This window comes from Carassius auratus, chromosome 28, assembly GCF_003368295.1.
Source record: "Carassius auratus strain Wakin chromosome 28, ASM336829v1, whole genome shotgun sequence".
Lineage (NCBI taxonomy): Eukaryota > Metazoa > Chordata > Actinopteri > Cypriniformes > Cyprinidae > Carassius > Carassius auratus.
This window is the reverse complement of record NC_039270.1, coordinates 11180069-11252157: the sequence shown is the minus strand read 5'-3', so window position 1 is coordinate 11252157 and position 72089 is coordinate 11180069. Positions and strand designations below refer to the sequence as shown.

General features: G+C 36.8%; 1 long non-coding RNA gene across 1 annotated transcript; it reads left to right on the top strand.

Annotated features, from left to right (window-relative positions):
- Nucleotides 1-59873: 59873 nt before the first annotated feature.
- LOC113047627 (uncharacterized) lies at nucleotides 59874-69937 on the top strand. Its single transcript, XR_003276325.1, has 4 exons — nucleotides 59874-59989; nucleotides 68370-68417; nucleotides 68664-68782; nucleotides 69905-69937. It is a non-coding gene; the product is annotated as an uncharacterized LOC113047627 (long non-coding RNA).
- Nucleotides 69938-72089: the final 2152 nt, after the last annotated feature.

The window sequence follows — 72089 nt, the reverse complement described above, 5'->3', positions numbered from 1 at the left end:
TATAATTACGTTATACTATGATATCGAACAAGTTAGAGAACTGCATTTGAAGCTACTTCATTCAGCTAGATATAGAACAAATGTAGATTTACATGAGAGCTAGTCCGTCTGCGTTTTACACAAGACATAATCGTTTCACAAAATATACGGAAAGATACAGTTAGCTGAATGGATGCATACCTGTTTATCAGAATGCAAGCGAGTTCAGCATCTCTCTGTAGTTTCAGCTTGTCACGAAGCTCTCTCTATCTTGGAAATGCAACTCCAATATTTACCCGTGTCTTGTTGCTTCTCTTGTCCCAAAACCATCTCGGGTCATTTATTTCATCCGTACGTTTGCGCTTCACGGAACGTGCAGGCAAAGCATAATCATGATCCATAACTAAGTTATTGATTGAGGTTTAAATACGAATATAAACAATATAAATATATAATATAATAGTCTCGATAAAGGCTACTACTTTTTCTTCTTCGTCTCGTATTTGTTTCTGTTCACCTTTGTATTTGGCGGTTCCGCAGGAAGTTAGATAAACTAGAGGGGTCAAAGTTTATATGACGTCATAGACGGGCGACAAAACGGAAATAAAGAAACGTGCCATGTCTTCGAATTAAACTATAATTTTCTCCGGATTTGAAAGTTCGTGGAAACTGTCGTGATGATGTAAGTACACAACTAAAAAATATATATAACATACATATAGCTATTTTTAAAGCAGAAAAAATTACTTATTGCGCCTTTAAAGCTGCCTTTGATACCATGGATCATAATGTTCTTATTTGCTGTATAGAACATCTGATCGGTATTAGGGGCACAGCCTGTGATGGTTCAGCTCATATATCAAAGATAGGTCTTTTTTTCTTGCTCGGCAAGTTTTCCTCATCATCTGCCCCAATTATTAGTGGAATACCTCAGGGTTCTATTCCAGAATTGCTTCTTTTTAACTTATATATTAGCCCTCCGAGGGATATTATCAGGAAGCACAATGTTTCTTTTCATTTGGTATTATTGATTTTGTTCCCCAAAATGAGAAAGGATATTATTAAGGAGCTGGAAAATCATTTCCCATCCATTCCCTCACAGGTTAGAAACCTGGGCATTATCATATACTCAGAATTATGTTTGTCCAAACAAATTCATTCTGTCATTAGGAACAGTTTTTATCAATTACGGGTCATCTACAAACTTAAATCATTTTTGCCTTTTCAGGATTTGGAGAAGGTTATTCATGCTTTTATTACCTCATGTTTAGATTACTGTAATACACTGTACTCATGTCTTCCTTAGTCGTCGTTTTCTCGCCTCAAGTTGGAAATAATGCAGCTGCAAGGCTGCTGACTGGGGCAAATAAATATGAGCATATCACTCCAATTTTAGATACACTTCACTGGCTTCCAGTCCATTTCAGAGTTCAGTTTAAGATTCTGTTGTTTGTTTTTAAAGCTATTCACAATCATGCTCTATCTTATTTTAAAGATACTATTATCCCGTTGCCATCAACCAGACTTTTAAGTTCCGCTGACAGGGCACTTTTATCTGTCCTTCATTCCCGTTTTGAAAACTAAGGGAAAAAGAGCCTTTTCAGTCACTGCTTCCCATCTGTAAACTATTTCACATGATGCTCAAGGTACAGTATAATACCCTTAGCAAACTACGGGTGGTGGTAACTTCTCAAATTCTCCTCATGTCCAGTCTATCATGGTTTTTCACATACAGTACAGTGGCCTATCATGGTCATCTACACAAGAGGCTTTCACATCACATAGTTTGTAGAAACATATGCAGGCTATCAATGTAATTGCAGCCAGTCGGGCTTTCACTTTACATGGCCTATTGAGGTTTCACATTACTTGCCCTATAGTGGCCTTTGCTCATTTTGGCCTATTATTGTCCTTTGCAAAAATTGGCCCATGATGGCTTTTCTCATTACATGAACTATGCTGTCTTTGTGTTAAAGGTCCCGTTTTACGTGCTTTTTTGAAGCTTTGATTGTGTTTACAGTGTGCAATATAACATATGTTCATGTTTTGCGTGTAAATAAACAAACAGTATTTTTCACAAAATATCTGTATACCGCTGTTTTAAAAATTGCATTTAATTGTTTTGCACAGCCCTAACATCTAGTTAACAAAGCTAAACAGTGTTGCCCTTTGTGTAATAAGTTACAGAAACTGTTAAAAGCACCAACTTAAATAATAAAATACATGGTTGTGGTCCATAAACAACGCCTTCTCCAGACAAAGAGGGAACTGCTCCATCTTTCAAGAATAATCTTTGTGCGAATCCGGCATTAAACTGATTGAGATTGAGGAAGCTGTCCTGAGCAAAATGTGCTGCACATAGTTTTACATGTGGATTATAATTTTCTGGAACCAAGTTAAACATAAATTGTAACCATTGGGCTCTAAGTACAGCGTCCCTGGGAAGCTCAAACAAAGATGATTGGACTCCGAGATGAAAATTACAGCGTTTCAACGACATGGAGATAAACACAAACGCAGCTCTTCCTCTTCTCCGTCGGAGCGCAACAAGACCACACCCTCTCTTTTGTGAATTCATGTGGGTGGAGGTTAGTCAAAAAACTATTTTAGTGACGTCATTACTACAGGTACTAAAGGGATGTAGTCCAAACGGGTCGTTTTTTGTAGGCGAATTCTGTTAAATCAAATATCTCGTTTGGCATTGAACTTTGAGCTCTAGAATTTTACAGATATTATTTATTATCTAACAACAACATTACACACTAACTAAAGTTGCTGTATATTTAAGGTAAATTTTAGCCAATACTGGTGGTGGTGTTACACCTATTCATTACATCTATTATTTCACCGCCTCTGGGGGCCTCTCTATGGCTAGATCTAATTTTAATATGTGACATGACATTAAGTCTTCTTAGTAGAACTTGTGCTGACGCTTCCATGTCTTGCAGTCTCTACTAACAGTTGAATTAGGCGTGTTAGATTACAGAGACATACAAAATGTGTAGGGCAGTGGGTTCTCCTGGAGAGGTTTGAAAACTCCTGCTGTAGTGTTACTGTAAAATTGTGTTCTATGCATATGAATACCGTATATTTGCTATTTAAGTGTCCATTTGATTATGTCTTTAAAATACTTAATTTCAAAGTTTTTGATTTGGTAAGATAGAAAATATTCTATGTACTGGTAATATCAGTCTTAGGTAAGACTTTAAAGTATGTCATTGTAATTGCATACTGTTAACTTATTTAAACGTAATATTATTATTATTCTGTTTTCTTCTGAGACTGAATTTTTCAATGCTTAACTCCTGCTAGAGCTTTAAAAGGGTCATATGATGTTGCTAAAAATAATATTATTTTATGTATTTGGTGTAATAATATTTGCTTATGCAGTTTAAGGTAATAAAAATACATTATTTTCCACATACTGTAAATTATTGTTACTCCTCTATGCCCTGCCTTTCTGAAATGCATAACTTTTTACAAAGGTCATTGGTCTGAAAAGTCAGGTGTGCTCTGATTGGCCAGCTATCCAGTGCTTTACGATTGACTGAATACCTCAAGCGTGTGATGAAAATGTTACACCCCTTGCCAAACTATGATGCATGTCCCGGTCAGAACACAGCTGCGACGAGACAATAACAATAAAACCCATTAAAAACGGGAACTTAGCATATGTGAGTCGCTCTCTGAAATCCAGGGAAAGGTGTAACTCACAGATAGAGCGGGAACACTTCAGAGCGTATTTTTAGTGAGGCAGATTTACTCTTCAAACAAATCAATGGCCTTGAACTTGAACTGTCATTGATGTCTTTGGGAACACTGGATAAAGCCAGGTTTAAACATTTGTTTCAGTTTGTTGACATTAGTTTTTTTTTTTGCATCTCTTTTCATTCAGATGTGCTTATCAGTTCTTAACTCAGAAAGTATTGTCAAAGTACTGTCATCAACCAAAGAACAAAAAAAAGTAATTTTAACCCAGTAGGAAAAACTACAACAACAAAATATAATTGGATAAAGCCCTCTTTTTAAATATAGATTGTACTAAAACTAAAATTTACCCATCCGTCCGTCTGTATAACCATCCATCCATTTGTTCATAAGTTTTTCCGTATGTCCATCTGTTCACTCAACTCCTTCCCTCCAACTCTCCTTTTAATGAAAAGTGTTAGCTGAACTAATCACCTTATATAGTCCAATAATAAAATCCCACTATTTAACAAAGTGACATTAGATATTTACAGCTAAGGCACTTAAGTGCTTTTATTCTCAGCAGGGTATAGACATTTAATGCAGTCACATTCAGCTGCCCAAAGCTACAGTTCCTCAATAGTGATGCTAATTTCCCTTCTTGTCACTCTAGTATGACTTTTCACTCCACTCTATACTCTAAAATACAGCTGAAATGTATTCGGATACAAATCTTATAACTTATTCATCAGTCTGATGTGCTATCAGCGCTTCTGTAATTTACATCCCTGCACTTTGATTATAAAGAAGATTGAATCCCCAAGAATTAGGCTTATTGTGATAGTCCGTGACCTGTCAAGGTGTCTTTAGAGACCACAGAACTCAAAAATTGGGTCATACATGACATCCAAGTCCTGCAAATCATCAAGTCCTGTTCTTCCCAGTGGAGTCGTGTGGCGGCTGCAGTCAGATTGTGTTAGGCAGACTTCCTCAAGTGTTCAGCGGCTGCACGGAGCTCAATTAAATAGCTCCTTGCCTCCAGGAGAAGCAAGAGAGCACACATTTGATTTGAGCGGAAATGAACACAGCTCTTACGGCTTGTTTAACTTGTACAGACGAGTGTGGAATGAATTCCTCCGCCATGGGATGAAGCTTATATATCAGTGTGATTATTCTGCTGGATGCAAGACAGAATGGAATAGAGTGAAATTTATGGTAGCTGTTGAAGGCACGTCTTTTCTGTGTAAAATCCATCCATCCATCCATTCTTCAAACCACTTGGCCTTTGTACTGGGTCATGGGCTGTGTAAAATCTTATGAAACACATTGATTTCATAGGAGCAGGAAGTATATGGAGGTATACATTTCTTTCTTTAACTCTATATATTTTTTCCCACTGTTTTTGTATGCCAATGATTTACTGTTATTTTCCAGATCCTCAAAACACACACGCAAAAAAAAAAAAAAATAATACAATTGTGTGAAAATAATTTGAATTTGAATTTCATTTAAATAGCAAAAATGCAAGAGGATTAATTGTATGAAGCTTGTCAATAAAACTAAAAATTCTTTTTTTTTTTAATTATAGGATGCTTTGGGAAAAAAGTGTATGCTTAGAATAAGTAATGAACTGATTATGAAATCACACAAAGCAAAATTAAATAAGAAATTGATTAGATTTTTGTGGATTATGTCTACTTGTGTTTTTTAAAGTCAGCCATTCTGATGAGGTCTCACTCAATGACACAATCATATTCAGCTGACCTTTACTCATCTTCACAGTTTGTTATCCAAGGATGAGGTGGATGCTGGGAAACGGTAGTAAAGTATTGAATATCATGGTCTGTAGCACTAGGGATTTGTCCTAACAGGTTTAATTAAACTCTGAAATGAATGGGCTGTTTACTCCAGTTCTTGTGAAGGTTAGAAGGACAATTAGACGGAAGCATGCTGGTCTGGTCTATTAAATTATTTTTTATTGGATTTAATTAGAATACTAAATAATTCAGGTGCTAATACATAATGGAACTGAGTAAGTTCTAGGATACAAAGATTCAAAGGTTTCAAAGTCCTCATTGTCATATGCCCAGTGAGAAAACAAATTTCCCTGAAATATGAATTAAATTCTTACTTTGCTGTCCACAATGAACTCCAAGACAGTTCAACACTATAAACAGACATGCACAAACTATACACACATATATAAATACAACATAAGAAACATAATAATAAAACCTATACTGAAGTATAGGAATATAGACTATGAAAAAATATAAATATAAACTGTATATCTGTATATGTGAGTATAGAGTAGGAATATAAACTGCAAAATATAGAAATATAGACTATTTGTATGATATCTATATGCGAATGTACAGTATTAACTAATGTGCAAAAAACCATAGTTCAATAACAGTCATATTGAGTGCAACTACATGATAACAATAGCAGAAGTAACTGAGATGAGGCTACGTGAGTAAGATTAACAAATATACAATGGTAGTAAATACAGCAATAACATTACAAATGTTCAAATTACACTGTTCTGTCCCGACTGTTCTCTGAAGTATGATAGGTTCAGCCCAATATCACGGCAGTTCATACATATTTTGCGAGGTGGCTAATTCCTCCGGATCTGTATAAACTGACTTGTACAAATTCACATGATTTTTGCTAAATCGTGGTGCACAATTCTTATGAATTTGTACGAATGATCTACACTTAACTGTAGACAAATCGTACAAAATCGAATGAGTGAGGTCACACAAATTTGTATGAATGAGCCACCTTGTAAAATACGTACAAATTTGTCCTGAGGGAGCATTGGGTAGATTTTATTTTGGGCAGTTGTGCCTTTAATTTTATAGAACAATGTAGAGAGGAAAGGAAGCGGAATAAAAACCAAATAAAATAATGCATAAATAAATGAATAAATAATAATAAAAATATGCTTCAACCACTGTAAGTGTACATGATGTTAAAAATTGGTATTATAAAAATATAATAAATCTGAACAGTTCAGCAAGAAATAGTTGACATTTGGATATTAATTCTAAATAAAGATAATCAAACTTATTCTATGAATGCATCAACTTGTCTCTTTCAGTAGAATGTCTTCCTCTACTGAAATATACGCTTGCATCCATACAACCAACAGATCATGTACATTTCCAAAAGGACACAATAACAATAATAATAATAATAAATAAACAAATAAATATACTGTACTGTATATCTGGTCTTCTGAAGTCACACTGCAGCTTTGTGTGAGGAACCTCAAATAAATATAATGTAATATGGCGTCAACTGACAAAGAAGATTGGTCCCCATGTGGAACCTTAGTCACAAGCCAACATAGTGTATTTTCAATACGCAAAAGTCAAACACATCATTAGAAACACATGTCAACAATATCTTCACAAAGCTATTTACGGATGCTGGTTTAATGGATACTGCTCTTGTGAATTACTGGCAAGACTTAACAAGAAATATCCGGCAGCATTAGCCTCGCGCACGATAGGCAGCTCCAGCGTGGTCTGGCAGGCTGAAATGACTGCAGTATGGAAGATAAAGGTTTATTGGAAGACATGAGGTTTCACATGGAATCACTGACTATTTGAAGTCAGAGCTCAGGGCTACAGATCTTCTCTGTCTTGAGCTCCTCACACTCTCATTTATTTATGTATCCGTCCATTTTACCCCTGCAGAGATCCAAAAGCTCTATGTCACCTACAGAGTGCTGAAATAAACAACCTGCTATTGGCGTCACAGACAGACACATAAAGACGCCAGTGAAAACAGCAAGGGGGCAAAGAAGGTGGCAGGCGACCTTATTAACTGTTATTTGACATAACTTAGTTTTACGAAGAAAAGCTTTGATGAGGAGAGAACGCATGTGTTTCTGTTCTCAGCAGGTTACTAGGATAGCAAAGATAGCACCATCACCATCTGATATCCCAGAATGTCTCATGTTTTACAGGTGGCAGAAATAAACAATGTTTTCAACATGTAAGCCAAAAGCTTTGAGGAATTCAACGATCATACATTGGTTTTGGGTTTGATTCCCAGAGAAAGAGAGCACTTAATAGAATGAAATATGTATTGCTTGTATGTAATGTAAATTGCTTTGGATATAAGTATCTTCTAAATCCATAAATGGTTTGGCTTGTCAAAATTTCCTGTTTCAGGATGAGTAAACATAAATTTAATTGCAATGTGTTATCGGTTTTTAAAAAAGGACTCTAAAAAGTGTCCATGATTGGATGAGACACATTCAAATGCATTAAATCCCTTCACATGCTACATTTTATATTTATGCATGCTTTTTTGACATGACAACCTTAAATTGAGCATTAAAGGTATAGTTCACCCAAAAATGAAAATTCTTTCATTATGTCATTCCAAACCTGTTGCTTTCTTATTTTGAACATAAAAGAAGAAATTTTGAAGATTTCTGGTAATCATGCAGTTGCTGGTTCCCATCGACTTCCATAGTAGGAAAAAAATATATATAATATATAAAATATAAAATAAATAAATAAAAATAAATACGCATTTCAAAATTTTTACTTTTTTTGTAAAATATAAAAAAAAAATAGAGATCAATGCTTAAAGTATTACAACATCATTATTGTACATTTTTGTAACATTTTTTCAATTTGCACTAATCATGTAAAACTGAACATATTTATTTGAGACCCTTTATTTTTTCCATATTTGCAGGAAGTTCACTAAAATAACTCCGTTTTAGAGCTTTATTAATGAAAACCTTTTTTACAGTCACATTTGTGACCGGTGGGATTAAACGGGTTTGAAGAAATGACTTTTGCAAGCTAGTTATTTGAATATACTTTGTCTATTTTTGTCTTTTGATCTCAAGAGAGGTGTTTGAATCGGTTTGAAAAATCCTTCACTGGACAGTTCATTTAGAGCAGTTACTGAATCAACATCTGACCACTAAGTGAACTTCAAGATAGATTAATAACATATATACATATTTAAACTAAGTACCAACTCTACCATAGCTATGGAAGTTTCCCCAAAGGATGGCTTGACCACAGTCAGTGAAATTATCCTCTTCAGCCAAGGGCATGAGCTACATACCCTAAAATACCTTACCTGTTAAGGGCTGGGCTAGGAAGCCCACGCCTAGGGCAGAGCTCCAGGCTTGGAATAAGAAGAAAGGGATACCTTTAACGGGATTTGGCCAGGTGTCTAAAAAAAACACACTAGACCCTGGCCTGACACCCAGGGGGCTACCACAAGTTTGAATATACCTGCTCAAAGAACTGACTGAACAGACCTTTGGTAGCAACACCCTGCTCAGAAATGTATCAACCAAGATACAAAAGTTGAGTGGAGCCCAAGGCAAGAACCGGGGCCTAAGCCAACTCAGAGAAAGAGAACAAGGCTGACAGTGAGTAACCCTTACCATACAGAATACTTGAAAGTGCGTAGAATGCTTAGCCTGCACACGTACCATAATGTGAATTTTAGAAAGTGCACAGAAGCTCAGTGTGTGCACTTACCACAGCATGGATTGCATGGATTGAGGAGTGGAAATGTTGGCATGATAACAGACCGGTGTGTAAAACTCTCTGAATTTCTTTAGAATTCTACCAACCTGATGACGACTTTGACACCCCTGAAGTGTTTCCACTTTTGTGTCCCATATGCATCAGACGTTTAGCCATCAACAGTCCGAGCGTGTGACATCTGAGGCTGAGACTGGAGATGGCCCAGTTACCTGGCATGATTCCTCGACCTCAAAGAGAGTGGCTCAACAAGGAGGTGGAAAGAAGCCTAACAACCAGAGCCCACTATTAAATGAAGCTCAAGCAATTGAAGGACATGAAGCAAGATGTCCATAAACTCTCAGGAGCGGTAGGCTCAAAGACAACCCTCTGAGGTGAAGGGAGCACTGCCTGGCTTGACCCAAATAGAGGGAGCTTATCAGGGAAGCAGCAAGCAGCCCAATTACCTGATGTCATTGCCACGGACCTCAAGAGCGGAGGGACCCACCTTGACGAAGCTACCAATAGCCCAGTGTAGCTGACCTAACTCTCTAGCTCAGAGAATGTGTATGATATTTAAGGAATAACTCAAATCTTGGGAGACCCATTAGGGTGAGAAATGAGTAGTGCACCCTGGCCAGAGGATAGTTAGCATGCAATGAAGAAAGCACTCAAAAAATACTAGCCGGCGAGAAGGACCCGCAGGTCATGAGGTTGCAGTGTTATAATGGGGATCTGATGGTGGGGGACTCCCTTGGGAGCCCAGGGTGCATTTCCAATCCAAAGATGTGGGCGATCACCAGCCTTTATCCAGAACCAAATGAGTGAAACCTTCACTATAACTGGTCAAAAGCAGGAGGTCCTGACTTAGCAGGTGGATCAAACCTAAAATTCAGAAATTATAACAGGTTAGAGTAGCACTGCAGACAAAGGCAAGCATTAAATACACAAGAACTAGCAGTAGAGTAGATAAAAATGGATCATACTCACCAGCCATGGCTCCCGTACATGTCTCAGGATCATGGATCTAGTCTGGAGGTGAAGTCCGAAGAACACTGGGGTCCTGACCGTCAGTAGGAGAAACTAGCCAAGACATCATAGGCCCGGCATTAGAGACTGCAATGTAAGTGCAAGAGGATCCTACCTAACCTCAGTCAGGAGGAAAGCTTTTTAGGGGAATTAAGGGGAGGAAGATGACAGCAGATGTAATACCTTCAGAGGGAGGTGAGTAGGTGGCTCAGGTTTTACTCTGGTCCAAATTAGAGTATTGAATGTGTCTAGTCTGGATCACCTCCCTTAAACATTGACACCCTTAGACCCATGCCCTTTATGAACCCTACCAGCAGACAGGGGAGGTAGGGCTGCATGATATATATCCTGCAATTGTCATGTGCATCTCATTAGTAAAGCTGGTTCTGTGATTAGTAATAAATCTCCATCACCTGTTGTCAGATGTCATGATTTAACAGAGTCATGATTTAACAGAGATAAACAGAGTCATGATTTACTGACAAGCAACACAATTCGCACTCATAATCGCAGATGAATCGCCTGCAATAATGAATGTGATATTGCGTAGCTTGTCAGTTATCTTTTTTGGTTATCAGTTATCTTTTCATAACCATTCTCAGGCATCCTCTTGATGTTGGCATAACTAGTATGCTGGAATCTGTGGATGTGGGATTATAATGGATTTTTCTAATCCTTCTCGATCTTCACACGGAGAATGGGAAAGAATGGAAGGCTCATCTGAACTTGAGGGCTATGGCTAAAAAGAAAACACTCATCTAAGTAGCCTTGAGGCGTCACTTCTTGGCCTGTTTCCACGGCATCATACCTGAGGCCGGAGGATTGGGAGCTCACAGCAGCAGAGGTCCTGAACCATGCGGAGCTGATGGCTGTCCTTTCTTCCTCAAAAAGAGAGACAAACGAGAACAGAGGTTTTTCATAGAAAAAAAGCTCACATTGTACGCAAGCTGCCCCCTCGAGGACATTGCACGTGTGCTCTTTGCCCAGACAAAAGACACAAAGATCGTGTCTGTCATCAGGTGTCAAATAACAAGGACACAGATCCACACACTTCTTAAACACCTTACTAGTGCTTGCCATGGAAAAGAAGAAGAATCATTCTTACTGGAAACAAGTTCTTACTTGTTTGAATGGGTAATTTGAATGAAATAACAGACGTAGAATAACCAATGTTAATACCTGAAACTCAAATGGTTTGGAAACCTGTTATTTAGTTTTATCGAATGACATTCTACAAAATCTTGTGATCTTTCGATAAAATTGTTTTTGTTTCTTATAAAACATGCTATTATTTATATCATTAAAGTACATTAATAAATTTATATATACAGTATATTACTTATTCTTTTCTAAGTATGAATATTAGACAAACACACTCATGCAAACTCAGAGAAATGTAGAATTTGTTGGCATGTTCAGTAGACAATTGGTGCCCTGGATTTAAATATTATGTAGTTTACTTACTTTAAAACAATACAGAAGCAACGATGTGTGTTTATTCGTGGACATGACTGCGTATGTCAGGCCATGAATCCATAAAAATGATGGATTATCATAGTCCTTATACCACTTCTTTTCCAACCCAATAATCATTTCCTAGATCCACCACTGCACTAAGCACATTTTAGCAAGATTCTCTCTCTTCTCAATAAATTATTCATTCTAATGTTTAATAGAAACATTAAAGAGAATACCACAGAGAGATTTGGGAAGGACAAAGCTAGCAACATAACTATGATCTCTTATTTTACACGTCCTGCTTGATATAATTTGTGTCAAACCCCAGTTAAAAAAACAGACAAAATGGCTTAAAACCAGTTACATAAAAAGGGTAGAGGTTAATGGCCATAATGTTAGTAGACGTTCCTGCTGCAGAATTACAACACTGATAGCCCTTTTTCAATGGTTAAGACACTTCAAAACAAATGAACTGGCATTACGGGCAAAATGACATTTGGGAAATCAATGCATAGGCCTTTTAGTAAAACACTCAAGATTTCTCGCCCTGTTTAGAGAGCTGTCATTATGGCAGTGGCAGCAGTGGATCGATATGAAATAACAATAGTGACGGAGGCCATAAACACAGAAAATGGCTCAGAATACCAAACTGTGTCTGCAGTATATAGTATGTCTACAGTGCACAGTATATTCTAAAATATTTTTTCTGTACGAGTGGGTAGCGTTCATCAAAAAGTTGAGTCCACTCGACGACCATCTGTTTCCATTGTGATGAAAGAATCACATCATGAGGTGTGATTATGACTCTGTGACGAGTGGGATAATGCATGATAATGAACGATAGCTGCGACACTCACCTGCTCGAGTCCAATGGAGGAGCTCCGGAAGGATAAAAGGAGGACTGACTACAGTGTAAGAGAGGACCAGGGGGCTGTTTCATAAAGAATCTAAGAAAAGCGGGGATTAAAGTCCAAAACCTGACTTGACATAACCTAACAAATCAATCGGGACAAAGGCGGATTCATGAACGACAATTTAAGTTCATGCAATCTCACAATATCACAGCAAACAATGTATCGCATCACAAAACCAATGGTAACCCTGCTAAACAAACAAACAAACAGAAACTATCACTGAAATTCTAATGGTTTCTACTACAAAAACCATCACAAACAGTACAAACCATCAACTTTTAATTATTACAACTTTTAATTAATGTTTTCCTGTAGTGATCATCTACATAAAAAGAGCAGAAAGAAAAAATGTCAATGACTTAGGATAAAAATAAACATACAGTTATGTGTGTTCGTGTGTGTGTGCATTATTTTAATAGGAGCAATCACCTTACAGGCTGCATAGAGTACACTTACTCTGTTTTCTAATTCAATATCTCAAGTATAACCCCTTGTAGAATCGCTGCTGTTTATTTATGAATGAACTGAATATTCATGTCAGACAATGCAGAGTGATAAATAACATTGGACACAAGGACTAGGGCTGTCCTTGGATTTCACTATGTGCTATAGGGCACGTGCTGTATAGCGAGAGAGGCGTGCAAAGGTAACCTGATGCAACTGCTCAATGTTTTTTTTTTTTAGCTTCTCCCAACCGCCTTTATCTTCACCTCTTTAGCTTGCCATCCCCAGCCCTCTCTCCTTTGTGTCAGTTTCAGTTTATTGTGAGCAAAAATAGATTGCATTAGCGCCCCCTTTTGTCGGCCACCAACGTCACTTAATTTGACACATTTTCTTTTATGATGAAGCAACAGCAGTTCTGGACTTCCCTGGACTACCGTGGCAAACAGTGAATATTTGTGCTGTTTCATGCATTTGAGACATTCATCAGCGCATAACTGACACGACACAGGTTTATTTTTCATCTGTATGTTAGAAAGTCATGCAAAATATCCATTTTGCTGTCAGGAGAGGGCCAGACTTACATGACTGAATGAGCTCTGCTGCACGCAGTGCATGCTAAACAGAGAGACCGCAATTGAACAATAGTGCAATAATTCTAAATAAAATATGCATTCTACTAAAATACTTGTTGAACATTAAATGTGACAAATGTAGAATTTAAAATCAACATAAACCTGTATTTTTATGATAGCAGTTACTGTAAATCAAATGTAAGTTATACGGTTATACAGCTCTAATTACTATAGCTCTAATTAATGCATGTATATTCCTCTTATTATACAAAATGTAGTCTGTTTTATATTTTTTATTTTCATTTTTTTTGTGATTTTAACTTTTAATTTAGTGTTTTTAATGCTTTAAAGAGTAATTTAATGCTTTAAAGAGTAATGTTCTACAGATAACCATAAAGTACAACTGTCATAAAACAGAGAGAAAGGCTGCATGGCTAGAAACTGCTGATCGACTAAATATACATGTAGCAACCATGTTAAAATGTTTTCATATATCTAAAAACAACATCATTAAATCTTGGGCACAATACATTTAATAAGGTCGGTTGTAGCCTCCATTTTTATTTATTTGATTTAAGTTGCATTTTCTGTATACTTTTGTTTTTGGACTGATAACATTACATCATTGTATTTGAGAGAGTCAGTGCACTTATATTGGTCAGTGTTAGAGGAGCTCAGCTTAGCCTGCAGTTAGCCTGCTCTGAACCAGGTTAGTTTCCCAGCATGTTGCCATAGTGACTGAGATTTAGCTATGGTAAATTAGCTTTTTGAAAATAAATCAAGTGAAAATTAGTCAGACTAACTGATATAAGCCTGGCTTATTTGGTAAACTTGTTTAATGAAACAGCCCAGAGGCCTGGACTTATTTTGTGTTTTGGTTCTGATGGTGCATGGCAGTTATCCGTTAGGGGCTTTTGCTCTATTTTCAGTTTTGTTTATTTTTTTTATATGTTTGAATGTTCACCGGCTACTGCCTTCTTCCTCCCGATCTATGAACTTTGTTACAGACTCATCATTTGATCAGACTGCGAAATATTAAGGCATATTAACACAAGTTAAAATGGTTATGTTCACATACAGTAGTAAAAAGATATTGTTTGTTTGTTTTAAAATGCAGTTTTTGCTCACTTAAATACTTGTACTGTAACCATATAAAGTCCTCAAATAGAGGACTGACACACATGCTGTGTGAATGTGGCTGTATTGAGGTCATGTGACAAAACAGCATTCTAAGAGTACTTTCTTTCAAACATTTGTAGTTGTGTACCTAATGTTTCACACATCGTTGTTAAGAAATAGTGTGAATTATATAGTGTAGACCTGCTTGTGAAAAGAAATAATTATGATAAACTAAAGATTGCTGGGTAGTGTCATGTTACACACATGAGGAACGCAGGAACGAAGGAACGAGGAGACACAGAATGAACAAATCAAAAGGGTATTATTTACGAGGGCATGCAGGGAATCAAAGGACTCAACACATCAGGATGGCGTTTAAGGGCTGACCCACACTCAGGTAAACACAGGGTTTAAACACAAGGGCAAAATAGGATAATTAAACACAGCTGGAACCAAATAAACATGATGGGGACAGGAACAGGCAAAGCAAATAAAGGCATGGAAACACATGGTGGACAAAACACACACAAAACCTGGCCCAACCTGGGGGGGCTCTGGAGGCCTCTAGGAGCAGGGTTGCCAGACTAGAGGCTTCCAGAGCAGGCCCCATCCTGGATCCGTCAGCTCTGGGCACAAGGCAGAGTAGGGAACACAGGAGGACATGACAGAATGAAAGAGTAGGGAACACAGGAGGACATAGTGGTACAGTGATTCAGGGCAGAGTAGCCTCATAAGGCACCGGCCTCTGCCTCTACGGCTGGAGCCTTACTACCCCCCCAAAAAAATCACTTGGGGATGCTTATGCGTTCCGAAGCCTTCCGTAGGCCTGACAGAAGACTGGAGCCCTCCTTGGGCTTACTTGAGCCTCGGGAGCCCTAGCTTCCTGGGCTGAACTGGGGTTCGGGAGCCCTACCTGGGCTGAACTGGAGTGAACTCTTGGGCCTTGGCTGACATAATACAGTACATTACATAAAATTAGTAATCTAGATTACATTACTAACTACAGATTTCATTATTTTAATCTGTGCTCATTATGGACTACAATTTACAATTTGGACTACAAAATAGTCTACCCAGCAGTGAAACTAAATACATACTTTAATGTTATTTCTATTGAAGCTTGTCATTTTTAAATATATTTTAATTAATATTTGTAATGGCAAAGTTGCAGTTAAATAGTTAAAATTACAATCAAGTACTTTTCATGTGTTTTAGCATGTTAGTCTACACATCACAGTACGTATTTCTCTAAAGCAAATTCCACAGTTTTTCATCAAACTTCTTAAAGTGTACATAGTAGTCATGAAAGTGTATTATTTTCAAGTAGCCTACACCACAAGGGCACATTTAATACACTTCAATCTAACAAGGGCATAAACCACTCCATATTTAGTAAGGAGTAATGTTTTATTCCATTATAATAGGCTAGCTAGATCACTTAAGAAATGCATGTGGGATGTCTCTCACAAAATCTTTGCGACTGAAGCATGCATTACCATCTGAGGATATTTTGTTCCCATTCTGGCGCTAAAATGACAGTAAACAACATGCATCATATTTGTCATTATGAGAATGCGAGTTACCAGCGACCGAGTGCTGTGACTGATAAGGTCAAAACTGAAAATGTGTTGAAACTTGCATCACGATGCGAGCTGTGAAACAGATTGACAGCAAACAAAAAAGGCGATTACTGTCTAACAGGAATGGAAAAAGGCAGGATTAAAGCAACATTAAACTGACTGGATGACGCGAAATCTTCAGAAGAGTTTAGGGACACCACTGCACAGATGGTTCCTACATGACAGCCTGTCATAAACACAAACATCACACAGCCTTTCAAATCACTCAGAGATAGGGAATAGTGCACACAACAATTAAAATGTCATCCTTTACTCATTCTCATGTTTTTCAGTTGACTTTCTATTGTGAAGAAATGTGATATTTTGTAGCTTCTGAAGATGTTCTTTTCCAAGCTAAAAAAGTGGGAAATTTTAGTTTTTTGTACATTTCACACTTTTACGAAGCTATTGCATGGTTTCCAAATGTTGTGCATAGTGCATTAACTGTATTTGTTTTGTCCTTTTCAGAGTTTGACAGGTCATGAATGATACGGAAAAGAACAACCTTTATTTATTATTATTATTATTTTTTTTTTTACATATTCAACCGCACATGTATTCACACTTTTATATGTCATTTAGCAGATGCGCTCTTGTTCAGAATAAAGTACATTCACAACAGCTTGACTTTTGAGGAACTGGTGTTTAAGTTAAGTGCCTTTTTCGAGAGCACACTAGTGTTAACAGATCCTAGTCTCATTTTACATATCATCCCTCCTGGGATTCAAACCATTGACTTTCAGATTATTAGCCAAGACCTTTAAGATCTACCATCATTGTGTTTTTCCTTCATGGTGAAAGCAGTAATACTTGACAAAACTGATTTTGTTTGCTGGTACTATACACAAAGAAGGTTTTAAAATTGATTGATTTATTATTACAGACATAAATCTATTTTTTTTGTTAAAATACACAATGCAAAATGTATTTATGGAATGTTGGTGCAGAATAATGTAGACGACAACACAAATTAAAAAATCCATCATGGTAAGACACAAAAGCTGTAATATAAAGCCCTATTTTATATATATATATATATATATATATATATATATATATATATATATATATATATATATATATATATATATATATATATATATATATATATATATATATATATATATATAATGAAAAACTGTGAACAAATGTGAACTTTAAATTCAATAAATGTCTTTATTGACTTGCTCTTTTCCTATTTCAAAACGTGTACATGTAACAGTAATTTACTGTAAAATGGCCTAGCATAGTTTTTTACTATTATTATAAAGAACTTACTGTTAACCAACTAACTAGCTATTTAAAGCTATTTAAAGATGGTATACCAATGCCTGTGCATGTGTTTGAGTGAGGTTATGTGTGCAGGAGCTGAATTGAGTCTTCATTTAAGAAATTTGTACTTGTTTTTTCAGCTTAACTGACAGTGATCCCCAGGGGATTTTGTTTGTTTGTTTGTTTGTTTGGGAGCTGCTTGCTGGCCCGAGTACAAAATAAAAAATCCTAAAGTCACTATGATTTATTGGTCTCTATTTTTCGTTCTTTAAGATGGAAATCATATGCCTGGGTGCTTAAAAAACCAACAACACACTTCTGTTCGACAAGCCATATGATTTGAGGAATCATGCATATTTGTGGAATTAAATAATGGGATTAGAAGTTTGTTCAAATTACCAACTCCGAGTGATAACAGTGATGCTTGACTTGGCAAAAAACACCGTCATTGAGGCTGAATCTTCAGGTGATTTATTACATAAAAGACAAATCCGCCTCATTCTCACCCAGAGTGAAATATAGAGACATATTTCACAACTGACAAATGAAAAATGGCCTCTAATGGATCCTTCTCCAATTATAATATATTATGCATGCCTCATCTTGATGTGAGGGATGAGACACAAATATTCTCCAATATTTCTTAGGTAAATTTCAGGATTATGTAGCTGTGATCATCAGTGCTTTATGCGTCCCTGTGTTCATCTCTATTCATTACTGAGCTCGCTGATTGATGAGCAGCTCTTCATGAAAGGTTCGCAGAGTCACTGAGGACTCACAGAGAGATGCTGTTAGGTTTTAAGATACTCGGGAGGATTTCGTGTTAGAGCTAATGAAGAGCTAAAGAGAGAAATTGTAACACAGATATAGTAGCTGGAGTTCCTCTTTCTAGTTTAAGATGGAAATGGGAATCACGACACAGTAGCAGGAATGAATTTTCTTGTCTTACAATTAAATGGCATTCTTAATTAAAGAGGTCGCAAGCTGAGAGATAGAACTTTCCTTGATCTTTTGACATATCAATGTACCATAAAAAACATAATGTATGTTTCAGACCTCAAAACGGTCTTGTTAGTTCAAAAACAAAAAAGCTGAACATTTATTTTTGAATTTGTCACATGCTGACATCATATTGCAATGAAAGACAAAGAAAGAAAATCAATGGCTACTTCTACATTATTGCCTCTTTAGCCCCGCCTACTGATTTGCATAGCAGGAAGAGTGGAGATACTAGACAGATGCAAACACAAGCTGTGTCTCATTTAGAAGGCCACGTCCTCTGGAGGTCGCATCCTCTGGAGGTCGAATCCTCTCTAGGATGCGTATATGGAGTGTCCTTCACCCTGGGATTAAACGAGACGGCCTTCGTAGGACGGACGGAAAACGAAACAGGAAGTATCACGTTGCTATGCCAACACATAACGTCGTTGCACTTTCACACTTGTTTAAGAAAAAATTTTAAGGAAATTATTTCTAAATCTGGAAAGTAATTTGAAAAGAGAATGTTTTTATTTAATGTAATACAAGGGTTAAATAATAATTATTTCTCGCCCTGCTAGCGAAGTACTGTTAAACTGTTAAAAAAAAAAAAAAATCACTAAACACTTGTAATCATGTTTACCACACTTGTAATTCAACTTTTAAAAAATGAAGAACTTTAAAGTACTTACATTTAAACACCACATCGCTTGTGTGTAGATCTGCCGCCGCCATTTTTTCAAATAAACAACGGTTATTTATGGCGACGCAAGGGATTGTGGGTTATTTGTAGCAGCGAAGGATACACCTCATGTATCCTTCGAATTCCTGTGAAAAAAGGTCGCATTCGAAGGTCTCATTCGGAGTGTGCTACTTGCTTTTCTGAAATGAGACAACCACAATGACGTATGCAGCCTTCGAATGCGACCTTCGGAGGGCGCAACCTTCTAAATGAGACACAGCTACAGGATTACTGCCTCAACAAAACCATAGATATCTTCCAAAGACATTGTGTACTTTAACCAGGGTACAGTTAAAGACCACTATGGCTGGCTGTTTAGCTTAGTGAACCAGTGAACGAGAATAGGTGATGAAAGCAATGACAAAGTCAAGATAGGACACAGAAGTATTCCAGTAGGTGAATATTTTCATGCCATTTGTCTGGAATGAACAAAGTGAAGACCAAGTGATCGACATGATTCATATTCAGAATGGTAAGCAAGCACGGCTTTATCCAAAGTTTGCATATCCACAGTCCTAGTTTTGCTTCCCATTTTGAATAACAAATATAGACTACTGCCACCTATTGGTATGGAGAGTTATTTTCTCTCACACAGGAGCAGCACGTACAATACATGCTAGTTTGCTATTGACTGTGTCTTTGACGTGTGTTCAGGAGCAACTTTTGGCTCAGATGCAGACAACATTGAGGTGACAGCACAGTTGGCTTTGTTTGTCGCTACTACTTTGATGTCGATTTGATGATTCACAGCCTTTAAATGCTAAATGGTGCACAATTTATTGGCTCACACGTTCAGAAGGTGACTCTGAGGGGAGCACCTCTTCTCTGCAGGAGATTGTCAGGAGATTGTCTGGGATTGTCCTTCAGGGATATGAAATGCCAAAGCCACTGGTGTTTGTGAGCAGATGCTTCAGCAGAGAACGTGTAAACCACCAAAGACCTGCTGCTAAACTGGCTTCTGATATTTCATTATGAATTCTGGGATAGTTTCACCCACCCACATCTTTCATCTAGATTCTTGAGAGAATGGGGGAAGAAAAGGAGACAAACGCATCACAATATCATGCAGGTCTCTGTTAAAATTCATTTCTGGGTGCTGTATTACATTCGAACCCTTCCATTTTGACAAAAGACATGATTGATACGAACAGGAACGATCTCAAAAGTGGGGGACACATTATAAATCTCACCAGCCTCTCTAAAATAAACATGGTTAATCTCATCACTTTACGAATGCCTTGCATTTATGTATACATTTACATGAGATATCATTTGAAAGTTTAAAAAGTAGACTTTCCAGAAATGTCAGTAAATGGAGCATCTCAGTAATATATCAGTTGGGTCTAAAACATTGTTTCGATAATGTTAAAATAAGAATGCAATATATGGTAACACTTCAGTTTAGGGACCAGTTTTCACTATCAACTAGCTGCTTATTAGCATGCATATAACTAGCATAATCGGGCCGTGTCTATGTTGTGAACAAGGGTTGTAAATAGCCAACTGCATCTGGCAGTGTCGGATCCTGGCATGTGCAACTGCATAGGGCCACTTTCTTCTCCTATTTATACTTCATTTAAGGCAGTTTCTATAGCATTATAGCCTATATGACATGTATCAAGACAAGAGTGCATAATGTTGCATGAGTGACTGAAGGACTGGAATTGATGGCAGCTTTCATTGGCCAAGGCCCAGCCATGTCAAACCACCAATCACAGTTTGTTTCATTCATCGTCACGTTTTGAGGCGTGGAAATGTCGCCACAATGGCAAACGCTTTGTAAAACTCTCATACATATTTTAAGGATTCTATGCCGCAAAGTTTAAACAATTCACATACTTTGAAAATCCAGCGTTTAGTTGATCCTGATAAGCTCTCGTCATCATAGTTGTAAACACGATGCCTTTCTTCTTTCATGAGGGGGTTCGGCACCACGTTATCTTTGTTTCCAGGTGGAACGTTAAAAAAACAAAACACACACATCTTGTGTAAATGCTGTGTAATTCAACCAATCTGATGAAGATTCAGCACTCCTGAAGTGTTTCCACTTTAGCCAACGGTCCATGGACTTGACGTCTGAGGCTGAGACTACATGATCGTAATGCGCGAGTACGAATCTTTCCACTCGCAAGTGGATTTCCTTCACTCACTCAAAACTGGACACTTGCTTTTAAATATAAATTGTTCTTTTATAAATTGGCTCTGCTCTCACTCAGATGTTACGTGTACACTCAAACGTTGTCTTCGCATGACTGACGACCTGTAGAGCTTTTTTTTCTAATTCAGGTGAGGATTAGGCTTATCTCACTAAATGGAAGCAAACTGATTATAGTCAGATTTCCCTAGTCATTTATTTTATCAACAGCCTACTTATTTTAGTTAAGTGCTTTAATTGTAAATATGCATTCATTAAATTATTTTATTGAATGCATTTGTATGCTATTTGTTGTTTTTGTATATAGTTTTGCAATAAAAGTGTTTCAAATAATCAACTAACGAAATAATCACTAAGGGTGCTTCTGATAATAGTGAGGGTGCTCATTTTCACACACTTTGTCCAGAGTATAGCTATGGTTATCACCAAGTCAATCACTGCTACTTCGAGTGTGCGAATCCCGCAAAAATATGCTGACATCATTCCCAAAACAAAGTTCTACATTTTAAATGGATTATAAACTAAAAAGCTTGCAAAGAGTGCTCATAACCACCAAAAATCTGTCACTCTTTGTTTAGTGAACATATAAACAATGTATTATAACATACAACCCCACCCCCAACACACCACCACCACCAGTATCTGATGGCAGAGGATGAGTAAGCTTGTGACAGACATTGCCAAATTGTAAAATAAAAATCACAATATTACTGTTTTTAGTGCATTTTGGTTGAACAGAATGAAGCTTGTTATGTTATATTTGGATGTGCTGAAAAGTAGATATTGATAGAATCTTCGCACTGCGATCATGCAAAAAAAAAAAAATCTAAGTAAAATACAACAATTATCCTTCAACAAAGTGTGTGTGTGTGTGTATGTAGGGAAGTTTAGTAAGACCTACAAGAGCACACATACTGCTTGCTGCATCGCTGAGTGCTGCCATGGTTACATCAATTCATTACATGTTTGTTTGTTTGTCCATTCGTCTCATTTCCTGTCCTCGTCCCCCATCCAAGACCAGCTCAGCAGAGTGATGTGACTTATGAACGTGTATGTGAAGCGTGTATCTGCTCTCTTCATCTGCTGGATGCATTACAGATAAGAAACACACATACTGCCGCACAAGACTTATAACCGCGAGGAAGAGTCCGACACGCAGCAGGGCGCTTACTGGAGCGTGCTGCTCTCTGTTTATTATCTCACTCTCTCCGTCTCTGTCAGACTAAACACGCACACACATTGTAGAAAAAGCTTGTTTCAGCAGAGAGGGCCAAATGCAGATCACACTGCGTAAGACTGCTGATTACTTCACAAAAAGAGAAGAGTGTTTAGGGAAGTCAGCACTGCAAAATAGGCAGTTTCTGAATTGTTTGTGCCCTGGTCAACTCTGGAAGAAATCGTTTCTTTTTGCTGTCATCTTGAATATATGTCAGTGGAATACAACTACTCTTTAAAGAACATGACAGTTGTATCACATGAATGTTTCAGGTTCAGAAAAAAAAAACAACAACAAAAAAAAGCTTTTTTTTGGCTTAAAGTTGATTATGACAGAATACAATTTAGACAACGATGAAGTAGCAATGGAAGTAAACTGGATCAACATGGCAACGGCTCCATCCAAAACATCATCTACTTTTGAATAAGTACTTACTTTGCAACTGTGTCAAACCGTATTTTCTATGTAGTATACATGTGTGCAGTATGAATGTAATCTAGACATACTGTACTACATTTGTCATGTTGTCATTGTCAGTTGCATCACTTCTCTGCCATTTACAACATCTCTCCTGTGGTCTCTTGGGATAATACAATGTCCATTAGAGCCTGACTTCATAATCTCATAGTAGTAAATCATCTGGGAATAATGCATAAATCAGTGGCAGCCATTGAGTTACTTGTATTCTAGTACTTAACTATTTCAAGGACAGCATCTTTTTTTTTTTTTTTTTTAAGCCAGCCCCAGTATTTATGATAAAAAAATGCCCCCAGAATATCTTGTTGTATGAATATCTGAACATATGACAGAAAGAGAGCATTTGCTTAAATAATAATAATAATAATAATCACCAAATTTCGTTAAATTGATATTTTGTCACAGGCTATGTCCAGATTGGAATCAAAATGATGAACAAACCATAGACCAAGCAGAGGTGCCTTTCCCAAAAGCATCATTAGCTAACTATGTTCGTTAGTTCCATTGAACTCTTTTGGTAACCACGGAACTTGCGACCATCGTTGGGAAACACACCCCAGATCGAGTCAATCAACTCAGTCCTATACCCTTTTTTGATGATGGGGTTAGCTTAGGTCAGGCATAGTCTACACTCTGCATTTTTTAGCAGATTTTTGTCTGATTTATGAGTCGTAACACTTATTTTTGAGTCGGGCCAGATTTCAGCTTTGTCTTGCATCTTTTGACATGCAGTGTACGGGGGCAACAAGAGGTGATTAGCCTCTCCTGGCCATAATCGTTAGAATTTTTGACATGTTTTGTCGCCCCTTGTCGACTCACAGTTGAAGCATAACTATGAACCGACTGATCTAAATTCTGTGTTTTTTCCTTAACTGTGCCTGGGTGAAATCATGGCGACACCGCATGTGGTTTGGACAGAAGTAATGGATGCTACAAAGTTCTGGGTTCAGGGGACTCACATGTTTATTTCACTTGTATCTTGGAAACAGTCAAGAACTATTTCAGTAGATGTGTAATAGTGTCCCCTACTGTAAAACAATGAAAACATACAGTAGATGGCTGGAAAATTTCATCAGTGGTGAGGTAGGAGTCAAAGTACTTGCATTGCTCAGTAGGAATGTTTTATTATTTGAGCTGTGTGGCCAAACCTTTTTTTGTTTTGTTTTTTTGTGATGGGACTCCTACTTACAGATATACTTCTGCTTATGCATTACCAATAATTCCTGTAATTGCGTTTTTGCAAGGTAAAAAAAAATATATATAATAATAAATAAATTAAAAGCTATTAGGTTAACCAGTGATATGTTGTCATAACATTGAAAGTAATACATTAATCTGTATCATTTTACAGTCAGTGTTAGCATGTTTTCCAACAACATTATGCATGTCTCAATTTGGTTACTATTCTAAGCTGTTTTGTAGTACAAGCAGTGAGAATCGTATATTGAAAATTTTAAGAACACTTCAAATGATGCAATTGATTAATAAAGAAAAACAAAGTCTACAATGTTGCATGACAAACCACCATCGAAAAGTCATACACATGACTGAACCAATGCACACAGTATCTCACTTATAACTGTGTCCTTTCCTCTTTTTTAACTGCAGTACTTTTAAAAATGAAAACAGTGAAGGTTTTTCGAAATCAGTGGGTTCCAGTGTTGTTTGGACGTTCATCATATCTTAATGTGTATTCTACAAAAGAAAGAAAATCATACAGGTTTGATACTACATACTACATAATTCTCCAATTTGACTGACCTATCTCTTTAACCATGGCAAAATCACTGTGTCCTCACCAGTAATGATGCAATAAAGTTACAATCAACAGTATATTTTATTGACTGCTTGGTTTCTATTTCAGTGGTGTCGTGCTGGGTAGCCATGAATTCTATTTGGTCTTGCATCCTGCCTCTCATAGCAGTAAATTAAACTTCTAATATGTCCTGACTAAAATTGTAATTGTACCATGCATCATTTTATAGACAGTTAATACAGTGGTGCAGTTAGAGCATCTACCAATCTATGCTAACTGTCAAAGCTAACATGAGTTTCCATACATTTTAAAGTTTAGTCTTGGATAAAGTGATTGAATGCTGTGGGAAAAGGCACCAGCGGGATGTTCAAAATTAGTTTTGAAGGTGACTTTTGGTTTGTGCAGGGTAAAAGTCACGAGAGAGATGTTTTCTTATGAGAGTGTGTCGGAACAGGTCACTTGTGAATAATAAATTCAGGAGAAATTGTTTGTAGTTGTATTAATGTGCCTGAAGCGGTGTGGCAGAACAGCTTTTCCATCTCTGTGGTCCATTATCGACCGAGAGCCGACCAGAGTTACCTGAGCCCAGATGACCTTGTGCTGAATGTGTTCAAAGCGCACCAGAATAGAGCTGATAAGAGACCAATTTCCCATCCCCTGCTTGCTCCATCAATCATGTGTCATTGTGTGTGTGTTTGTGTGTGTGCATTCAGTCTCAAAGCTCTCACAAACACCATCTTCATCACCAACAAATAAGAAGAAAAGTGTAGACAATGTAAGTGACCCATGCATTATTCCATGAGTAAAGCTCAAGGCTTGATGTTTTACACTGACCTCTGTGTCCTACAAAAGCAAAGTGTTTGTGAAATGGGAGACTGTGGAAAAAGAGGAAAATAGTCCAACCAGACATGAGCGTTATGTGATCATTTACTCACTCCTCTGCTGTAGGTATCTGCAGGTTCATGTATGAAGCATCAAGATGTGGTGAACCAATTCCGACGCCAATAATACTGAATACAGATCGAAAAATTAGAAGTTAAGATGAACTAGAAATGAAATACTATTGGTCCCACTATATTAAGTGGCCTTTACTACGATGCACTTACATAAAATAAATAAATTGAAACAAATAATTCATATAAACAAAGTAATAAATAATTAAATTAAATTAAAACAAGTGCAATGTACTTATTGTGTTCATACTGTATTGCAAAACACTTTTGCTGCTATTGATGAAGAATATGGACTTATGGATAAGGTTAGGGACAGGTTTGGTGGTATGGGTAAGTTTAAACATGGGTTAAGGTGTAATGAATGGGCAACAAGTATAACTATAAATATAATTACAGAAATGAATTACACATCTAAATACACGCAGGTAAGTACAATGTAAAAATGTGTGTACACAATGATTGCTTTGTACCTTGTATACTGTAAAGTGGGACCTTAAATTAATAGTCATGGAAAGTTTCTAAATATAAAAAGAAACAAATGTGAACTTAAGATTTTAAATTAGTATATAAAACGTTTTTAATATGATATGTAAGTTTCTGTGTATGTATTTACATACTGTATGTGTGAGTGTTTTTAAGTGGAGAGAGAGAGAGAGAAAGAGAGCTTTTCCTATATTTTCTGTTCAAAAGATGTTCAGAACTAATTAATTTACTCTTCATACACCATGTACTCTTTCTTTTGTGTGGAAGTGTGATGAAGGTGATTATCTGGATCACATCCTCCAAGTCTACAGTCTCATTAGCACAACACACTGCTGTACGGAAGAATATGAACTCTGTATGACAACATAACGTTCTCCTACTGTGTCCTACACTTTTTTTTTTTTTTTTCAGCAGCTCTGTAATTTTCCTTTGGTTTTCCTTGTATAGTTCAGTCGAAACAGATCTATGGAAGCACAGAACACATGAGGTGGAATAATAATATGAAATTAAATGAATTTTGAACGTTGTGTTTTAACGCATTATGCTGTACATATATTGATAGTTATCTCTCTCTCTCTCTCTCTCTCTCTCTCTCTCTCTCTCACACACACACACACACACACACACATTCTGCTATTTTGAATTTTCAAAAGGTTATTATTCTGGTCACTGTAATGAAGATGAACCCACCTTTGCAGAAAATGGTTTTGAAGTCCAAATCAATTTCAATTCTACATTTTCAAACATAATTTTAGTACTGTAAGAGACAGATAGATCATGATCCCAATGGGGCCCTAATAGTCAACTAGGGTGGAATCCTCTGAGGAGCCCCAGGGACCCTGGTGGTCAGTGCAGAGGACGCAACCATAGCAACAATACACTGAATGACTGCTTTCCTTTAGGAACTATATGGGACAGAACACTGACAAAAGTGTGCTGTTACAGCTTCTGATATCTGAACCTGTGCTACAGATATTTCTGTCTTTCACAGTCTTGCTCTCTCACTCTCTCTCTGTGTCTCTCCGGGTCTCTGAGCACAAGCGTCATCACACCTGTAATCTGTCTTCCTGTCCAAAGGGTAATGACAATGAGAGGGTCACCGGTAATGAAATGTCAGTGAAACGCAAGCTCCCTTAGCTGTACAGAGCCTCGCTCAACAGGAGTAGTGCAGTAATGACGGTGCAAGAGTAATGCAAGATGGTGCGTGACTCTAGCTGTGTTCCAATTCAAACTTGATTTACTATTCAGCATGGGATATCAGACTAAAAATGACTGACAGTGATACATTTTATTTGGTTTATTTACAATGTACAGGTCTAGAATTAAACTAGCATCACACACATGCATTGTTTGTCCCTTAATAAATGCGGAAGATGTAATTATTTGGAGGAGTAGATTTGTAGATTTAAATAAAGTTGTTATTTTTTGTTATCACACAAAAGGCATTCTCGCTGCTTTGTAAAATTAATGAATCAACAAATGAATCAGCTCCATAATATATTCTGGAGCCATATCATGGAAGGATCTAAAAATTTTAAACCTTATGCTAAATAATTTTTTTTTTACCATATGCCAGTGCTTTTTTTCTAAAACTGGAGTAATATGCTCCCTTTTCTTTGTAAAAGTAAGTTGCCTCGTAGCAGTCGCACATGAGAGGCGATGAATGCATGAATTACTACAGTATCTCAAGAATAGCAAAAGACAAAAATTATTTATTATTTTAAAATAGTCCTCAACTGAAATAAGCAACTTTTTACCACACATTTAATCTGATGATCAAACATTAGTCAAAAATTAAACCCAGATTTCTTGTTTGGGACTGCACATTAGTTTCCCATGTACCTAACACATTGTTTATGTCACAGTCAACCTTATTTGGGCCAAATATTACTTCAGATGTACAGGTACTCGCATTTAGCTAAATGCAATTTTGCTCTAAATAGCACTTCACATCCTCAAGACATAACAAAGATGAATAAGAAGTTGATCCTTCAGACCTTATAGGCAAATAAATAAATAAGATAAATGAACTATACCTTTAGAGGTAAACTGTATTCAAGATGGCGCCGGTGTGTGTGGCATGCCATCTCACCTCTGTGCTATTAATGCTAGTTCCGACGCAGGTCTGTTAATCATCATAATCTGCGATCACTCCTTAGTGCTCTATTCTTTCCACAGGATCCACCACGGCTTAGGATGGTGCTTGCGAACGTTCGATTCTTACTTAAAAAAATTTTTTATCTGCAATGACTTCATCTCTTCAAACAATTTGGACTATTTTTTAGTGACTGAATCATGGATAAAAAAATGCAATCTCATTGTTTTTTCTGAATTGGTTCCCCTGGAGTATGATTTTTTCAACACTCCCCGGTTAACCGGCAGGGGAGGTGGACTTGTGACTATTTTTTAAAACATAGTACAGTGTCGCCAACTGTCAGCTACCACTTTTACCAGAAATTCACGTACATTCTCCCTGTCCAGTTTTACTTCTACTTATTTATCGTCCACCTTCATCCATTAATTTCATAAATGAGTTTGCAGATCTTTTGAGGAGTGTCTTGACTAAATATGACCATATTCTAATAATTGGTGACTTTAACATTCATGTATGTTGTTTTGCCAATGCTTTAGCCAAGGACTTTTTAAACCTATTATCTCCTAGACTCCACTGCACCTCGAAAGCTTATCCACCCTCAAAAAAAGGCCCCATTCTGTATAACTAGCGATATTTGTTTATTGCGTAAACATTGTCGTTGGCTTGAACGAAATGGAAGAAAGAAAGGCTTCAAATTTCCTTTGAGATGCTGACGGTTTCACTAAATAATTTCCAAAAAACAGCCAAGGCAGCTTAGCATAGATTTTTATCTGACATCTTTGAAAAAAAAATTGCATTGTCCCAAAATGCTCTTTTCTACTATTAACTGTTTTAAACCCTTCTGTTAAGACTTTGCGAAAACTTCCTTAATTTCTTCTCCCATAAAATTAACATACCTCAAGAGAGCATGAACCTGATCCTATTTTCTCTACCTCACAATGGAGCCACTTTGAACTGATCTCACTTCAGACATGCAGGGAAATCACCTTAAAACCTTAAAATTCTCTCCTCAAGATATTCTACCTTCTCTGTTTATAAAACAGTTATCTGACACTGTTGGTTTAGATGTTCTGTATATCGTTAATAAAAGTCTGGGATTTTACCTGTTTTACATTTTACCTGTTTTTTACATTTTAACAACGACAGATGCTGGCAATATCATGGCTTTAGTGCTACTTGACTTGAGTTCAGCTTTTGGCTTTGTAGCTCATAAGATTCTTTTATCTCGGCTAGAACATTAGATCGTTATCTCAGGTATGGTACTCAAATGGTTCCAGTCTTACCTATCTAACAGAAGTTTTTCTGTTAGATTAGGTAGTCATCTATCATCTGCGACTCACCTCAGTTGTGGGGTATCCCAGGGATCGAATCTGGCACCCCTATTATTTTCATTGTACATGCTTCCTTTGGGATCAATTATGAGTAGATTTGGTGTGTCGTACCATTGTTATGCGGACGATACCCAACTCTACATACCTATAAAAACATGATGATAACACTACATATAAGAGACTCCAAGAGTGTCTTCATTAACTCAAGCTATTGTTCACAAACAACTTCCTGCTTCTTAATGACGATAAAACCCAAATCATCCAATTTGGTCCAAATGAGCTTCTTTACAGATGCTGTACTGACCTTGGTACACTCACGCCACAACTCACTTCTGAAGTTAAAAACTTAAACTTAAAATGACCAATCATATTAACGCCACAGTTAGAACCAGTTTTTATCATTTACGATGGTTAGCCAAAGTCAATCTTTTTTTAAACAGGAATAGCTTTTATTTCAACACGTCTTGACTATGGCAACTCACTATATGTTGGTTTACCTCTCACTTCCATCTCTCGTCTTCAGTCCAAAATGTGGCTGCCCGTCTGCTCACTGGCAGCCGAAAACGAGATCACATCACCCCAATTCTACATTATCTGCATTGGTTACCATCCGATACAGAATTGATTTTAAATTTTTATTATTTGTCTACAAATCTCTTAACAACCAGGCCCCTAAATACCTTTCCGACTTAATTAGCATTCATAATCCATCAAGATCACTCAGATCAAGGCATCATCATCTCTTGACTGTCCCACGATCTCGCTTAAAAAGAAAAGAGGTGATCAGACTTTTGCAGTAGTCGGCCCTAAGCTGTGGAACACCTTACCACTACATGTTAAATCATTCTCTGTGCTAGCTGAATTCAAATATTTGCTGAAAATTAAAACTTTCTCTAATGCCTTTAATGTACAATAACTTGTATGTTTTTTGTCTTGTTTTGCTTGTTTTTCTTATTTTACTGTACAGCACTTTGGCCAACCAAGGTTGATTTTAAATGTGATTTATAAATAAAACTTGATAGATTGATTGAAATAAATCTGAATATCATGGGAATAAAGATAATAAGATATACAGTTTCTTTTTTTTTTCTTTTTTATATACAGTATATGGCATAAGGGCAACAGAAATATTGAAGAAATGAACAGAATAGGCCCCAAAATGGAGCCGTGAGGCACTCCAAAGTCAATAGAGAATGAAGAGGAAGGAAATTTCCCAGCCCTCACTGAAAAGGATAGTCCCTTCAAATAAGAAGAAAATCATTTTAAAACAGTCACTCTCAGACCCACAAATTAGCTAAATGTTTAATAAGGGTATCATGATCTATTAGATCACAAGCTGCACTTAGTACGAGCATAATTAAAGCTCCTCAACTGCCAGAGTCTGCAATGAGTAACAAATCATTGAGAACTCACAAAAAACTGATTCAGTGCTGTGTCCTGCCCTAAAGCTATACTGCAATGCATCTAGCACATCATTATTAGCCAAAAAAAAAGAGCTCAGCTGAGATAAAAACAGTTTCTCCATTATTTTTCAAAATACAGGGCAGCTTTGAAATTGGACAATAATCTGTAAAATAAAAAGGGTCCAGAGCAGACTTCCTGAGAAGAAGCTAAATGACCACTTGCTTAAGACATGATGGAAAAAGACATGTAGAAAGGCTACAGTTCACAATATATGAAATACCTGATCCAATAAAGTCAGCTGTTGCACCAAGAAAACCTGAATGCAAAACATCCAAACTGATAGCTTGGCATTTCAATTGAGCAATAATATGACTAATATTGATAGATGAAACCAGATGAAATTCATCAAAAATGTTGCCATAGTAGAGTTCTCCGCTACCTCTCCATCCAAATCATGAAACCTTGAAAATGATGAAAAACTTCTCACAACACTCTGTAGATGGAGGAATCATAACAGCATTTTGGATTAAAAAAAAAAAACTATTAATAGTTTGAAACAAAATTTTGGGTCAGTTTGAGCGCTGCAATATAATATTTGAAAAACAGGCTGCTTAAGCATCCTTCACAGCTTTCAGATACCCAAGAAGTAAGTCTCGTAACATCTGGTGAAAGACCCAAAGTTTATTTTTCTTCAAAACCCGTTCTGCCTTCCTACACTTCTGTCTAAGAACACGAGTATGTTCATTAATAAACCAGAGGATTTACTTTACAATGCTTAATCTTGTAAGGACCAACAGAGTCCAAGACTAGTAGTCATTCAATAAAAAAAATATTATTATTTGACTAATCGCACTTTATAAATAAACCATTTAAATGTTTATAATGAGCCTTTAATTTCCTACATAGCCTAATAAGCACTCATGCACATGCATAAAGCTTGCCACAGCGCACTGAAGTAATGATTATGAATGTGTCAGTGAAAAACAGCAAGGAGAGTGCATTAAAATTCTAATAATTTTATCAACTAGTACTTTTATCAACTTTCTTTGTTTTCAGTTTCAGAGATAAAGTCGGCAACACTGATTCTTCATCTCCGCAGTAGTGATGCGCCTGTATGCATGTTTCATACGGATTAGATAATCTGAGGATATTTGTTTTCCATTTGAACTGGTTCATTTGAAAGTAGAAATCACGCTCTCTTTCATGTTTTAATATTAAATATTTCAGATGATAAGCTATATTTGAGGTTGATGAATGATAGGCAAGCGTCTGAATGTCCTGTCCGATGTACTGCCTTAACAAAGACTAACCATTAACTTAACTAAATCGCTTCACCTGTGGATTCATACATCAACTTCACAGAGCACTGACACATGATTGAAATGTATATTTTATGTGTTTATCAAAAACTGTCCTCTTAAAACATAAACACACATAAAATCCCATTCCCTTGAAGAGTGATTGATAATAAATTAGATTTATTGTGGTTTGACAGGTACCATCAGTGTTTCATGTATTTTCTGTGAATCTGAGCTCTGCTTTGACTCTGACAGCACACAGCCAGCGGGAATAAAGATGAGAATAGAGGGACAGCAGCTGCTGTGGAGGAGAGGGTATCATAAACCTCTCCAACAGCTGGAGAACAGACATCTGTCTATTCCCTACAGAGGAAACACATGAAGTATGCAGTGAAGAGGGAAAGCTAATCAGAGTGTGCTGCATTAGTGAAATCAGGGTAGTACAGTGACACACCTATCAATTGATAATGGCTGGAAAGTGCATATTAACACCATGTCTTGAGTTTTGCTGATTTTTATTTTATTATTATTTCATTTTTTTTTTTCTTTCTTGGGATGCAATTGCCAGAAAGGCAACATTTTTGTTTTTGACTATATTTGACAGCTCATTGCGAATGTATGTGTGTGTGGCACTCACTATATGACACATTAACTATTTTGAGTGAGTGCATAATGACAGTTTAAGGTTTTGTGTGAGCTATTCATTTAAGATGCATTCAACTAGCATTCACAAAGATTGACATTTCCTTAAAATGCATAAAAATCTAACAGATAATAAAGAGAGAAAAAAAAAATGTAACACTTGTAAGGGTACCTATTATGCCCCTGTTTACAAGATGTATTATAAGTTGCAGGTGCAGATTTTGCTGGGCTTTCTTATGGCAGTCCCAATTGGTCATTTAGTTTGCCGCCAGGGATCAGATGTCAACTGCAGCATCGTGGATGGGCTATTGACCTCTGTGGATGAAGATTCGGTGGGGCTGCCCCCCCTCGAGTGTTGTCGCCACTGCCGAATTTGACCCAGAGTTGACAGCCATCCTTGCCCGGGCAGCTGTGAGCATCAGGATGGAGGTGAATGTACTCATGGTTGTTTGATTGGTTATCGGTGTAGAGCTTTCATGTACTTTCATGTCTCGATTCTCCCTTGCCACAGACCGTTTCTGTGGTTTGCATTCGAGGGTCAGGATTGGCAGTACAAGGTCCTCCGCTTTGGGGTCTCCCTGTCCCCCCCTTCTCTTCACGAAGGCCGCGGAGGGTGCCCTTGCCCCTCTCTGGGAAGTGGCCATCAGGATCCTCAACTATCTCGATGACTTGCTCATTATGGCCCAGTCCTGAGAGCAGTTGTGTGATCACAGGGACTTGGTGCTCCAGGAACTAAGGTAGGATGTGGTCTCCGTAGCAGCCTGTTCCTAGGCTCACTTCCCCATTGTCTTGCCAAGCTGAAAAAAACTAATAGGGAAGATTTGAAGCAATATTTCACCGAAGGTTGAAATCCCTTCCACTAACATTATGTGGGAAGAACAGCAGCGTGGCCCCTTCGGTACCAAGGTCAGTGAATTTGCACTGGGGCTTTGGGAAGATTACGACCTTAAGCTTAGCTTTTGTGGCACGCCATGGCTTGCCGACAATTGCAGCACCACATGGTTGTGACGGTGTTCGGGATGTTGCATTTTCCATAGGACCCCATATTTCGTTCGACATAACTCGTAGTGACCGACAGATAGGGAACGTCTCGGTTACGTACGTAACCCTCGTTCCCTTATGGAGGGAATGGGGACATTTTTATATATTTACAACCTTGAACCGTTGGCTGTTGCCGGGACATGTTCTCGAATCCTCAGAGTAAAACATAGTGAGTGGATGCACCTCTTGCCCTATTTATACCCGTTGGCACGGGGAGTGGCTCAGGTATGTTAAATCCACTACCAATTTTCATTGGCGTTTTCTCTTAAACTCAGAGATGATTGGCCTCCCAGGTGAGACCCCATATGTCGTTTGATCAGGGAATGAGGGTTACGTACGTAACCAAGACGTTATGAACATATATAAATATGACCCAACCAATAAAATAAATACAGAAAATCACTCTCACGCTGCTCTTGACTGAATAACTTCTGTAGCTTCAATAAGAAGACATTTTTTTTTTTATTTGAATGTTGCTTTTAAATGTTCTTGCATGAAGATAAACATGGCAGATTGCATACGGCTCACTCAAGACTGTGTATAATATTTCAGTGTCTGTCAGCAGCCTTGGAAGGTCGTAGAAAATGTGATGTCACTTTTTACAGATTCTGTGAACTCTTGTTCTGAGACACTTCTTATAATTCGTGGGATTTAAAAATGAGCAGGTGGATTTTTATCATTACATGGTGGTTGTGCACACACTGCTAACACACATTTATGTTCAAACAACATATATTTAAGGGATATATTTGGTCACTTAATACTTTAACTTGGTCATCACTGAGTCTGAGATCCAGCCCTCTGGCCATTTTTAAAGAAAACACATGTACAAAGGAACACTTTGTCAAGGGCTGATTGCGTGCGTGTCTCTTACACTCTTTGACCAGGAGATTGAAGGGAAGAATAAAAAGGTCCCAAGTACTGGTGCATCCTAAGGTTCCTCTCTTTTTTATGAATTCACCTCTTGAAAGTTTGAGTTTTCTATTCATGTTGCTGAATGTCACAGTCAGGATCACTTGTTACTACCAGGGTTCAAATTGGAAGCTAAAAGAAATGGCTTTTCCAATAGCTGATGCCAATATGATGGTGAGATAAAGCTGATGTATGCTGTGTATATCTATAACACAGTCGGGAAATCGTTAGAAAGAGAATGAATTTGACAAATATTCACTATCATCTTAGCGAGCAAATTAATTGGATCTGAAGCATTCTGAATACCAGAGACACAATAAAACCTTCAGTATTTTAATATTTTATAAACCAGCTGTTAAAACAGCCACAGACGACATGAGTTCATGAATATTTAAAACCAAAAAACAATGGCATGGGTGTCATTTATCAAATTCTCTCATGAAGCGGGAAGGACATATGAAGACATGTTAATATTGCTGTTTTATCAGAGACAAAGCATTACAAATTGTTATAATTAAATTAATTGAAAATTTAAAGAAAAAAAAGTTCCTATGATATTCTAGTTCCCAGGCATGGCTTTCATCCCTTCCAGTCTTAAATTGATTTATTTTTTCTTTTCATCTGTTTATCATCCGCCAAGTACAATAGCACATTTCTAGGTCAGTTATTCTTTAATAACACAACTTGAAGACTTTACCAAAAATAATCTGAACTCTGTATCTTGAAGCCTGATTTTGTTATTTCCATCATTTCAGAAGATTGCAGCAAAGATGATCAAGTTTGAGACTTGGGAGGTCTGAGAAAGTTGGTCCAAGTGTCCAGCTGTCCTTACTATATTGCTTGTGAAGGGCGCTTTGCCACCAAATTTGAAAGGTCTCACTTAACTCAATAGTTCCAGTGGGCTGATCGCTCTTAATATACATGAATGAATGAGAGCGTTTAGAGTGCATAGAGGGCCTTTAGCACACAGTGAGAGTAAATTGAATTTGATGAGTTGTGAGCCTGAAGTGCTTTATTGGCATCTAAACACACAAGTGACTGGCTGGCTTATGACGAATGGACTGAGATAAATTCGATTTCTGGAAGGCTGATGTAGCCTAAGAAATGTGCAGCTTCTATGTGTCGCTTTAGTGATGTGTGTGAACCACACATTCAAAGATAATATTTAATTTCATATTTAGCTTTAAAATGTAGCTTTTAATCAATAAACCAATTGATTGTTACAGTCTATTTGCATTAGCTTCAAAACATTGGATCAGTAGCCCATTACAGCTCTTTTATACCTGTACGCTTTCCCATCAATAGGCAGGTTTCCATTCGAAGCAAATTTTAACTTTAACAAAATTGGAATATCGCACAAAACACTTCCAAACAAGCAATGTTTCTCTTGCACTATACATAGTAGGAGAAGCGTTTTCCTACAGTATATACCTCTGTGCCTGAAGGAAAATGAAAATGCTGATTGTTTGATGACACCACAAGGACACTGAGATCTTTACTAATGGCGTAAAACACAGCAGACCGAGAAAAACATGTCAGTTTCACTCTTTGCCTTCCAGAATCTTATTAACTATTTGTGATGTATGTTGCTTGCAATCATGTCTCTACTCAAAAGCTTCATTAGCTACAGCTATTCGGGTCTGTCATTATTGGGGTTTGTGTTCCAAAGGCAGGCTGCCGGTTATCAAGTCTAGACATTTTGTACCCTGCAGACTGAAGAAAACATCATGTTCCTTATTTTTCTCTCGTCTGAGCTGTTGTTTTAACGAGAAAATTATATAAAGAAATGAGGAGCACTTAATAGCATCAATCAATGCATGCTGTATGCCTGTTTTGTTAGGCAAGGCAATCATCTTGTTGTTGTTCACAATCTCTGCATCTTGAAGTAGCCCTGAAACGATATAGATTCCACAGCGTCTGAAAGTTTTGTACACTACTGTCCTGGTTTTGTAGTTGTACTGCTGTACTCTGAAACTGTGGGTCTAGGAAATAGAGAACTATTGATTTTTTTTATTTTTTTTTCTTTCTTTTTTTGAAAGCAGATCCTCAGCATCTTAAACTGTACAGAGAGAGGCTTTCATAAATGGCCGATCTGTCAGACTCACTGCTGGATATGAAGTGTGTCATCCAGAGGTGTGGGCTACACTGCTAATAGTCCTCTGGGTTCTCAGAGTTCAGAAATGATGGGAATGAAACTAGCAGAAACCAACAGCTGGGCCAGAGTTTGAGAATGCTTGACTTGCTTTGTTTTGTGTTATTCTGAATAATTCTCCTTAGATCCTCATTAGTGTTAATACTGTAATGAAACATCCTCTCTAGACACAATGGTAGCATAATGTGCAGATCAGCATACACTAAAGGGAGATGAGAAGAGTGGGGCTCCCACACTACATTCAAATACATAATCTTATTTAATTACTGTATATATATATATATATATATATATATATATATATATATATATATATATATATATATATATATATATATATATATATATAATTTCTCCTTTTAAACATGCGTGAAAATAAACTGCATAGATGACTTGAGGCCATACATTTATGAAATGTTCTTCCTTTTTTAATTTAAAATGTAACTCGCATATCCAATCAGTGGAACTGTGTTCTAATAAAATCACGTGCACAAAAACACGCTGCATACAGAAGGTCCCGATTCGTCATATCTCAGATCGGATAATCCCAGTAAGCTGGTAGAAATCCATCGGATGGCGCTCTTGATGCCTTTTATCGTATGCACTGGGAGCTGTCCAGGGTTCTGAAACTACAGAGGAGCGGTTTAAGCGTTATAGACGCTTCCCCTGGAGCAGGTGGACTGCATACATGCTCATTGTGAGCCACAGAGACGATATTATTCTCAAAGAAGGTGAAAGTGACGGCTCACATTTGGGAAAACGCCAGTCGTGCCGGTGAATTGACCCAGTGTCGTCGCGCGCTGCGCAGGGAGTTCCGGCGTTCATTCCCCTCACGAGCTTCATTGATACTTCACTAAATGTAAGGAGACGGACCTACTCTGGATTACTTCTGACGCTATTTGGAAACTGGCATGAATAGGAGTTCAACATCACCAACGGAATGACCTGCTGGTGATTTCGCTCAGCAATCTTCGGGTGCCTTGCAACTTCCTCAAAGAGCGTACAGTCAGGATCAGGGCTGTTATTTTAAACTCGCATGTTAAGAAACTCAAAGAATTAAAGTAAATCATGCGTTTTACAGTTCGTATGTTAAACAGTCGTCGCGAAAAATGACTGCTTTAAATAGCGAGTGTATAACTATGACGAGAAGATGCCTGCTGACGTTCAAGCCGTTCAGGTAAGATTTGACATAATATATAGCACAATGTAAGACATTTATATTCAAAGTACTGAAGACAAATTATTGTCAGTTATTGACAATACACCATTCAGACAAACCTGGAATAGGCACTGTAGCGTTTGACCACTGTGGTCTTCGTTTTATGTATGTGGTCATCCAGACTTAATGCACTAAGTCCTTAAAAAAATATTTTATTTTGTATGTTTATATGTAAATCTTAAGTCTTATTAAATCAATATAAGATCGCCATACAGTGCAGCAACATTAAGAATACTACTGTTAAGTTTATTTTTATAGCGTATTATAGGCTAACTAATATTTTCAGTATAGAGTAATAGTTACATTTATTTATTTATTTTTTGTAAAGAATAGTTCGCCAATAAAACAAACTTGGCCTATTGAAAAGTCTTTATCGAAGTCCTCAGGTTCCCTTAATTGAACAAAGCTGAAAATCTTAAATCTGTCAAACTGCCTTCATTGTTACCACAGAAAAGTGTATCTGCAAAGAAAGAGAAATTACCATCATACTGTAAATAACATGGTGGTGGAGGTGGTAGGCTACTATTCTCGGTCCTTGAGAGAGTGTCAGGAGATTTTCAGGCAAGGATGTGAGGATGGTGTAAAACTGAGTCTGTTGATGAGCTTTCGCGCTGTTTCTCGCAGTGGCGGGAATCCAGCAGCGCGAAGATGTGGGTCATTCTGTTCTACAGTAGCCGACCTGAGCTCTTCAACTTAAAATAGATAAATAAATAAAAGTCTTTTGTTGTACCTTGAGCAAGCTTCTTCTGTGAAAGAGTTGCAGATATTACAGAAATATCCCCTGGTCAAACTTATTTAACACACTTATTACACAATGTAAATAAAAAGAAAAAGATGAATTACATTATGAAATAAGAGTACATAATACTGACGTTTGCTTTTACTTTGCCACCAAAAATGATGTCAGTTTATAGAGAATGACGTCAGTGGTAGCTACTAGAGAAGAGTGTTTGAGGAGTTTTTCTCCGCTGCACACACACGTCTCAGACTTTGATACTGTAATTTTCCAATTTGTCTTCTACAAGCTAAAATAGGAACAACTAATCATTAATTAGAATTCTAAATATTCTAGTATTCAAACTTACTTTTCAGTAATAATGGTGCCATTCCGTAATACCACTTAAACCAACATTATAAATTAGGTATTTTAATTCAACAAAGCAAACAAACAGGAAAAAGTTTACTTCAAAATAGCAAATACATGCAGATAATATGCAATTTACTGTCCAATAACAACCCTTCATGTCTGGTCTGGTCATGGCTTTTCTCGTTCCTTCTATATATAATCCATGAGAGAGAGAGAGAGAGAGAGAGAGAGAGAGCAATAGATCTGCAATAGTTCATAAATCAAACCCAGGTTTACAAAAATGGCAAACTGCAAATCTCCTTTAAACCTCGAAGGTTGTGATTACCCATCCAAGGCTCTAACCTGCAGGCTTACAGCATGTAACGGTTAACCCTGACAAAATATGTGGTTTATCCTTAGTTTATGATGCTTTTCAGCATTTTTAGTGGGCTTCTTAAAAACATAAAGTCCTCATGAGTGGCCTTGCAGATTTTCATTACTGTTTGAGAAAAATGAATAAGGCTTTGAATTTCATCTTCTTTGTTCTAATATCTGTAATGCAAATCTGAATTTACCTTAGGGTGAATACATAAAACTCTAGTTTTGTGTAAACTTTGAAGTCAGTGGCGTTTAAAGAAACAGTTCACCCAAAAAGAAGAAAATTCACCCATTGTTATGAGACTATTTTGCCAATGTTCATGTCTGGGATGCTCCAAACTAGTAAAAACTAAAGGTTTTCAGTGACATTAAATGTCATCATGGCAAACAGTAAAATGAATCTCATTAGGTCATACGCCTCAAACTTGTCAGTCTACTTTTACAGTTATGTTGCTTTTATAAAGATGTTCTTCCAGACTATTATAACTCAAACTTTGAGGGCAAATATGTTATTTATTTATTTGCTTATTTGTTTTAATACTTTAAAGAATAAAGGAGATGTTGGATGCTTAAATGAATTATTTTCCCTAAACATGTACTCACCCTCAGGCCATGATGTAAATTAGTTGGTTTCCTCAGCTGGACAGATTTGGAGCAATGTAGCATTACATAATTTGCTCATAAGTAGATCCTCTGCAGTGAATGGGTGCCGTCAGAATTAATTAAAAGGTTGTGTGTTTGTAGGAGGCAAATCCATTATTATGCCATTTTGACTTAAAACCACTGCATGTTAATCCATAATAATGCTTCCTCCAGTGAAAAAAAAACATTCTTTATTGTCCTCTCAAATCAAAACCCACCAACATAATTGTTTAAAATGGTTTTGGACTACTTTTGGTTTATCTGAGCATATTTATTTTTTAAAGCTGGAAGCAGCTGCTTGAATCTAAACATATATTGATGGATTTGTTTGCTAACTTCCGGGTTTGCATACAAAAATGTGTCATCATTTGAGCTCTCTATTAGTCTGATGGAGCGAAACACTATTGAGTTAATTGAATTAATCATTTTTTGCTTTTGTTACACGGACATGTTGTATGATGAAATATTTGGAATAGAGGGAATGATTCAATTCGACCATGTTTAGTGTTTAGTTTTTTTTTTTTTTTTTATTTATGTATTTACATTGTATCTTAGCAGAGTGGTCACCTTGTACTACACTTTCATAGAAAATGCCTATGTGAATATTTTTTTTTTCTAAAAAAAAAAAAAAAAATAAAAAATATATATATATATATATATATATATATATATATATATATATATATATATATATATATATATATATATATATATATATATATATATATGAACAGGTTTGCAACAACAGGGTGAGTAAACAGTGACAAAGCTTTCATTTCCCCCCAAAGGAAAATATTCACATGCATAATATACTTCTTCTAACAGTTATACTTCTTCTCATAGGTGGTTTCTCATATTGTCTGGCTTTCTTCTTGTTCCACCCCAATACATTCGTACATCTATCTGTCTGTCTTTTGCAGGATATTTGTGGCGGGGATCGGTTTCTTCAGTCTGTGCTTCTTAATGACCTCTCTGGGGGGGCAGTTCTCGGCCAAGCGACTGGGCGATTCCCCATTCAGCATCCGAACTGAAGGTACATTAATAACTGGCAGCTCCGTACGTCTTACCTGTGCTGACCGTATGCATGTCTAATTCAGCCGGTGGCATTTAGAAAGCGTCATTTTATGGGATTTCTAATGGGGGTAGCGAAGGATTTTGCGCTGGCCTTTAACAGGCTTGATTATCCAGGGGTCAGCGTGCTGTGAATAGCATCTCAGGCTGAAGAAGATCCCATTTGTCAGCAGTCATCAATTTTTATGCGTATGAAAATAGATCACCCCAGAGGCTAGAGGTAGACAGCATAATTATCTCTGAGGTCTCGTTCACTGCAAATCCCAAGAAGAACCGGTCTATGAGATCCAAGAATTCACATTCTGTCTTCATTTAATCACTCATCAAGGGTATTTGTTTAAGTTTATTAAAGAAGGATGGTTCAAATATAAAGATTTTGTAGCACAGCTTCTGTGTGGCCTGGATGGGATTGTCTTCTCTGTAAAGGATACATGTGATACTGACTTTATTTAGAGGAAAAAAAAGAAGGCATCTCAGAAGGCAGCATAATTATGCTGTCTACCTTTTGTGAAAGCTTTCATGTTGGGTGCACACCTATATTGCTTTAAAATTCTGCCTACATGGGCTCACTGCAGAGGTTTTGGAACAGACCCAATATGTTTAATATTCAGTTCCTTTCTAGTTTCAACACTGCTGTGCCCAACAGGAAACGGTGTACCCAAATGTGGCAAATAGCCATCTTAAGAGCTCCACTCGCTTGGTGGAAAATTGGAAAACTGCTTCATGGTGTGTTCAGCAAACCCCAGTAAAAAAGCTGAAGATGATGGATTAGTGCTCTGTGATGTTGTGGGAGAGAGGTCGTATGGAGGAAAGAGAGGAGAGAAAGAAAGAAAGTGAAAGAGAGAGCACAATCTGATTAATTAACCACTCCCAGGCTGAAGCCTTGAGAAAGCATCTGGCTCTCGCTCATTAAACACTGCCTGCTGATCAGCCAGAGATGGACCTCACTGTGTTCTGGGAGTCCAGCGCTGACATAGATGTGAGGGTTACATTCAAACGAATTACAGTGGCAAATCACTAATTATGTCAAACTAATTACCTCTGAATTACTTCAAATATAATCGGTGCCCGAATTTGAATTTTGAATCTATCTATCTATCTATCTATCTATCTATCTATCTATCTATCTATCTATCTATCTATCTATCTATCTATCTATCTATCTATCTATCTATCTATCTATCTATCATTTACCTACCTACCTGTGTTCTTCAAGCAGAATATGGTTTTCACTCAGCTATTTATTTATTTATTTATTTTTATTTATTTTTTTTAGAAAGAAAATTATAATCAAGTCTGTATTTATTTAATAGAAATACAGAAAAAACAGTAACATTGTTACATTTAATTAAAAACCAAAATAACTATTTTTCTATTTTAATACTTTAACATTTTTATTTAATCCTGTGATGCAAAGCTGAATTTCGATCAGCCATTACTCTGGTCTTCAGTGTCACATGATACTTCAAAAATGATCAAAGCTGGAAACAACTTTTGTTGCTTAATATTTTGTAGAAACTTTTTCAGGATTCTTCGATGAATAAAAAAAAGCTCTAGTAGTATACATGTTATCTCAATGTGTTTCTCAAACGGTATCTCAAATCCGGTGAGCATGATTTCAACATGTTCATGTTCAAATTCAACATGTTCCACATGTTCCTGGAACAACCTTCCAATCAACAAATCAGAAATAAGATATAACATTTCAGGAAATATCTATTGAATTCTTAAAATCTGGGTTAGGTCATTCTACAACCTTGTTAATTTTAGGAATAAATTATGGGTAGGGTTAGGTTTCAGGGTAGGGACTGGGTTAAGTCTATATTTTTGGACAATAATATTGATGCGGGATCATCAGAAGATGTTGATCCAGGAACATGTCTTCATGACTTGGCAAAATCACAGCGACCGTTCTCTTTCGGTTCCTGAGAGAAAGCGTGCTGATTTACTAAGTCTCTTCCACATAAGAGAAGCTCCAGCTTTTACACCCTCACTCTGACCATGTTCTATCTTGGGTAATACCATGCAGCATATGTTCTGGGATTATGCCTCTGATGGATACTAATGGCTATTCTAAGAAAGGTTTGTTATTATAGATTTTTAATGAAAGCTTGTGTGTGGGTTGATGCAGGGAGCACTTTGTCTGTTTTAAACAGAAGACGTGTGTTAGTTAAGCAGTAAATACAGGATGCCAAGCCTTAGAGCCAAAACTGGGATTCAATATATCGCATTCATGTGATAGCATGGAATAACATTCAATATATCCCCCCACTGGACACATTCTTAGCCATTAATGTGCAAAATAAAAAATAGAAATGATATCATAATATATATATATATATATATATATATATATATATATATATATATATATATATATATATAAACACAATATATGTATTCATCTATTATATAGCCACCTGCAGTATAGTTTGAAATTGCAGTTTTGAATGCTTCATTATAAGTGCTGAAAATATAAGGATTATTGTTACTATTCCACTTAAGAAATGTTTCCATTAAATGTTTAACAATCAATCAATATATTTTATTATCACCGACCCATCAATAAATCCCTATTATTATTCTATCATTATACAGCCAAGCTCATCAATTAAACAAAACAAAAAGAAAAGCAGGACTTCATCACTACTATATCTTCTGATATTATACTACTGTATATCTTTGTGTCACTCACCTTTCATCTGTACCATGTTTTTCAGACTTAACAGGTTAAATACAACACTAATGGCATTCATTCCAGAATTGAGTAAGAATGGATGATAGCATGGGTAGATCATTGGTCGATGGATCATTGGTCATGAGAAATTTGAATATTCAAACTATTTATTCATTTTCTACTCATAAATAAATTAATAAAATACAATAATAGTTCCATTTGACCTTATTTTTACATGGCTTTGAGCTCATTCACCAAACTGTGTTGCACAGAATTTGTACCTGAAGCTGATTATGTCATGTAGATGTTAAACAAATATTTATTTACAAATCGTTTACTATGGTAAAATAGTTTTGAGTTGATAATGTAGGATTGTTCAGGTAACCATTAATTGATCATCTTCCATGTAATCGTAATTAACATGAAACAGAATAAAAGTTGTTGGTGTTTTTCCAACTAGTGTTCATTCAACTGATAACTGCAGCAAATTGTAGGCATAGGTACATTTTTGGAAAATTATATTGGTAGAAGCATGTTTCATTTATCAACATTCAGAACCTCTTAATTTCAATTCAACATCCTTGCATTCATATTTACAGTATAAGTAGAAATCCTGCATCTTTTTCACTAGCTCTGAATGTTGCTGTACTCTGTTAGTCGAGTCTCCTGTGCGTTTCCTTTGGTGTTTGGTTGCCAGTGGCACACACATCTGTGGATTGAAGGGCTCTGACATAGCATCCTCTAGGAAGGGCTTTAGATTTCAGTTGGAATCGTCCCTGTGCTCCATCACACTCCGGCAGATATCTGCACTGCTTTAAGATAAAATCCAGCGCTTCTCCCTTTAGACAGTCAATGCAGGGTTTAAAGACTCTGGCCTTTGACAGTTGTGGCATACAGGCACAGCAGGAGATGAAGACATAGATGCTATTAAAAGCCTATATCTTCTTCTATATAACAGAGGTTTTTTTTTTATTGTCTTGTATATGCAGTTGGGTCCAATATCTAAAACCACATAAAACAATAATTGAAAAAGGTCTCAGATTTCAGATTTAAATTTTTAGTCTTGAAACAAAAGAAGCATAAAAAAAAGAAAAAAAGGTTAACATAGAAAAGTTATGATGTAAATTGAATTAGAAACAAAGTGTTGCACTATTTTTTTGGGGTCAAATGAAAAATCAAATGACAAAATCAATTAAATTATTATTATTTTTACATAAAATTATTTTTATTAAAACTGATTAAATGAACTGATTCCGAAATGCACTGCGTATAAAAACAATATAGATACTGATATAATTCTCCCCAGTCCCCTCAGCACAGGATGTGTCCTAGTTTCACTGACATCCATGATTTTCTCCATGCCTTGTTGTGTATTTATAATGCTAAATGAGTGTCTAATGGGAACCAGAGCTGTGTTCGTTCGCACATACTCTCAAATAAATATTTGCTTCAGCACATTTCTGAAGACATCTCCGTAATTAAAACACAAATTCACTGCAGATTAGATCAAACATTTTGGAGTGGACCGTAAAGTTCACAACCCATTTTAATCCTCTAAACAGATGTATTTCATAATGAAACAAGATAGAAAAAAAAAAAGAAAAAAGTAGCGCTGGTCTTGATTTTCTCCGCTGGGAGTTGATTTGGTCTTGAGAAGTATTACATACTAGACTGGAGACAGATGGCTGGAGTGAAAGGATAAGAAAGACCAAACTCAAGCTCACAGTTCAAGATTATTTCTGAAGAATGACTTGTAAGGGTATGTAAATGAATGTTAACAGCTAGCTTTCCAGGTATTATTGACACCTTTTTTCCTTCTTCTTCTTCCAAATAGCATAAACAGCATCATGTAAACACTATCAGATTAGATTTCAGGTTGATGTGTGTGTTCATATTACTTTGCATATGTATGCCTTCAAGCCACCTCATGCTAAATGTCTTAGACGGATGTGGGCACACATTGCATTTGGAGCTAGTGATTTTGGAGCTGTGAGTTTGACCTGCTGCTTTACAGAAGCCCTCGGGTCATCTCACAGCTAGTGAATCATCAGTAAACTGATGCGGTTTTGTGGCAAAATCTCTTGTCTTCTTTCACATACACCCACAGCCGCTGTCAGACAGAGTCGAGCAAAAGATCTCAAACTGACTCACTAGACATAATCCCTGTTTGTTTTCTGCACATTTAACACCAACACACCTGGGGGAAAATAGAGGGAATTACTATATGAAGTCAGCGCTTGAATTGTAAAGAGAGAAAACTAAAAAAGATACGCCTTGTTTGCATATGCAAAAATATTGTGACACCTCTTAACTAATCCAGGTTCTCTTAATTAAGGTGTTTCAGTCAGACTCATTGCTACACAGGTAGGGGTATACAATCGAACACCTAGCCATTCAGTCTGCATTCACAAAGACACAATTGTATTTATTTATTTATATCAGCAAATCTCAAGGAATATGTTAGTATATATGTTACTAGATTTGAACTATACTTAGTTTATTATTATTATACGTACTACATTGTTATTTTTATGAGGAAATTCTTATTGATTACAATCACCATCATGTGAATAATGGGACAAATGTCTATGTCCAATAACGATGTGCCACAAAGCGCTGTTGGTTGCGCAGAAAGATCTTGCATTCATCTGACATCTCCGACAGTGGGAGGTGGATGAGCTGACTGAATCATTCTAGATCAGCATTTATCCAATCCTTGCGCTGCGTATCTTAGTTGTCATCATTATCTGACACACCTGAATACATTTACCAGCTCATTAGTGGAGAAGTGAACTGTGTAGATATTTGTGATCATTTTATATGTGTATAATAGGCTCAAATATGTATCTATTGCACCAGTTCTCAATGCCAGACATCGCGTCCCCTCTGCTGTGCACATTTTGTTTATTTCTCATTTATAAAGACTGATTTATACTTGTGCATCGGACCTATGCTGTAGCCTTGATGCCGTAGGCTATGTGTCAGTTTTCATTTATACTTCTGCTTCGTTGTCTGCGTCGATGTGCAGTACACATGCAGACCACTAGTCTGCAGTGTCCACAGGCATAGACCACGGCAAAAGCCAAAGAAGAAGAGAGTTGTTGGAGAAGCATTATAGCCAATGGGGTAGGGTTTCATATTTTTTTGAAGCACCCCTGGGCGCCACCATTGGCTAGCTGACCCCCACCTGCTGTTAGCATTCCATTGACTCCCATTCATTTTGGAGTCACTTTGACAGCGAATAACTTTACATCTGAGGCATTTAAAGACTCCAGTGGTCCATTAATTATTTCTAAAGAAACACGGAAATATATAAAAGGTCCGAATATCTTGTATCTTATGTTGTGGCCCCGTGGAAGCAGTTTTTGTAAAAATAGGCTAACGATTGCATCATAACCTGCGACTCTCTAGTATAAATCAGCCTTAAGGAGCTGATTATCTGAATTAAGTGTGTTAAAGATACACAACAAAATATGCAAAGCTGGGCGGCGCGAGGACTGGAATTGAGAACCGCTGATCTATTGCATCAGCTATGATCGCCATATATTACCTTTGAATGGTTCCCAGTGTTATTACACTTTTACTGTGTTACCAAACTATGGTCCATCACTGAGAAAACTAAGTTTTAAAAGAAGGAGCATACTCATTAAAACGGAATCTACTATACACAATTGACAGAACTAGATCGAGTTTACCAGGTTCAAGCTTTGAATTGTTAAGAGCTATTCAAGTATTTTAATGTGAAAAAAGTGACCTCTCATGACAAATTATAATTATTTTTTTACATTGATGTGCTGTTTTATAGTCTAAGATACTGTTGCATGAATTCACCTTTCGGTCACACTGTGCTGGTAATTCTCCGATTTTCTGGATGTATTTTTAGCTCGGAGAGACACGCTGATTTCTTGGTCCAACTCCATTTAAATCCTGAAAATCCATTAGGCCTCACAAAAATGTGGTTTGGCCAAGATAAGACATAAAGTGACTCAGCTCTCTGACACGATGCAAACATATTAATGATGATTTGACGTGCTCTTGACAGGTAATTAATTTATACACCCCTTCTAATGACATCCTGACTTAGTTCACAGTGGGTGTGATGGCTGGGTGTACCAAACTTTTTTTTTTTAGCTATATGGTGGTCGTCTTAATGGAAGTGGAGTGAATACTGCACTTATGCTTTATCACATACGCACACACACACACACACACACACACACACAATGTAGTCAGTATTTTGTAATTACTTTTATGTATTCAAAAATAAATAAATAAACCTGAAAGATTCCCACAGAGGACAATTACAGAACAAAGGGGGCATAGTAAAAATGACTGATGACCATATTCAATTCACATGACATTAATTGCCAGTAGCCTACAGATTGTTTATTCTTTTTTTATTATTTAATTTTTCAGGGAGATTAGGGACATTATTGAAATTTAAAATGAATTTAATTAGGCCATTACTGATATATTGTGTCTTATAGATTATAGTTACAATAAGTCTTGGGGGCAGTTGCATGAACACAGCCCAGTTTAAAGGGGGGGGGGGGTGAAATGCTATTTCATGCATACTGAGTTTTTTACACTGTTAAAGAGTTGGATTCCCATGCTAAACATGGACAAAGTTTCCAAAATTAAGTTGTACGTTTGAAGGAGTATTTCTGTTCCAAAAATACTCCTTCCGGTTTGTCACAAGTTTCGGAAAGTTTTTTTTCGAGTATGGCTCTGTGTGACGTTAGATGGAGCGGAATTTCCTTATATGGGTCCTAAGGCACTTCTGCCGGAAGAGCGCGCGCTCCCGTATAGCAGAGCACTGAGAGGCTGAGTAAAGACATTCACTGATCAGAGCGAGAGCGTCGCGAAATGTCACAAAAGAAGTGTGTTTTTGGTTGCCAGGGCAAGACAACCCTGCACAGATTACCAAAAAAAAAAAAAAACATCAAGGGACCAGTGGATGGAGTTTATTTTTAAAGAGCATCGACGGAGTTGTGCAAGTGTTTGTGTTTGTTCCCTGCATTTCGAAGATGCTTGTTTTACAAACAAGGACAAGTTTGACGCCGGATTTGCATATCATTTATTTCTGAAGGATGATGCAATCCCAACGAAAAAGGGTCACAATCGTGTGTTGGAACCGCAGGCGGTGAGTAAAACTGCTTAAAATATCTCTGTGTTGTTAACTTAGCTATCGGCGCTTAAGCACATCAAGTAAACCTTGTACACCTTTAAAGAAAAAAAAAAGACGACATAAAGTGGAACTTAGTCATTTTCCAAAACCGCTAAGTGTAACAGAGGCCAGCGAGTAGTGCTGTGCAGGTAAACCTCCCCGATCTCAAATAACGCATTAGCAACAGACGCTAATGGCTGTAGCCATTTAGCCTCCTTGTTAGAGGAGACACGGGTTCGAGCCCCGCTCGGAGCGAGTGCGAGGAGCGTCAGAAAGGACCCGGGAGAGAGGGGTTACATAAGCAAATATATACAGTTTCAATACATACCACATAGAGACGCTGTTGTAGTCATTGCTGCTGCTGCTCTCGTTCAGTTTCAGCCTCCGGATCTGATTCTGGATCATAAATAAACGCTGAATCTGACTGTTAGCCATGGTTTGTTTTGGATGATGTTTTTTCCTCACGGTAATGTCACGGCTTCCAAACGTTCTCAACGCAAAAGCTTAGTGGCGCTCGTGATTCTTTAGCTCCACCCACACGTCACGCCTCCAGTGGCTCGTGTTTTCGGAAAAAAATCGGCATAGACTATTTTTCTCTTATAAATATAATAAAACTAAAGACTTTTTGGAGTTATGAAGGATGCAGTACTACTCTATAGGTACTCAAGATTAACAGGATATTGAGTGAAAATGAGCATTTCACCCCCCCCCCCCCCCTTAAGATTGTGTCATAAGAGCTAGTCTGACCAACTAGTTGTCACTAGTTGTCACTTTTTAAGGTTAAAATATGATTTTTTATTTTTTTTTAATGTAACTGACCTACATACAAATTTATTTAGCAGTCTGAGGGACAATCTCAAGCCTACCGGTTTGTGTCCAAAATAAATTAAACGGTGTTCCGAAGAAGAACAAAGCTTTAACGGGTTTGGAACAACATGGGGGAAGTGATTAATGACAACATTTTCATTTTGGGATGGATTATCCCTTTAAGTTAACATTTATGTGTATGTGTCACCAAGCTTCCCTTTCTGGATAACCTGTGTGGATTTATTAAAGAGTGTAAGACTTGTGGCAGACCGTTAAAAGAATGAGTGAGAATTGAGACTTTTTGAATAAATATCTTTATTATTAAGTGAGTGACTTATAATACCCAGAGGGTCAACTAATTCGAAAGATTCAAAAAAGAATGAGTAGCCCTGAAAAAAAAAAAAAAAAAAAAACACCTGCCTGTAGCCTGAAGACATTGATGAGCTTGTTCAGGTGGGGTCAAAGCTGTCCTCTGCAGGACTTTGGCTCTCTAGTACTGAACTTCCCTACCCCTGTTCCAGGTTAATGTGTGATGCGTCAACAAGGAAATTAATGATGTTTGAGTTCTAAAGTCAAACCATGTATTTATTGTCTAATGACATTAAGAGAGGAAAAATATAAAACTTTATGTGTGCCACAGCTTTTTAATGTGAATTTAAGCAAATGTTTGTTCAGTTCCTATTCTTGCCCCTTTTTTTATTTTTGCTGATCAAGTTTACAAAACTCTGTTTCCCATTAGCATTGTTAGCTTACTATTGACTTTATAATCTTTAACACGTCAGTCCTTATTGTTAGTGCTACACAATTTCCCAAAGTCATGAGTTCGGAATGGTGAACTAACCATTTAAAGCCAAACCCACACTTGTGATTCCAGAAAATGCATCATTGATAACTAAAACTTTGCTAGTTCAGAAGCTTCTGAAACAAAACTTTTGTTTTCCTCCATTTAAATGAGATATTGGGATGGTGGCACGATGAGCGCCACTCACGTTCTTCAGGATGGCAGTGGTCATCATTTAAAGCCAAGAGAGCAGTGAAGTGTGTGATGAAGAGTCATTCCCTCTCTCTCTCGCTTTTTGTGGAAATATATTCCTGCACTTGGCTCTAATATTCTTAATCGTCCCACAGCTTTTTTTCCCTTTTCTGTCACATGCTTTCTAATCCCTCCCGCAAGCCTATTTACTCCGATTTCATATCCCTGAGTGAGTTTTTGCTAATTAAAGCGCGCACACACACTCGCGTGACATAAATTAAACCGGCTCTCATCTCCAAGTTGTCGTGAGACACAGATGAGACACAGTAAGTCAAGACAGAGGGTGTCTGTGTTATTAAATTGTGAGTGTGAAGTGTGGAGCAGGTGAAAAAAACAGGATATGTTTATTGATCTTTATTTATATAATTTTCTCATCATAGAATGCTGAAAGCAAGGCATTAAATTGTAAAGAGAAAACTGAGAATTCATTACTTTTTAATTCTATCCTGCATGTACCTTCTTATTTTTGTACTTCCTTATTTTCTCTCAAGTGACTTCATCCAGTGGCACTATGCAAAGCTAGTTTTAATTTCACTGATATGGCCCTTCACTTTGCACAGAAGGACTTAAGTAGTTTTTTTTTTTTTTTTTTTTTTTTGTGATGACAAATATATCAACACCTGCACTCACGAGGTGGGCATTCACTGTGACTAATCATCATCACTAATACTCGTTGGAGAGGTAAGGCGTATAATTTTTTTTTCAAACTACCTGCACTTTGAATTCAAAATACATGAATATCACACACACCTGCTTCAGTTAATCCATAGACGTGCATGTGTGGGTGTGCTTTCTAGCTACATGGTCAACAATACCATACTTTTATTGTTCATATTTATAGTTGATGTAGTTATCAACCATCTTGCAAAAGTAGCAGCCACCTTGTCTTCAATCCTCTTCTTTCAGGACCACTGTTCTGCAGAATTTTGCTTCAAGCATAATAAACACAGCTGTGCCAAAGTAATCAAGGCCCTCAGACTCGCTACGTAGAAACTTCTTGGCGAGTGTGTTGATGCTTGTTGCAGCTAAAATTTGCAGGTCACTCCAGAAGCAGTATAGGACACCACTGACAGTAAACACACCATCAACTGCCAAGAAATTCCTAGAAACCGCTTTGAAAACCTAACTACTGCTAGGCACACTTTAGATTCTACTTTTGACACCTAGTTTTAAAAACCATCTAGAACACCTTAGCATTAGCAACCACACAGACAATCTTTATTGCAAACAGAAAAGTTAATCAACCATCAGAAACCCTAGCAAAGATTGGCTATTTTGACAAGGCTTTTACTATAATTGCAAAAATGACAAAAGCATGTTTTGGTAAACTCCAGTTTGCTAGCTCAAATCATTCTAAATCCAAGTCCCAACATTCTGCATATGTGGGTTTCTATGAACATAATGTGACTTTATTCTTCTGCCAATTAGTGATAAAACATCTGTCTGTTCTGCAGGAGGAAGCCCATCACACCTACTAACACTGCTGGAAACATTTCTTCCAGCTGTTCAGAACAGGAAAGATTGTCAACTCAGAAGGCAGATGCACTGTATTGATCCCTGAGGGGAAGTTCAGGAGTAATGAGCAGCCTTAGCAGAGTATGGTTTCTATCTGTTGACCTCTAGGTGTTGTGCCCAGCAAGCATCTACTGCCTCACTCAGACTAAACTAGACCAGATGGGACTGAATCCCACAATCCTTGGTTCAGATGGCTTATGGCTTATGCACTAAACCAACGGGGCTTACAGCATGCTACAATACCAAGCCACAGTCAATCACAGTGGTACACTTTTCCATATTCAGGAGCTTGCAGCCAGCAGTGAATGTTTACCCAACAGCCTGCACTGACTCAGAGTGTTTACCCATCAGCATGCTTCTAGAAGCCTATCTTGGAGTCTACAAAAGATGCAATAGACTTGAGTTCACTGAAGGTTGTGTTACGTGTTTTCACAACTGTGAAAGTTGTATTAAGTGTTGCCATTGGGTTCCCTTATGAAATATTACGTGTGCATCTTGGTACTTTATTATTCATGAACAAAAGAATACCTTTCAGGTGTGGCAAAAGGGGAGAACCATGGAAAACAGGATTCCAATGCACACTGCCTGGCCAAAAAAAAAAAAATAAATAAAATACTGAAGAGTTTAGGATTAAAACTGATGTAGTGTGTACCCATGTCCATATTCCAGGATGAAAATGTCAAGATCAACCAGGCTGAATTTGTCAAACAGTGGTTCAGTTAGCACAAGGAATCATTTTCTTGAATGAATTGGCCACCACAGAGATATGAGTCCTGGGCTTAACCTCGTTGAAAGTCTTTAGGATGTGCTGGAGGTGACTTTGCAGGGTGGTTTGATGTTCCCTTTGTTAATACAAGATCTTTGCCAAAAATTAATGCAGCTCTTGATGGAAATAGATTTGGTGATGTTGCATGATGTTGTCGATGCTATGCCACAGTGAAAGCTTAAATGCAGTCTAATTAAATATTTGTCTGTGAAACATTAAATTTTTTTGGACAGGCAGTATAAAATCTATAAAGAATATGCCAAATACTTCCAATAGGTTTAAGTTCAGGACTCCATGGTGGCTAATTTCTAACAAATTGTGCCTGGTAAATTTTGGTATTGTCATCCTGGAATATGTACATGGGTATATGGTTGTTGGCTATTTAGTATGGATTGAGCTAAAATCGGCAGGACATTGGCCTCCAGAAGCCGGATTTCCCAAACCTAACAGTCTGAACTCTCTTGTGAAAGTTAATTGACAATTAGTTGCAAAGTTACTGAGTTAGTAGAATGTGGAAAGTGGACTATCGCAATAAAGTGTACCTATACATGTTTGGCACCACAATACGGGATTATTACCATAAAAGAAGTGCTAACCCCACTTCAGAGTAAAGTTTCATAACCTTGAGAACAAAGCAGTGCTAACCCCTCTTCTAAATTACAAGTGTGAAATTTTTCTCTAAATGGATGAAGACACAACAAAGAAAGCACAAATCTTTTACAGTCCATGTAGAGCGTTGAATGTACTCTGCAAAAACCTAATTTAGATTTATAAATCATCACAGTGTAGTCAACACAATCATGAGCACATTCAGCATAAACCAACACAAAGTCTATGCTGATCCAGGCTGGTTTATTCCAGTTAGTGCTGGTCTGGGTGGTAGACCAGCATTTTCATGCAGTTGTCAAGCAAAATAGAGCTGGTTTGAGCTTTTGCCATGCTAGAACCCAGCAAAATAACAATCAACGTCCATGTGGTTCAGAGTTTGCAAAAGTAACCGTATGCTGGCAAGAAATGTTGGGTTTCTCAGCAGGGATATGATAACTCAGTATCCAGAAAATTGGCCTGGTCTGTTATAAACTAAAGCCCCTTCCCAAATACCATCCTCATCCCTTGTGGTACCACTATTTGTTGACTAAAAATGTTACAAAGGTTGTTGGGTTGTAGACCCAGCATAGCACAATCCCATAGTCTAATTTATGGATCTACACTAGTCTTTACAATAGGTATAGAATGGCCAGTCAAGCATTTATTGGTTTGTTCAACTGTAGTGGTCAGAGTCAGTGTGGAAAATGGTCATGAAAATAATAATAAAAAAAAATCTTCAATGTAAATATTTTGTGAAAGAGAATACTGTATACAGTATTACTGTATTTCTTAAACCCATTCACCCACACATAACGTGTAATGGCCTTAAGGATTTCTAACACAGACACCTGCATACACTAGATCCTTCCAAAATCCGGCTCCAGTCAGCAGTATACAGCCGCATGTGGGTGTCATGAATCACTCTATCAGCCCTCGCCGTTTAGCAAATTGGGGATTTTTAGTAAGCTAATAAATACATCAGGAAGCTGAGGCGGCATACGTTAGTGGGATTAGTAGGCACACGCTGCTCGCACCGTTCACTGATCCAAAGCTTTTAAAATGGTGTCTGCATTAAAAGTCAACCTTAGAACAGCACAAAGATCAAATGAATCGCTTAAGGTTCAGGAGGGTTTTGGGAAACAGGGATAATGATTTCACATCTTAGCTGGGATTATACTGTGGTATAGTGAACATACTTTGAAATGTGTACTACTGTAATTCCTGGAGAATCTGGAGACTAGTTTCATTGGATTAAACATGGAGCAAGACCTGGATGAAACTGCATGTTGCCAGACTTTTTTTATGTTGGTTATAGTGCTGGGTTTCTGCTAGTGGACCAGCACAGACATGGTCGTCAGTTGGTCAAGAAAAGGGGTTGACTCTAAGTCAAGACATACTTTAAGAGGGTCCGAATGTCTCAGACCATTTAAACATGGTTTCCTTTGGGTTGAAATAAAACTGGTGGATAAAATAGTGAAAGCCAAACTTAAGTTAAAGTACACATACCTTACTAGAAAATGACTTTGGTAGAAGTCACCGTTTTGAATATTACTTGAGTAAAGTCTTAAAGTGTGTGATATTTATTGTACTCAAGTATGTTATTTAATATTACATGTACTTATGTGTTGAAGGTAAACAATTACAAGTAAATGCAAAAATGGAAAAGAAGGAAATAAATATATTTAAAATATGTTTACACACTATTTGGGTAGCACGATTGTGTTTAGTTTTAACTATTTCCTCTATTTTGTATCTTTGGGCAATAATAAGAAGCTCTTCATTAGATAGCTACATTGTCTTTCATTCCAACACAAGAAAACATTTCTGGAATCTGCATCTGAAGTGGCATCTAGATGTATTTACAGTTTAATTTTGCTCAATGTGGACACTATTTGCATTTAACCTGCAGTTACAGATGAAAAAAAAAAAAAACATTTAATGATATTTGAAATGATTTATAACATGAAAAAAAAAGTTGAAATGTGAAATTAAAACCACATATAGGTGAAAGCAAGTGACTGTTAATGAGTAAGTCATTAAGATTCATCTGATTCATTAAAAAAGGTGATTCATTCAATAAAGAAACACCGTCCATTCCTCAGAGAGTTCTTTGTTCTGTGTTCTTTGTTTGGAACTATTTTTGTTGCCAAAATTCATGAAATTAAATCATCCACTTATGTGCGAGCACTTGTTTGCACATGAGCAAACACTGAAAATATTCTTATTTTTTTCAATTCCTTGAGTTTACTAAAAAAACTGTAATTGGTTGCAATCAATTTATTTTAGCTACATTTAAATATACTAATTAACTGTCGTTTTTGCAATCTGGAAAGTTCTGGCTGCATAATAGAGTTGATTAACCCTCTGGGGGAAGAGGTGAACACGAAAAGAAAAGTTTTGAATCATAATGCCTTCCTTGTTGCTAAGCTGTTTCTTACTCTGTAGTTTGCATGAAATTAAGGAATGATGTAACGAAATAGTCCAGGTTATTTTTAAAGCCGTCTGTGGCCTTCTGTCAGTAACCTTCTCAAAGTAATTTTGATTTAACCCTCAGTGAACAAGTTTATGGGAAACTACCAGACTTTGATAGTGTACAATTGTATGTTGGCATATGAGTGGTAGTCATCAACCTTTTTGTTTTTCTCAGTGAAGGGGACATAAAAGAAACATTACATAACTATTCAAAAATAACTGCATCCTAATTTGCATACAATCTGTCCTGAATTATATGCATGATTAAAATTTGCATCCCAAATAATGGTAGACCTACGCTCGAAATAGTATGCCAAAGAATCCCAGATGGTGAACTGTTTTGAAGTATGCATCAGAGCAGGCTTTTTCAGTTAATATTTCTTCTGGGAAAAAAACAAAAACAAAACAAAAAATATTACAAACTATGGTTAGTTTGCTGTCAGTCTAATCTGGTTATGGTTTTTGGGATCTTAGCACCAGCTAAGCATTATTAAACCAGCAAAGTCCAGCAGTATGCAGTGTTTTTTTTTTTTTTTTTTTTTCAGGGGATTGCCCACAACCTTTTAAAAATAACTTTGGTAAGCTATATTATTGAGTGGAGTAATGTGAGGTCAAAGTAATCATTAAGTAATTATGCTGCTAATTGTTACATTTAAATGTAAGTGCAAAGCGACTCTAAGGTTTCAAAACTATTTATCACGTCTCACTTATTATTTACACCAAATGTACTCATCATCACTGCGTGCTTAAGTAATATACAAGATTTCAGTTTAAAGCTGAATGTGTCTGTGTTTCAGATGCTTGTCTGATCATCCTCAACCAGCACCCTGCAGCCTAAATCCAACCCATTATTCAATTTTACACATCTTCCAATTGATTTGGATGAAATCGCTATGCGGCCTGATAAATGAGAGCACTCTCCGCACAAAATCCAGTGAGATCAAAAGCACACATCGGTAATTTAATTAGCAGACCAAAGTATCTGGAGCAGAATGCTTTTAAACTCTTGCTGGACAGAGTTCATCCACTGTAGATGACCAGATTTTACCTAGCATTTTTCTGAAACTCATATTTGAAGGTTGATATGAAATCATAACAGCTTTCGAGCCAAACCTTGTTAATGTATGTTTGTGCGTTAACTAAGGATGGGTCACAATCGTTAACAAGTCATCCATCAGTAAATTTTTTATGCATTTTTTGAATAAATACAAAGTTGGCATGAAATGAAAATTCAACCCATATTCATATTATTGATTTTACTATGAACAATTCATCCATCCATCCATCCATCCATTTATTTATTTATCATTATTATTTGTTTTTAATTAATTATCATAACTTGATTAACTAGTGACATTTGCTGAATTTCTCCAATTATTTTGGATTAACACTGTTATTATCAGTGGTGGACGAAGTACACAAATCAAGTACTTGAGTAAAAGTACAGATACATATGGTAAAATATTACTCCAGTAAAAGTAAAAGTACTCCTTTTTCAATTTTACTCAAGTGAAAGTACAAAAGTACTCAAATTTTTATGTACTTAAGTAAAAAAGTACTGCAAGATAGATGTTTGCAATTTTATATAGGCTACTTAATTTAATTTTATATTAGCACATTTTTTTATAATCCTACTGCTCAAAATACCTTGGATTTTTTCAAAATAACCACTATATGGAGTCGATATATTTTTGTTGTTGATATGGGCTACGCTGATGAGAGTGATGTTAACTGTGAAGCTTACACTGTGATGTACCTGAGAGAAAACAGAGCTGACCATCTGATCTTTACCAGTAAGAACAAAGTATTTTAAAGTTAGTTGTTTTACAGAAGATCAAAGTTACAGTACAGACCAAAAGTTTGGACACACCTTCTCATTCAAAGAGTTTTCTTTATTTTCATGACTATTGACTATTGTAGAGTCACACTGAAGGCATCAAGGGCTATTTGACCAAGAAGGAGAGTGATGGGGTGCTGCGCCGGATGACCTGGCCTCCACAGTCACCGGACCTGAACCCAATCGAGATGGTTTAGGGGTGAGCTGGACCGCAGACTGAAGGCAAAAGGGCCAACAAGTGCTAAGCATCTCTCAGGGAACTCCTTCAAGACTGTTGGAAGACCATTTCAGGTGACTACCTCTTGAAGCTCATCAAGAGAAAGCCAAGAGTGTGCAAAGCAGTAATCAAAGCAAAAGGTGGCTACTTTGAAGAACCTACAATATGACATATTTTCAGTTGTTTCACACTTTTTTGTTATTTATATAATTCCATATATAATTCCACATGTGTTAATTCATAGTTTTGATGCCTTCAGTATGAATCTACTATTTTCATAGTCATGAAAATAAAGAAAACTATGAATGAGAAAGTGTGTCCAAACTTTTGGTCTGTACTGTAAATATGACATGATAATAAGGCCTGAAGTTAGAAAGAACATTTTAAGGAAAAAAATAATAAAATAATTTTCATAATGATTTTTTCCTTCTCAAATCTTGTCTGTGGTTTAAAAACACCCCTGGCCAAACGTGGTGCATCTCTTCCCACTTTGATAATTACTGTAGTTACCATGTTCTGAACATCACATCCTTTCTTTTCTAACCAGATGTAATCTATATTATATATAGGCCTATATAGGTGGCTGAATAAAAATATTTGGACATTTATAAAAATTATATCAACTTAGCACCAACAAGCTTGTTAGCTAGACAGTTAGCATCAGCTAACAATATTTACTTATTTTCAGTACGATGAACATTCATGTCTGTCTACTCGTCTAGTTAATCCAAACAATGTACATATGTATAACGTTACTGTCGATAAACAATATAAAAACAGACGTCACAAAGGACATTTTAATTAAACTGTTAACATTACGGCAGTGGTGAATTTGAACGTGCACAAGTTATTGTATTAAATCTGTGTTATTTTATGGGGTTTTTTTTTTGTTGTTGTTGTTTTTTTTTTTTTTACCTAGAATTGATGTGTCTGCATCGTCTGCACTCGAGCATTTGAGTGGGCTTAAATAGATCACTCTTTACAATGGATTTAGTTCCCAAACAACTGACAGTTTTGACCCAAATATGATTTTCAGTTACAATAATTAATCCAAAATTTCGATATTAATAACTTACATTTAGCAACGTCAGACGCACGCGCGCTCACAAGATCTCCCGGTTCTTACGCAGATGGGAGTTTTACTTACTCAAACATGTTCTGAGGGCAGAAAGGAAAATGATTGGTTTACAGATTCAACCAATGAAATTGAAGCAGAGGCGGGATCAAGTTTTTTTTTTTTGGCGGGATTCTAGATACGTTATCGACTGTTGATAGATCGCGGGTTTTGTAGAGGTAAGTGAATTTACAATATATTTTGTTAAAATTCTGTGATAAACGGCCTCTAAAATGTACTAAGATAATTGGGGAATATTGAAAATGCACAGAACTATCATCGTCTAATATCGGATCATTTGTATTTTGATTCGACTGCTAACTCCACTGCACATAACTAATGGTCTAAATGGGGTTAAACAAGCTGTCTGTAAAGCCGACATATGCGAAGACAGAACGGAAATAATTTCATTTCGATGTTATTTTTGGTCAACTATGCTGCTCTTAAAGCAGGAGTTACACCGTGTGTACACCAGACGCAATCTTTTATCGCAGCGCGGCGACTCTACACTGAACGCAACAACACGACCGTTGCATAGCACGAGGACAGAAACAGTAACGTTATGGGGAATCCGTTTACGGTCGGGAATTTGAGTAGCTGCTCTCAGAGCTGCAGTACTCAATAGATTCATATTACTGTGTTATTTTAGTGTACTATGCTCAGGAACGTGCACACATAGACATCAAAGGGGGCTTGAGCACCTGCCCTTTTTATTCCTGGAGAGAAAGTGCCCTTTTTTCTGGGGTGCTTTTTTTTTTTTTTTTTTTTTAAATAATATATATTCCTGTTTGCGCACAGCTTCCCAGTCAAACAAATACATTTATTGAAGAATAGTATAAATATCAGGTCAGGAGCGCTCATTGACTACCAAACATAGCAAACATGCTATAGTGAAATAACAGAACCCATTCTACATCGGACATCAACAAAGCCATGTAATAAAATAAGTTAATAAAATAAGAACGTCCCCAGTTAGTTAATGACTTGCATCAAGAGTCTTTCCCCCTGAAATTTAGAAATCTAAATTGGTGAATCTAGAAGAAATCTACAGATGCAAACAAATGGAGGATAGGGTACACTCTAAAAAATGTAGTAAATCTGAGTAACTGCATCTGTACATTAATAAATAAAACTGAGTAGAAATAAGTTAACATTAAAAATAACAATATTTATAAATTAACTTTTTAATTATGAACTTTTTATTATTTCCTCTAAACCTTTAAAATAGTATTCCATACAACCACAAATACATACATGACATTGGCTTTTATTTAATTTAATTTAATTTTTACTCAATTATTTTGGTAAGTTTAATTCAAACAATCAAGTAAGATTTTCAGAGATTTTATTAAGTTAATTAAGTTAAATATTTACTAAGCCACAGAATATTTTTTGAGTGTGGTTTAAAACAAACTCCATCTAAATGTGGATTTTGAAGGTTTTATTTGATGATGGTGATGATACAGTCCTCCCTCAAATGTGAAACTAAGTCCTTGTCAGTCACCATCAGTTATTGTGTATGTGTACATGCATAGCAATAATAATATAAATGTATTTGATTAAAACATTAAGGCAATTCAGTATTCTGATGCTTAGTTGTGTGAAGCTAAAAAGTTATTTTGCTTGTGAAACAAAAAGTATTTAAACAATTAATTTTAATCATGCTTGCAGTGCAGGGCCAGGCAGGCAGCATAATGCAAAGTTAACAAAATAGCAGCAACAACCCTCTTCAGTTTAGAGTGAATATTTGTGTTGATTTAAAAGTGTTATGTGTTCTGATAAAACCAAAATAACTAAAATGATTTAGTGCCTTGTGCAAAAAAAATAAATAAATAAACAAATTATTAGTAAAACACACCCCTCTGCTTGATGCAGTTATTTTGGTTATTCTAAATATATACTTGAAGCTAGTAGCATAGAAAATGTTTTCAAAACATGCACATTGTGGGATGGTTTCCTTTGCTGCTCTATAAACCTAGTGAATACTAAGAAGACCATGGTTTCTGTGTGAACTGATTATTTTGTAGACATCTTTTGAAAATTAGAGTTTGAGGAACATAAAATTAATTAACTTTTTTAAATTATTTTTTTTTTAAAAAGGAAGTCAGTGTTGCGTTAATATATATACTTTTTTGTTTAAAAAAACAAAAAGAAATACGTAATTATGAGAAGATCCTTTATTTCACTTGAGCCCCTGCCCCTCAAAATGTCTGTGCACGTCCCTGACTATGCTGCTCTCAGGGCTGCAGTACTCAATAGATTCATATTACTGTGTTATTTTAGTGTACTATATGCTGCTCTCAGGGCTGCAGTACTCAATAGATTCATATTACTGTGTTATTTTAGTGTACTATATGCTGCTCTCAGGGCTGCAGTACTCAATAGATTCATATTACTGTGTTATTTTAGTGTACTATATGCCGCTCTCAGGGCTGCAGTACTCAATAGATTCATTTTACTGTGTTATTTTTAGTGTACTATATGCTGCTCTCAGAGCTGCAGTTCTCAATAGATTCATATTACTGTGTTATTTTAGTGTACTATGCTGCTCTCAGGGCTGCAGTACTCAATAGATTCATATTACTGTGTTATTTTAGTGTACTATATGCTGCTCTCAGGGCTGCAGTACTCAATAGATTCATATTACTGTGTTATTTTAGTGTACTATGCTGCTCTCAGGGCTGCAGTACTCAATAGATTCATATTACTGTGTTATTTTAGTGTACTATGCTGCTCTCAGGGCTGCAGTACTCAATAGATTCATATTACTGTGTTATTTTAGTGTACTATATGCTGCTCTCAGGGCTGCAGTACTCAATAGATTCATATTACTGTGTTATTTTAGTGTACTATGCTGCTCTCAGGGCTGCAGTACTCAATAGATTCATATTACTGTGTTATTTTAGTGTACTATATGCTGCTCTCAGGGCTGCAGTACTCAATAGATTCATATTACTGTGTTATTTTAGTGTACTATATGCTGCTCTCAGAGCTGCAGTACTCAATAGATTCATATTACTGTGTTATTTTAGTGTACTATCTATGCTGCTCTCAGGGCTGCAGTACCCAATAGATTCATATTACTGTGTTATTTTAGTGTACTATGCTGCTCTCAGAGCTGCAGTACTCAATAGATTCATATTACTGTGTTATTTTAGTGTACTATATGCTGCTCTCAGAGCTGCAGTACTCAATAGATTCATATTACTGTGTTATTTTAGTGTACTATCTATGCTGCTCTCAGGGCTGCAGTACCCAATAGATTCATATTACTGTGTTATTTTAGTGTACTATGCTGCTCTCAGAGCTGCAGTTCTCAATAGATTCATATTACTGTGTTATTTTAGTGTACTATCTATGCTGCTCTCAGGGCTGCAGTACTCAATAGATTCATATTACTGTGTTATTTTAGTGTACTATATGCTGCTCTCAGAGCTGCAGTACTCAATAGATTCATATTACTGTGTTATTTTAGTGTACTATATGCTGCTCTCAGGGCTGCAGTACTCAATAGATTCATATTACTGTGTTATTTTAGTGTACTATGCTGCTCTCAGAGCTGCAGAACTCAATAGATTCATATTACTGTTATTTTAGTGTACTATGCTGCTCTCAGAGCTGCAGTTCTCAATAGATTCATATTACTGTGTTATTTTAGTGTACTATATGCTGCTCTCAGAGCTGCAGTTCTCAATAGATTCATATTACTGTGTTATTTTAGTGTACTATCTATGCTGCTCTCAGAGCTGCAGTACTCAATAGATTCATATTACTGTGTTATTTTAGTGTACTATATGCTGCTCTCAGAGCTGCAGTACTCAATAGATTCATATTACTGTGTTATTTTAGTGTACTATATGCTGCTCTCAGAGCTGCAGTTCTCAATAGATTCATATTACTGTGTTATTTTAGTGTACTATGCTGCTCTCAGAGCTGCAGAACTCAATAGATTCATATTACTGTGTTATTTTAGTGTACTATGCTGCTCTCAGAGCTGCAGTTCTCAATAGATTCATATTACTGTGTTATTTTAGTGTACTATATGCTGCTCTCAGAGCTGCAGTACTCAATAGATTCATATTACTGTGTTATTTTAGTGTACTATGCTGCTCTCAGGGCTGCAGTACTCAATAGATTCATATTACTGTGTTATTTTAGTGTACTATATGCTGCTCTCAGGGCTGCAGTACTCAATAGATTCATATTACTGTGTTATTTTAGTGTACTATGCTGCTCTCAGGGCTGCAGTACTCAATAGATTCATATTACTGTCTTATTTTAGTGTACTATGCTGCTCTCAGAGCTGCAGTTCTCAATAGATTGATATTACTGTGTTATTTTAGTGTACTATGCTGCTCTCAGAGCTGCAGTACTCAATAGATTCATATTACTGTGTTATTTTAGTGTACTATGCTGCTCTCAGGGCTGCAGTACTCAATAGATTCATATTACTGTGTTATTTTAGTGTACTATATGCTGCTCTCAGAGCTGCAGTACTCAATAGATTCATATTACTGTGTTATTTTAGTGTACTATGCTGCTCTCAGGGCTGCAGTACTTAATAGATTCATATGACTGTTATTTTAGTGTACTATATGCTGCTCTCAGGGCTGCAGTACTCAATAGATTCATATTACTGTGTTATTTTAGTGTACTATCTATGCTGCTCTCAGGGCTGCAGTACTCAATAGATTCATATTACTGTGTTATTTTAGTGTACTATATGCTGCTCTCAGGGCTGCAGTACTCAATAGATTCATATTACTGTGTTATTTTAGTGTACTATATGCTGCTCTCAGGGCTGCAGTACTCAATAGATTCATATTACTGTGTTATTTTAGTGTACTATATACTGCTCTCAGAGCTGCAGTACTCAATAGATTCATATTACTGTGTTATTTTAGTGTACTATCTATGCTGCTCTCAGGGCTGCAGTACTCAATAGATTCATATTACTGTTATTTTAGTGTACTATATGCTGCTCTCAGAGCTGCAGTACTCAATAGATTCATATTACTGTGTTATTTTAGTGTACTATGCTGCTCTCAGGGCTGCAGTACTCAATAGATTCATATTACTGTGTTATTTTAGTGTACTATGCTGCTCTCAGGGCTGCAGTACTCAATAGATTCCTATTACTGTGTTATTTTAGTGTACTATGCTGCTCTCAGGGCTGCAGTACTCAATAGATTCATATTACTGTGTTATTTTAGTGTACTATATGCTGCTCTCAGGGCTGCAGTACTCAATAGATTCATATTACTGTGTTATTTTAGTGTACTATATGCTGCTCTCAGAGCTGCAGTACTCAATAGATTCATATTACTGTGTTATTTCAGTGTACTATCTATGCTGCTCTCAGGGCTGCAGTACCCAATAGATTCATATTACTGTGTTATTTTAGTGTACTATATGCTGCTCTCAGGGCTGCAGTACTCAATAGATTCATATTACTGTGTTATTTTAGTGTACTATGCTGCTCTCAGGGCTGCAGTACTCAATAGATTCATATTACTGTGTTATTTTAGTGTACTATCTATGCTGCTCTCAGGGCTGCAGTACTCAATAGATTCATATTACTGTTATTTTAGTGTACTATGCTGCTCTCAGAGCTGCAGTACTCAATAGATTCATATTACTGTGTTATTTTAGTGTACTATATGCTGCTCTCAGAGCTGCAGTACTCAATAGATTCATATTACTGTGTTATTTTAGTGTACTATCTATGCTGCTCTCAGAGCTGCAGTACTCAATAGATTCATATTACTGTGTTATTTTAGTGTACTATATGCTGCTCTCAGGGCTGCAGTACTCAATAGATTCATATTACTGTGTTATTTTAGTGTACTATGCTGCTCTCAGGGCTGCAGTACTCAATAGATTCATATTACTGTGTTATTTTAGTGTACTATATGCTGCTCTCAGGGCTGCAGTACTCAATAGATTCATATTACTGTGTTATTTTAGTGTACTATATGCTGCTCTCAGGGCTGCAGTACTCAATAGATTCATATTACTGTGTTATTTTAGTGTACTATGCTGCTCTCAGGGCTGCAGTACTCAATAGATTCATATTACTGTGTTATTTTAGTGTACTATATGCTGCTCTCAGGGCTGCAGTACTCAATAGATTCATATTACTGTGTTATTTTAGTGTACTATATGCTGCTCTCAGGGCTGCAGTACTCAATAGATTCATATTACTGTGTTATTTTAGTGTACTATGCTGCTCTCAGGGCTGCAGTACTCAATAGATTCATATTACTGTGTTATTTTAGTGTACTATATGCTGCTCTCAGGGCTGCAGTACTCAATAGATTCATATTACTGTGTTATTTTAGTGTACTATATGCTGCTCTCAGAGCTGCAGTACTCAATAGATTCATATTACTGTGTTATTTTAGTGTACTATCTATGCTGCTCTCAGGGCTGCAGTACCCAATAGATTCATATTACTGTGTTATTTTAGTGTACTATATGCTGCTCTCAGGGCTGCAGTACTCAATAGATTCATATTACTGTGTTATTTTAGTGTACTATGCTGCTCTCAGGGCTGCAGTACTCAATAGATTCATATTACTGTGTTATTTTAGTGTACTATGCTGCTCTCAGGGCTGCAGTACTCAATAGATTCATATTACTGTGTTATTTTAGTGTACTATGCTGCTCTCAGGGCTGCAGTACTCAATAGATTCATATTACTGTGTTATTTTAGTGTACTATGCTGCTCTCAGGGCTGCAGTACTCAATAGATTCATATTACTGTCTTATTTTAGTGTACTATGCTGCTCTCAGGGCTGCAGTACTCAATAGATTCATATTACTGTGTTATTTTAGTGTACTATGCTGCTCTCAGGGCTGCAGTACTCAATAGATTCATATTACTGTGTTATTTTAGTGTACTATATGCTGCTCTCAGAGCTGCAGTACTCAATAGATTCATATTACTGTGTTATTTTAGTGTACTATCTATGCTGCTCTCAGGGCTGCAGTACCCAATAGATTCATATTACTGTGTTATTTTAGTGTACTATATGCTGCTCTCAGGGCTGCAGTACTCAATAGATTCATATTACTGTGTTATTTTAGTGTACTATGCTGCTCTCAGGGCTGCAGTACTCAATAGATTCATATTACTGTGTTATTTTAGTGTACTATGCTGCTATCAGGGCTGCAGTACTCAATAGATTCATATTACTGTGTTATTTTAGTGTACTATGCTGCTCTCAGGGCTGCAGTACTCAATAGATTCATATTACTGTGTTATTTTAGTGTACTATGCTGCTCTCAGGGCTGCAGTACTCAATAGATTCATATTACTGTGTTATTTTAGTGTACTATGCTGCTCTCAGGGCTGCAGTACTCAATAGATTCATATTACTGTGTTATTTTAGTGTACTATATGCTGCTCTCAGAGCTGCAGTACTCAATAGATTCATATTACTGTGTTATTTTAGTGTACTATGCTGCTCTCAGGGCTGCAGTACTCAATAGATTCATATTACTGTGTTATTTTAGTGTACTATGCTGCTCTCAGGGCTGCAGTACTCAATAGATTCATATTACTGTGTTATTTTAGTGTACTATATGCTGCTCTCAGAGCTGCAGTACTCAATAGATTCATATTACTGTGTTATTTTAGTGTACTATGCTGCTCTCAGGGCTGCAGTACTCAATAGATTCATATTACTGTGTTATTTTAGTGTACTATATGCTGCTCTCAGGGCTGCAGTACTCAATAGATTCATATTACTGTGTTATTTTAGTGTACTATATGCTGCTCTCAGGGCTGCAGTACTCAATAGATTCATATTACTGTGTTATTTTAGTGTACTATATGCTGCTCTCAGAGCTGCAGTACTCAATAGATTCATATTACTGTGTTATTTTAGTGTACTATGCTGCTCTCAGGGCTGCAGTACTCAATAGATTCATATTACTGTGTTATTTTAGTGTACTATATGCTGCTCTCAGAGCTGCAGTACTCAATAGATAACTTTTACTGTGTTATTTTAGTCTACTATATGCTGCACAGACGAGGCTTATGCCTATATTAAGACTATTTTATACTGCTTCAGGTACCACTTCAGAGTAGCACAATACCTGCGTGACTTATCATAGACATGTTGCTCTTGAAGCACGAGAGCTTATTTTATTAGGACCTGAGCACTGATGGTGTAAGGACCCTATTGTAATTGCTCAGTAAATTATTCTTGTTCTCTGAAATCATTTTAGAGGGCCTAAACATTCTCGAAAACTCATGAAACTTTGCACACGTATCAGAAGTGGTGGAAATGTATGTCTCATTTGGGATTCACAATTAGGTGTGGCAAAATGGCTTGATAGCGGCACCTTCAAAATGTCAATTAAGCACAGTTTGTGCTACGTTTAATGTACAAGTATGAAATTCGGTTGCCCACCGGTTTTCCTAAAGCCACTGGGTGCAAAGGCACTTTCATCACTGCTTGCAGCTTTAATTTATCCTAATATTTGATGCTTTAAAATTGGTGCCATTGTTCTCCATTGGTAATGCTAATGTTTCCAATGTTTTATTATCAGCTTATTCCTCTGCTTTCAAGGAGCATTTCTTTCTGAGAAAAATGAATGGTAAGTATGTGTTTTTTTTTTTTTTTGTAATGTACTTTAGCTAGGCTACCTGAACAACAATGTATTTTAATAAACAATAAAGGGAAAAGGGTGTAGTCTAAGACTACAAGAGTACTTTATAGGCCTGTATTTTCTGTAGAAAATGTTATTCTGTGATCTTTGCACATTATTTCAACACTAAAATATAGAATATTAAAACAATAGTTTAAAAACATTTAAATAAGGGGAAAATAATCATTTATGCAGTCTTACAAATTATGAAGTCTGGAGGACTGCATGGAAGAGGCATCGGAAGGATTGGACCCTATCCACTTTACATGGAGAGTTTTGAATCCCTCATAGAAAACAACGAAGTATCTGATGAGGTACCATTCTCTTGTATTTTATAATTCAACTTGTGTGTAAGAAATGTTTTAAAGAGAAAGTTCACCCTCAAGCTGCACGATTCTGCTCTCTGTTGAACTATATGCTGCTCTCAGGGCTGCAGTTCTCAATACATTCATTTTACTGTGTTATTTTAGTGTACTATATGCTGCTCTCAGAGCTGCAGTACTCAATAGATTCATTTTACTGTGTTATTTTAGTGTACTATATGCTGCTCTCAGAGCTGCAGTTCTCAATAGATTCATATTACTGTGTTATTTTAGTGTACTATATGCTGCTCTCAGGGCTGCAGTACTCAATAGATTCATATTACTGTGTTATTTTAGTGTACTATATGCTGCTCTCAGAGCTGCAGTACTCAATAGATTCATTTTACTGTGTTATTTTAGTGTACTATATGCTGCTCTCAGAGCTGCAGTACTCAATAGATTCATATTACTGTGTTATTTTAGTGTACTATATGCTGCTCTCAGGGCTGCAGTACTCAATAGATTCATATTACTGTGTTATTTTAGTGTACTATGCTGCTCTCAGAGCTGCAGAACTCAATAGATTCATATTACTGTTATTTTAGTGTACTATGCTGCTCTCAGGGCTGCAGTACTCAATAGATTCATATTACTGTGTTATTTTAGTGTACTATATGCTGCTCTCAGGGCTGCAGTACTCAATAGATTCATATTACTGTGTTATTTTAGTGTACTATATGCTGCTCTCAGGGCTGCAGTACTCAATAGATTCATATTACTGTGTTATTTTAGTGTACTATGTGCTGCTCTCAGGGCTGCAGTACTCAATAGATTCATTTTACTGTGTTATTTTTAGTGTACTAGAGTACTATAAATTGATCTTGGAAAATATAACTGAATTAACTACCATAGAACTATCCCTTTTATGCATGTAAGTTAGTTTGGATAAAATCATTAGAAATATAAGTCTAAGGCTTTCAGAAGTTTTATTCTTTCACAGTTCTCCTCAAAACACAAATTTTGAAAGCTTGAACTCAAAATTCTCAAAACAAGTTTGCTATCACTTTTACTATTTTGTAATTTTGTGCTTTTTCTTTTTTTCCCTCTTTTTTTCTTTGGTTTATGTCTCCTTAGATAATGGATGCCTTGTTCCATCTGTTCAGCAGGGTAAGATGTTAACTAAACTAATTTGAACACTTTCTATATAAGGGGAAGACACCAGTCTAATCTAACACACCTGTGTATTTTATCATGTATTGTGAAAATGTCTTGACGTATTGTGATATATATTTTCGTTATGGCCCAACCCTGCCTAGGAGTATTTTCAATACAAGAATTATTGGAACAGTACCATTAACACTTGTGAATGAAGACATCAAATGGTCATAAAATGATCGCTGGTATTGTTCGGATAATTAGTTTGCTTTTTTTCATGCACTTCGTTGACCTTGTGAAGTTGCACTTATTTTTAAAATGATTGTCAGTACTTTCATTTTTTTGTTTAGAAGCGGCCAGATGTTTTGGCCATCAATAATCAAGACCCTGGGTCACATTCTGGAGGGTGACACCCGGGCTAGGAGCAGTTATTTACGAAGGGTAAGAAGTACCCTGACAAAACTTGAAAAGCCAGTTCTTACCAGTGTTACAGTATAACTATATAGACAAATATTCATTGCTAGTCTCACAGAATAGTTTTTAATTTGCTCTTACTGAATTAAAGGTATTACATACATTTCATTTTACATTCATATTTTTACTTTCCTTTTAAGAAGAACATGTTTGAAAATAAAACAGAGGTTGTTGGTCCCTTTTTGGAGGACGGGAATCATTGGACTTTTTTTGTAAGTTATAACCAAGTAACTATGTACATATTATAAACATGTCAAGCATATTGGCTCCCAGTGTAACATTTATTTATTTTTTTTCTAGCACTGCAGCATTGTTGACCGTGCAATTACATACCTTAATTCACTTGGGAAACAGATGAACAATATAACAAAATAGCAGAAAACTGGAGGTACAGGCATTTTTTACCCCCAAAAAACAAAATTACATTTCTGTTTTTCTATGTAAACTTTATTTTACACATCTGCATTACATATTTTAATCTTTATCTACATTTCAGCACATTTGCTGCTTCAAAGGCTACCAGGGGCCATGGAAAAGAGTACTCAGGAAACATAGCTTACAGCATGATAGCATTTCATGTGGTGTTTTCACAGCTGTGGTAAAATGCTTTTAATTTATTATTATTATTTACTACTACTAAAAATCATTGTCAGTTTTTTGGATCATGAAACTTTGTCATTTGTAATGATATTGCATATATTTCATATGACTAATTGGTTTATTGGTTTTAGAAATTCTACAAAATTCCAGTTGATTTATGGCATTGAACTAATCATTCTTTTTGGAACACCTTTAGTTTGCTGAGGCCATACTGGAGGCTCAGGGGGATACCTTACGTGCTCTCCTATCCAGGAAGAGAGGGAGCGTCTGGGGCACTTCTCTTTCATTCACTTGGTAAGTACCATGCTCATGTATGAATTTAGAGGTTCTCTTTCGAAAGGGAACTTCTACTCTGCGCTGACAGTGCTATGGGGAACGTCCTCTGTGACCCGTGCTCGAAATGCCAAAAATCACAACACTCCAATCCTATTGGCCGGGCGACAGTCTATCACATCAAACGGCGCGAACCGTGACGTATAAAGGGAGCGCCTGGGGCAACAGACGAGATCCTTTTGTCTTTTCACGACTGTTTTTTGCTCGTGCCATTTTCACTCTGCCAAAAAATGTCTTCTAAATCGTTCAGGAAGTGTGCTGATCCTTGTCCCAGGTTTCTGACACTGGAGGACACACAAAACTTGTGTGTATCTTGTCTGGGCGAGGAGCACGCACGGTCAGTACTCGAGGGTGCTGCCTGTGCTAACTGTGAGCGTTTTCCCATGAAAACGCTCCGTTCTCGTTTGGCCCTCTTCTCGAGGTGCCGTCACCGCTGCCTGGTGGTTCCGGCCCCGAATGTGCTGAGGCTGAGCGGCGGCTGAAATCATGGGGCTCGCAGGTGGAGCTCGCTGAGGAATTTGAGAGGGGTGTCAATCTTTCTCAAGCCGAAGCGGCTGACGAGGATGCGCTTCTGGCGGATGATGGCGATGTGCTATCTTTGACATCCTCGGACCCAGGAGCGAGTGCTCTCTTGGCTCAAAGCCCCAGAGAACAGGAGATGGCCGAAGTGGGAGAAGTGGGCGAGCCCGCAGCTCCCGCTAGGCCACCCTGCGCTGCTTTTTTGGAGTTGCTGGAGGTTATGGAACTGCCCTGGGAG